The sequence below is a fragment of the Lethenteron reissneri genome, chromosome 64 (assembly GCF_015708825.2).
Source record: "Lethenteron reissneri isolate LAM-NWPU_2019-01 chromosome 64, ASM1570882v1, whole genome shotgun sequence".
NCBI lineage: Eukaryota > Metazoa > Chordata > Hyperoartia > Petromyzontiformes > Petromyzontidae > Lethenteron > Lethenteron reissneri.
This window is the reverse complement of record NC_083842.1, coordinates 12,374,717-12,446,805: the sequence shown is the minus strand read 5'-3', so window position 1 is coordinate 12,446,805 and position 72,089 is coordinate 12,374,717. Positions and strand designations below refer to the sequence as shown.

Below are 72,089 nucleotides of genomic sequence, written 5' to 3'. Positions count from 1 at the left end.
GTAAAAAAAGGTGTCAGTTTCGTTGCCAGATAAAAGGGTAAAAAAACAATTATCAAGAGCTGTAGAGTTCAGTAGAGCCTTACCCGGTAAAATAAAAATAGTTCACAGTTTTATCTTTCCCCCGCACCTCCATTGGCTACGTATGGTGCGAAAGAAGTTCTACATAAACACATACACACTGCCCATAGACTCAACGCTGCAAACCTCCGATTAGCATGGTTGGCTACATACGGTGCTAAAGAAGTTCTACATACACATGTATATACTGCCCATAGACTCAACGCAGCACCTCCGACGAGCAAGCTGTCGCTACGTACGGTGCACAAGAAGTTCTACGTATGCACGCACGTACACACGCGCACACACATTGACTGGTGGCGACGGCCCTCACCTTGATGGAGACGTCGCGCACCAGCTGGCTGCTGTCGTTGTGCACGCTGATGTAGCTGGAGAAGGTCTCTCCCAGGAAGATGTTGCTGCACAAAGACAAAGATCCCCACCCCCCAAACGCGTTGCCCTTTAACAGACCTGTTTAGACAACACCTACCAAGTTTTACTGCAATAAACTTCCACGCGATGGCGATAAGCTATCGTTTGTCACAGCCTGGTCTCTCTCTTTTGTTGTTTTAACGTTTGTACACCGAGCCCCTACTGGACATGTGAAAAAGAGCTTCGTAGCTCATCGGATTCTCCAGTCTAAATAAATATTCTGATTTTGAAAACGGGCTCTATCGATCAGTGTGCCTTGCCTGGTGAAATAAAAAATAACAGTTCAGTTTAGTGCGGATTGCCGCGGAGCCCCGCACCCACCTATGGACAGCCCTGCTGATGGGATGTTTAAAATACTTGATAAATACAATTTTGTAGAGGGACACATGTATTTACTATTTTGTTTTATTTTACCAGGCAAGGCCCCAATGAGCTATGTAGCTCTTGTTCAGAAGCGACCTGGCTTTCACGAATGAAAGCTCAACAAAGCGACTTATCATAACGTGGAAATTTATAACAGTTTAGAGCATTTGCGTAAACGTGTTTAGAAGTATTTGCCTGCTATACATTTCCGCACGGTGATAAGTCACTTCGTTGAGCTGTCATTTGTGATAGCCAAGTCGCTTCTAAACAAAGAGCTACGTAGGCCTTCCCTGGAAAATGTTTGTTTTAATCTAGTTCTCGAGAATGGGATTGTGGGAATTCTTACCCAAAGTTCTGTGGGAGAGTCAGCATGTCTCCCAGCACCGTGCAGTCCCCCCCACTTACAAACGCTGCACGGTCGGGGGGGCACTGTCCCAACAGCCCCCCTACACACACACACAAAGACAAAGACCCCCCATATAGCCTTTAACAGTCTGTCGGGGCAAGTGCTGCTTTGCGATTAGCGCTGATGAAGGCTGGCCAGCACCATGCCTGGCCGCCATGCACGCACACCAACAAAACTAATGTCAGATGCCATCCAAGCGTGACAGTCGCATGCCCCTCTCATCAGCGCAACACTCACCTGCTAGGTCCCTCTCCTCGCAAGAAACGGGAAGGGCGATGTGCAGAGACGGCCGGGTGAGGCGCATCACTGCAAAAGGGCACGATGAGGGGGGGGGGGGGACACAGGTTGGGGTCCGGATGGCAGATGCAGGGACGAAGGGAAAGAGACAGAGAGAGAGGGGAGAGACGGCGGGGAGATAAGGGGGGAAGGTGAGCGGCAAGAATCGATTGTCACGTAGACTCCTTCAAGATAAAACTCTAAACTGTTTTTTATTTTACCAGATAAAAGCCACTGAGCTACATATTACAATTTTTTTTCAGAAGTGACCTGGCCACAAATGATAGCTCAACGAATTGGCTTATCACGTGGAACTGTACATCAGCCAAATACTCTCGACGCATGCTTCTATATGTGGCGGGGAAAACCGGAGCACCCGAATAAAAATGCAGGCCACCACAGGGAGAACATGACAACTCCAAATATACAGGTGTCAGGGTCAGGATCAAACCCACAACCTCCTGTATTCCAGGCGAGGTAGTTAACATCTCGCCATCTTGGCGCCCAAAATAGCCATCGAACGAAGACGGTCACCCAGATCGCGCGCTTTCAGATGCGCTTTTTGCGGCCGTCTGGAATGCTCTTCCTTCCGATATTAGGAAACCGCTGGAGCTATGCACTTTTTAATCTAGATCGAAAGCTAATTTCTTAAGAACTGCTTTTTGTCTATAGCAGGGGTCGGCAACCAAAATAACAAGAAGAGCCATTTATTTCCAATTCGGTACAAATTTCAGTATTTCAAGAGCTGCAATGCATCTGAGTACATACTGTACATATCGTCAAGAAGCAGCCTGTAAAGAGCCGCATGCGGCTCCGGAGCCATAGGTTGCCGACCCCTGGTCTAGAGCTTGGTCTTCCCCCGTACCTCCAATTAGCAGTTGGCTATGTACGGTGCAAAAGAAGTTCAACATACACACGTAAATACCACAGCCTTAGCCATGTTGCAGATGCAAAGCAGGAGTTGGTATTTGGTCAGGGCTTGAATGGATGACTAGAATGAGGCAGTGTGGCATCATATGCACGCTCACTCATCTGGGATCACTCCAGACACTCTCTCCTGTGGGAATCTCAGCAGTGACACTATCCCCTACTGGAGTCTCAGGCAATTACTGTGGTGAGTTGTAGGTGCGAGAATAAATCACAAAACGCCGATATCAAAAAATGTAAAACTTTTATTTTAACTTAAACATTAACAACACAACAACAACTTAAAACATGCACCACATGGCAGTCAATTTTTCCAAAACTTCAACATTAACCGTGACAAGAAAATAAATGTGACGCAACGCAGATCACATGAGCCAGGCGTGGGTAGGTTGAAAATTAGCTTCGAGCTTCCGCCAATCATTGTCGTCATGGTCAGCCATGATCTATCCACTGGCCGGGACCGCTGGGAACCTGGGTTCGAATCCTGGTTCCAGCCACCGCCTGTGATTAATCTGGGTTTTCAAGTGCAGCGAATTGATGACAATAATTTACATTTAGACATCTGGATTGCAAACGTATTTCTTTAGAACTGCTTTTTGTGCTTAGTTTGGCACTTATTTTGGCTAAATTCCAGCACTGAGAATTTAAAAGATCGGTTGAACCTCGAGAAGCCGTTCAGAGCGTTTCGGTTTATGTGAAAACAGCGGTTCTCAACCGGGGGAGGAGGGGGGAGGTAACGTTGCAATGTCCCTGGGAGTTACGTGAGGCGATTTATAAAATGTGAGTCGGTGAATAATCGCGTATGAACCTGCCGATATCAATTAGCTCCGATAAAATGCGTATACGTATGGGGTAACCTAGAACGAGAAAAAAGACCTCTCTAAACTCACCGATGGTTAACAACGCGGGTCTCCAAGAGTAACCAGCGAGCGCGAACGAATGACGTCACGCATGCAGAGCGTCCCGTTGATTTCTTATTCGCTTGCAGTTACGAGCTTAGTTAGGATAAACCTGATAAAATAGACAACTAGTGAAAACATTGATGGGACCTCCTTTGCCAGTACCAAAATATGATAATAAGTTTTTCCCCTTTTTTGTCTGGCAACAAAACAGCTGTTAAGATGTTAAAACACCAAACTGAAACCTTTTACAAGGAATCATGTCTGCATTAACCACAATGCTTGTGGTCAGAATGTAAAAAAAAACATACTCTGATAATATATGCATTGTCCTTTAAACTGATTGGTCAACACCAGAGGCAGCTTTCTTTTGAGCCTCGCCAAAAGGCGTCCTCTGGTCTAACACCGTTTGAGACGAGGCTCAAAAGAAAGCTCTCTGGTGTGGACCAATCAGTTTCAAGGACAAAATATATTATCAGAGTATGTTTTTTAATTGTATTCTGACCACAAGTATTGTGGTTAATGCAGACATGATTCCTTGTACAAGGTTACAGTTTGGTGTTTTAACATCTTAACACAGCTGTTTTGTTTCCAGAAAAAAAGGGGAAAAACCTATTATCATACGAAAACATTTGTTCGTACATGGAATTCTCAGCACCACGTTGGGTCAGGCAAAAGGAGGGGGGGGGGGGTTACTCGGTTGAAACAAAACTCAACAATGGGGGGTAACAGTAGCAAAGGAAAAAGGTTGAGAACCCCACTGCGCTAAACTGCAGCACACGAGCAAAATAACAGCGACGACAAATATCAAACCGTGACATCTGCAGTCTTGTGTTCTCCTATGGAAAAAATCGCGTTGCAATAATATATAGGGGTTAAAGAAACAGTCTGCGATGGTGCGCGAGACGCGTAACGCAGGGCCCTAACAAAGGCCGAGACACGTGGTGGGTAGCATCTAGAAGCATCTAGAAGAATCCAGCAGCATCTCAATGCCTTGTGTGAAGCTACGCCGAGGCAGCCGTACGAACGCTTGTTCCTACTCGCGCGCGACGCAGTTCCGTTCGCTCGGTCGCGTCACATCCAGTTCGCATCCGCGTTGTAACAAAACTGTGTTCCCGAATACATTCATCGCGTTCTATTCAAGTCGCGTTGTAACAACAACAGCACGCGGCGTTCTAGAAGACCGGACTGTGCCCAGAGCCACAAATTAAGCGTGACATTCGCAACGACGCAAGATTATTTAAAACTTCGAAAGTTCCCGAGGTCACGATGAGCTTACACGTTAAAAGAAAAGTGATTGAAAGGGAGCCCAACAATCCCCCGATGCAAGAGCCTCCCGCAACGAGTTCTTGAGGCTCAACGACGAGGCGTCGCTGTGCGGATATTTACGGTCCGATGTTGCATATCCAACTGCCTGGGGGACCCCAAGTACAGGACGTTGCATGAAAAAAATGTGAATATGTGAACACCGATACAAGAAAATCAACAGTACCACCACCGTGCAAAAATAAGTTACTGGATAACAAAAAAATAAGTGCAAAGAGTAAATGCTCTACCGAGCTTTACATTATCATCATCATCACGATGCATGGGGCAGATAGCCCGGAGTAGGTGGCTATTGCACATTTTGTCCTTTGTTGTTTCAGCTTTCCTCTCTGTCTTGTAGTGGCAATATGCATCAAGTAGTGGCCACATCTATCCTCACCATTGGTACCTCATTTGCCAGTAAAAAAAATGATAATTGGTTTTTGAACCTTTTATCTGCCAACAAAACTGACACCTTTTTTACGAGGAGTGATGTTTGCATAGACCACAATACCTGCAGTCATAATGAAAAAAACCATAACTCTGATAATGTATGCACTGTCCTTGAAGTTGATTGGTCCATACCCGCTCTAAGGAAAGCTGTCTCGGGTGTGGACCAATCAACTTCAAGGACAGTGCATACATTATCAGTTATGTTTTTTTTCATTATGACTGCAGGTATTGTGGTCTATGCAAACATGACTCCTTGTAAAAAAGGTGTCAGTTTTGTTGGCAGATAAAAGGGTAAAAAAACAATTAGCACATCTATCCTGTTCCTTTCCTAACACCAACACGCTTTTCATTTTCATGTTGTCGTCCATCCTACATGTATCCAAATAATGGCAGTTTCTTTTTCTCATCACTGCACAGCCGCGTCAGGCTGTAGTCTCTGTTCGGTCTTCCTCTCTTTCCGGTTCCTTACAAGTGAGCGAATATGTACGCGAGATTAAGACCACAACAGTGCATGCGAAATGGCCTGGATCTGTAAAACGTCGATAGAAAAATGACAGCTATGCCGTGCAGTCAACCGGGTGTTGGCAGTCAATCGGCGAAGACGGATCTGTAACGGTCGGATATGCGACTGTTGCACTGTGCTTTAACTACGAAGGGTTTACCCGTGCGCTTAACCTCAAACAATGCAAATTCAACCCCTGATGAAGCTTGGTAGAGCTGAATGGAGTTTAAACGAACTCGCAAACAAACACCACCTTGTGCAAGACTCAACGTGGAAGATCCCCTGGGTTTGATCTTCCACGAAGCTGCTCATGATACACCTAAAGCCGCATCCTCTGCACAAACCATGGCAGCAGATGCGGATAGCTGATGCACAAATGGAAGAATTAAGAACTCTCCAGTGGTGGTGTGCGACTGTGGCAATCCAGAACAGACCGTACACAACGTATCACGACGCAATGCCCCGATCCACAAATAAGGAAGGAGGCATCACGGCAACGATGATATGCTACCACTCCGCTACTCCTGATGCAGCTGTCTGACTTGGACCACCTGAATGTGAAATCGTAGTCGATGCTCTGCATCTACATCAGCAGCCGTACAAAAGAAAATCGTAATTACGTTTGGGGGTTGGGTGGGTTTGCACTCGATTTCTCTCTGCAGCGTCGCCCGGCGCAAATTTTTTTTTTTTACTTCACGGCGACAGCTGCCCCCGTCACCGCGGAGGTGGAGCGGCAGGAGAAACGCCCGCGCCACGGCGGGCGAAGACGACCCCGTGCGTGTAGACGGCGAGGGCTGTGGGGCCCGTGGCGCCGAGCAGCGCCCTGGCGCGCCGCCCCGCCGCGGCAGCCGCGCCAGCGTCGCAGTAGATCCACAGCTCGGGCGGGTCGACCCGCAGCCGCCCGTGGCACCCACGCATCTCCCCTCGCGCCATCGCCCCGCACAGCCGCGACCACGCGCCCCGCAGCGCCGCCCGCCCGCGCCGCTCGGCGTCGGCCTCACGCCCGCCGTGCCCATCTTCCCACTCCCGCTCTTGCACCGGGCTGCTGCACGTCGGCACCCCCACGCAATTGAGGTTGCCCGCCGCCGGGATATCCGTGGTCTCCACAAGCTCCGCGCGCCTATCCCACTCTCCCGCTCGCTCGGGACTACTCGCGCGCTCACGTTTCTGACGGCCTATCAGAGGTCTCGCTCGCTCCGAACCGGATATTGCCACGAGCTCTCGGTTGTTCTCGGGCGTTGCCTTTGGTTCTCGATTGTCTGCCGGGTTCCTCGCCTGCGTCAGACACCCCTCCAACTTCCCTGCTGGTGGCAAATCAAGTCCCGACACGTCCGTTCGCTCCAGATAAACCTGGGACTTTCCTGCTTGCTCGTGTTGACCGGACAGTGCTCTTGGATTGTCTGCTGGCTTTTGCGACCATTCTGGATGCCTCCCCAAATTTCCCACCCGCTCCGGATTACCCGTCAGCGTCCCCTTCCCATCTTCGCCTCCTTGTCCCAGTCGCTCCAAACCCCCACCACCGCTGAAACTCTGCCAGCCCAGTACCCAGCGCACGCGCTGGCCGGGCTCAAAGCCCAGCCGCTCTAGCACCCGCTTCATCTCCGTGTCCTCTTCATCGTCGTCATCATCATCACCACCGCCGCCTAAGCCAGCGAGGCTCCCAGTGGTTGAAACGCCACAATTCGGCACGGGCACCGGCACGCACCACGTCCGCGTAAAGCCCACATCCCGGCGACTGAGACCCACCAGTGCCACCGCTTCCTTCTCCTCCTCCTGCTTCTTCTTCTTCTTCTCATCCTCCTCTTCCCGCCCTTCCTCCTCCGCACGTCGCCGCGACGGTGAGCCTTCCCCCCCGATGAACACGGCGGGTGGGCGGCGCTCGGGCCTCCACGGCGGCGGCCGCAACCTCGCCGTTGCCCGCGGTGCCCCTTGGCCGCGGTCCCAAAACCAGGGGCGGAACCGCGGCAGGGCCTCTTTGCTCGGGAAGCCGCGCAGGGTGTCCTCGGCGCGGCGCAAGGAGGAGCTGTCCGGCGGCCGCGGCAGCCCGGGGAGGCCACTCCACGCGTGCACCGTCACCTCCAGGCCGGGCTCAGAGGGCGGGGAGTCGGGCGTCGAGGACGGCGCGAGGCGGCTCTTCTCTGCGTTAAAAACCCGCGGCCGTTGGTTTTTTTTTTAAACAAAGCGGCCGACAGTGTGTGTGTGTGCATGTCGTGGCGGTCGGGCGTGGCGCTGGCCACCCACCCCCTCGTGTACCGTTCCGGCCTTCATAGGTGCTCGCTAACAGCACTTGCCCCTACAGTCTGTTAAGGCTATACGGGGGATCTTTGATCTTTGATGTCGTGGCCAAGAGGAGTGGGGGTGAGGGCAGCATCGTTTCGTGCCGGGTTTGTCCGAGGTCAGCGACACGGGAAGATGTTTCCACACCCCAGAACCCAGAACAACGATTTCCATTCTCTCTCCCTTTGGATGCGGCCGCTAATCAAACGGCAATCTCTTGCAATATATTACGAGCGACCCTGCACAAAATTTTACTATTTACTACTATTTTTATTTTACCAGGTAAGGCCACCCTGATGAGCTGTGCAGCTTTCTGTCAGAAGCGACCTGGCCACAAATGATAGCTCAACAAAATGGCTTATTATCACGCGGAAATTTCTAGCAGCCAAATTACTGTAAACGTGGAGGGAAAACCCAGAGGACCCGAAGAAAAATCCACGCAACCATAGGGAGAACATGTTAATTCCAAATATACAGCAGGCGTCAGGGTCGGGATCGAACCCACGACCTCCTGTATACCAGGCGAGGTAGTTAACATTTCCTAGCCACCGTGGCACCCCCATATTCTACTGAGAAATTAAAGCCCGGCAGGGTCGTCTGCCCTTGTGCCCTTTTTCCATCGTTACATCAGAGCCGAGCCACAGCTTTTCCCACCGGCTCTCTGTCATGCTGAGCCGGAACCAAATTGTGAAACAACGCTGACCTCACAACGCATGATGATGATGAAAGCCCATTGAGCTAAGAATCTCTTTTTTTCAAGGGTGACTCGACTGGCAGACAACAGCAAGGCAACGATGTTGTAAAATGACATTCACGCTCAAAACTTTGCCGATAACCAGCCCCTCCCCACCCAGCCCCACCCCTCCCACCGCCCGCCCAGCCCCACCCTCCCCACCCAGCCCCTCCCCTCCCCACCCAGCCCCTCCCTCCCCACCCAGCCCCTACCTGCACGACGGACGGACACAATAATCCCCTGTGGGCTGGTGTAACCAGGAGGTTCCTACTAGTAAAAAATGATAACATCTCAATATTTCAAGAGCCTTCAAATGCAATGTGGTGAATGAGACGGGTGGGGAGGCTCCTTGACAACTTTCTTACCCCCGTGCCCCCTAACTGGACATCTGTGATAAAGAGCTTAATAGCTCATCGGATTCCTCCTGCAGTATAAATACAATACTCCGATTCTGAAATAAACGTCACGAAGCAGTTCCGTGTGCGGCTCTGGGCCACGAGTTACCAACTATGTACAGTGTGTTGAACTTCTTTCGCACCCTACGTAGCCCAACCGTGCTAATTGGAGGTGCAGTGTAGAATCTATGGGCAGTGTTATTCTAATGGGCAGTATGCATGTACAGCATGTTGCACTTCTTTCGCACCGTACGTAGCCAACTGTGCTAACCGGACGTGCAGAATGTATGGGCAGTATGCACGTGCAGTATTTATGTACAGCATGTTGCACTTCTTTCACACCGTACGTAGCCAACTGTGCTAACCGGAGGTGCAGAATGTATGGGCAGTATGCACGTGCAGTATTTATGTACAGCATGTTGCACTTCTTTCGCACCGTACGTAAGCCAGCCGTGCGAATCGTTCATCCAGGCACTATCCAGACTCAACCTGCCCCGCTTAGCTCTCGAGAGCTTAGACAGGAGTTCGGGCGTGATTTTGGTCTAAATACCGTGAATGTAAATAATATACATCATACCGTGTACGTGTTTAATGCCACTGCAAGACTCGTTCCACGAAGTTCGTAGTATATCTCGCACACGTAACGGTGGGTGGGAGTGCGTCTGTAATATCCCGGAGAAAAGTGTAAACAAGATAACGCTCATAACTCTTTGGTTTTTTCGGTAAAGTCACATAGGTAAAAAAGAAATAAAACATTAGATTTTTTTTTATTTGATTTTTTACTTTACCGAAAGCTTCAAATCTAGAAAGATAACGCTCACCAACTTTACAAAGTGCATGATGCGTCATTAAGCGCACGTACTCATTAACACCAACACGACCGGTGTAATTTTCGATTTAAAGCTTTCGTGACTGCAAGGGATTCATCTTCTTGGTTCTTTCGGTAAAGTCACGTAGAAGGGAAGTAATAAAATAATAAAAAGTAAAACATTACTTCCCTTCTACGTGACTTTACCGAAAGAACCAAGAAGCTGGACCGGTTTAATGTTTTATATTTAAAAAAAACAGCCGACTCCAGTTCTACCCCGGACCTCCCCCCCCACCCCGCTCCCCTCCTCCCCCTCAACACACCGGGCAGAGCCGCTAGGCAAGCGGCGTCCTCCCGGGCGCCTCCACTCGGGCCTACCCTTCCGGGACGCCAAAGTGATCGATTTAAGTTAATTTTAGTTTTGTTTTAAATGAAACGCTCCACGTTCGCGTCTCGATCGAGTCGCAGCCGCCTCGTCGCCCATTCGCCCGAGTGTGTCTGAGCGAGAGAGTTGGAGAAGAGAGGCAAGACGCGCACCTTTGAGCGCCAGAAGATGATCCATCTTCTGTGCGGGATCCATTGCTTCTGCGTTGACCTTCGACCCCCACTTCCGGCTCGGTCACGTGACTACGTCATCGCCGTTGTTTGTTATCATCAGCGGTGCCAAACAGCCTCCCAATATTAGAATATTGATAATTTTGGAGCTTTCGTGACTGCAGGAATTATTCTTTGGTTCTCTCGGTAAAGTCACGTATAAAGATAAAATAATAAATTAAATAATAGCATACTACGACGTTGCAATCGAAAAGTCACGTATAAAGATAAAAATAAATTTAAATAATAGCATACTACGACGTTGCAATCGAAACGTCGTAGTATGCAATTATTTAATTTATTATTTTATCTTTATACGTGACTTTACCGAAAGAACCAAAGAATAATCAGAATATTGATTTAGACTGGAGGAGATAATCCGAAGCTCATTTTTCACAGATGTTCAGCAATAGGGGCACGGGGTCAGAAAGGTTGCAACAACAAACAATGCTTTAGTTTTATTTGCATATTTAAATGTTTTTGTTTAAGTGATTTGTTTCCTACAACAGTACTTTGCAGGGGTCCGTGGCTGAAGTTGCTGCGTTGACCTTCGACCCCGTTCCGGCTCGGTCACGTGACCACGGCATCACCGTTGTTCGTCATCATCAGCAGTAGTAGCAGCAAAGGAGCCCCCAATATCAGAATATTGATTTAGACTGGAGGAGGGAATCCGATTAGCTATAAAGCTCTTTCTTCACAGATGTCCAGCAGTAGGGGCACGGGGTCAGAAAGGTTACAGCAACAAACAATAAAAAAACACGATAGGAGTGCAAAGTATAGGAAGGTTAAACAAATACATTTACAAATATACACAAACAAAACTGAACAATGTTTGTCTAACCATGTAAGGCCCATTGAGCTCTGAGCTGCTTTTTAAATCCTTTATATTAAGTTCGCTTGCTTGCGTGCTTGCGTGCTTGCTTACGACCGTGCAAATCTTTCGGTCGTTTTTTAACCCACTTCCCGTGATCCAATCGAGCTGACATTTTGCACAGAGACTCGTTGTGCGAGACAATTAATGTTCGTGAAATTTTTTTTCAAAACTTTTACACTGTTTAGGGAAAACAAATAAAATATTTAATTACCAATTGCTTAATACTGGCAGACAATCATCTGACCCATAGGTGGCAGCCATCTCAAGCCAGAGGACGAGAGGACTCTAGCCGCCACGCATATAAAGGATTTATAGTGAAAAACTTTGTTTTTACGGGTTATACTTGTTCAGAAGCGACCTGGCCATCGCAAATGGTAGCTCAACGAAGTGGCCCATCATGTGGAAATGTATAGCAGCAAAATTATCTATGGGGCCGTCCATAAATGACGTCACGCGATTTTGGACGATTTTTGACCCCCCCCCCTCCCCCTCTCGTCACACGGCGTCACAAAAAGTCAGACCCCCCCCCCCTCAAATATGACGTCACAAAGCATTGCCCCCCCCCCCCAAATAAAACGTGCTTCAAATCGCTTTAAACTATTGTCATTGTAGTGCGTGTTTGATGTGCCGCTGCACTCTGATGTTGTAGGAGAAAACATTTATTACAAAGTCTATTTAATTAAGTAGAACGTGTTGTCTATATTTATTGAAAGTTGCGCATTTTGATGTGACGTCACATCTCTCAAACCCCCCCCGCCTCGTCACACATCGTCACAAATGTCTGACCCCCCCCCCCCAGGTGCGTGACGTCTTTATGGACGGCCCCTCGACGCATGTTTCTAAATGGCTGTTGTCGTTATTATGTTTTATTATTTAAATGCACAGTGTTTGGACCAAAATCGCGCCTGATCTCCTCTCTAAGCTCTCGGAAGCTTTCGGAAACTAAGCGCGGCGGTTTAAGCCTGGATAGTGCCTGGATGAGCGATTATCAATGTTGGCTTACGTACGGTGCGTAAGAAGTTTTAACATATTGTACATACATACGGCCCATAGACTAACACTGCCATGGACTCAACACTGCACCTCCAATTAGCACGGTTGGCTATTACGGTGCGAAAAAAGTTCAACATACATACATACATGCATGATACAAATATACGTCCATACTTGTATAATTATATAATAATGTAATCAATTATGGTGTTATTCTAATTATTACGCTTGTTTACCCAGGTCAGTATCACCAACTATTTAAGGAGGGGTCCTGCTAGGCTTTAGCAGTGGGGGGGGGGGGGGGGGTGTTGCTGCTTTGTGTAATTCCAATTGAATATTTGCAGGTAGTTGTACATTTGTTTTTTTGTGTTTAGTTTGTTGTCCTTCCCCTGCACCTCGGATTAGCACGGGTGGCTACAGAGCCGGCCCAGCCACTAAGCGACCCTTGCAATTGCAAAGGGCCCCGTGGCCAGCAGAGGGCCCCCTAGAGTCACTGCTAACTAGTGGGTGAAAAAAATCATACATCAAAGGGGCCTCCAACCAAATTTTGCTTAGGGCCCCCAAAGGTCGAGGGCCGGTTCTGGGTGGCTACATACGGTGGCGAAAGACGTTCAACACACATATGATGCCTTGCAAAAAGTAGCTATTTAGTGTTTGAACATCTTGACGCCTGTTCTATTTTTCCAGAAAGGGAAAACCATATTCCTATTTTTTCACATTTTTGATACTGGCGAAAAGGTCCCATATAGATATACATACGTCATACAAAGCTACGTCCATGCCGTGTCATTCCAATTGAGTAATTTGCAGGTAATCTGTCGGAATTGCGATGTGTTCTGGCCAAAAATCCAGAATGGATTGTTCTGCACTGCACTCAATTAAATGCCCAGCCATCCCTGCCGGTTGTGGTTTTCCGGGTGTGTTCATCTCACGCGTTTGGCTGGGAGGGAGGGAGGGATGGAGAGGGGAGACGGACAACAGCAAAAAACCTTTCTCATCACAATCTTTCCTCTTTACGAGAAGGAAGGCAATTTAGGGACGTCCAGGATGCTTACATTGCAAAACAACTTCCGTTGCAATGCACCCCCCCCTGCGCCCTGACCACTCAGGCAGGGGGGGGGGGGGGCTCGGTTGGGCGCCGAGCGGAGAACGCGACACCGCTGGCCTCCGATGCAGAGTTCTACCCCCCCCCCCCCCGCAACAAAGGCGGTCGGAGTGGGGGGGGGGGGCACTGGGTTTGCCGGTGACCCTTCCGCATCGTGTGTGGCACTTGTTCCAAAAGTCTGTTCAGGTTTTATCCGGGGGGGATTTCTTTCAAGTTTCAAGTTCATTTATTAGGTATAGCCCTGTGAGCCATTATTCGGCTCTTGAATCGGGTGCAACCGCAACAAACAACAAACAAAAACATGAACAAGAAAACATCTTAAAGTGACTGTGTGACTAAGTGCAAACAGAAAATCCAAGAAAAGACAGCAAAATATTGCAGAAAAAGCACCGTACACCAACGCTGTGTGCAAACATCCCAGTGGGATGCAAGTCAAACAACAACAACAACAACCACAAGACAACTTAGATTAAGGCCATCAGTCTTACTCCGTACTACAACAAACAAACATGGCCAAACCAATAAACTTTTCGAAATCACCAAAATAAAGCCATGAAAGCAATGAAACAGTGATCATAGGAACTGTGACGGAATTTTCACAATAAATGACATAAACAACATGTACTACCAAAACCCTGACGTCATAACATTGCGCAACACCCAAAGGCAAAGATTCCCCATATAGCCTTAACAGGCTGTTGGGGCAAGTGCTGATAGCGAGTAGCACCTATTAAGACCGGCACGGCACACGAGGTGGCCAGCACCACGCCGGCCGCCTTTGTCTCCCCCAGTGAGGATGTTTACTACACACCGCACCAGGTACTCATTTGAGGCTGAGTCGACCTAGGAGAGGCCCAGGACCGATTCCCACAATCGTCACTCGTGTTGGTGGCCGTGAGCTGGAATCGAACTCACATACAACAACCGCTATTCGCCACTAAGTGGCGGTGACGTTAGAACGGCGCTTGTGCCAGGCTATGTGCACCTTGAGGCCACGTGAAGTGTTGAACTCTCGCTAGGAGACGGTCACGCGACAGACCCAGGTGCCATTGGTCGACTGACTGAGATGACTGAGATGACTGGCCGATGCACCACCTTTGCCCCCTCCTGTGCCAACTTGTTGCGTTTTATCCACCCGACGCTCCGCTCGTTGTTGTGAGCGTCGCTCCTCTGCCCTCCGTTGTTACTGGAGCGCGACTGCCTCCAACTGCCCATCAGTAGCGTCCTTCACGAGCCTCCTCCACAGAGGGCGATCTTGACACCGCTGGTACCAGTCATCGGCAAGTCCACTCAGCTCCACGTCCTCCTGTACCACATCACTCCATCTCTTCTCTAGCCCGTGCCGCGCCCGTTTAGCCCCCTCGATCCGGCCGAACAAAAGGCATGCGGTGGCTGGGCATGCGGGCTACATGGCCCAGCCAACGCAGCCTTGCCTGCCGGAAAAGATCACCTATGGGACTTTGTCCAGATCTTTTGAGGATTTGTGAGCTCCTCACACCAGCCAGCCTGGTTAAACCCAGGATGGATCGGAAGGCAGGCCAGCCTGAATGTTTCTAACCGGCGATGATGTTCCATTAGCGGGGAGGGGGTCAACGTTTCGCAAGGGCATGACGTTGCCGAGAAGACCCGAAGCTTCCAATAGCCCACCCATACGTCTTGGCTGCCCATCGAAGACGCTGAATGGGCTTGTGGATGGTGGGGGGGTGGGGGTTAGCGCTTTAGGCGCTCGTGCCACTTCGCGTTGGTGACTCCAGGATGCATCTCTCGCGTCTCCTCTGCGAAACGGCGACCTTCCCAGGTGCTGGTGAACCCCCCTCTTGGCACGGGTGGACCGCCATGTGGTGGAGCTGTCCAGCACTAAGGGATTTCCAGGCCGGAGGGATCGATGTCGCGGCGCTTCAGCAGGCCCTTGCTGTGGTCACACACATACAAAGACAAAGATCCCCCGCATAGCCTTCACAGATTGTTGGGGCAAGTGCTGTTACGAAGGCCGGAACGGCACGCGAGGGGGGTGGGTGGCCCGCACCACGCTCGGCCGCATTTGTCTCCCCAGTGGCGATGTTTACACACACCGCACCAGGTACTCATTTGAGGCTGAGTCAGCCTAGGGGAGGCCCAGGACCGGTTCAGATAATTGTCACCGGTGTTGGCCGTGAGCGGAAATCACAGACACGCCACCACACACGTCTCCCTGGCAACAACCCGCCACTTCTCCAAACCCACTGCCCGGTACATATTTTTGATGTTGCAAAACTCGTGGGAAAGGGGACGGACACACGCACAAGCCCGAGCAGCGACGCGTGACTCAGGAGCACAGGGAGAGAGAGACACGGGAGGAGAAGCCCAGACTGTAGAGAGACCCCGGGGTGAAGGAGCAGGAGACCTTCAATAGTTCTTGTAAAGGAGGATATTCGGGAACCTCTGGTAGGCAGCTCCCAGGGTCGTAGCCAAGGAGACCTTCCACATCACTGTGAGGAAACCTTCAACATCATAGTGAGGAGACCTTCACCATCACTGTGAGGAAACCAACATCATAGTGAGGAGACCTTCAACATCACTGTGAGGAAACCAACATCATAGTGAGGGGAACTTCATGGTAGGAGGGAGGAGGATATTCTGGACGTCTTTCAGATACCTTCAACATCACAGTGAGAACACCTTCAACATCATAGTGAGGACCCCATCAGCATCATAGCGAGGAGACATTCGAGAACATAGTGAGGACACCTTCAACATGATATTGAGGGGACCTTCCATATTATAGTGAGAAGGCCTTTAACATAATAGCGAGGAGATATTCAACATCATTGTGAGGAGACCTTCAACATCACAGTGAAGAGACTTTCTAAATCTTCGAGGTCCGCAGAGACGAGTTTGAGGATCGCCCGGAGGAGAACATCGGCCTCGCTAGGAGGCCATTTTTACACGGCTGGTGGAAATCTACACTCCTGGTCCACACCTTCAGCTCGGAGACAGACTTATTGAGAGGACATCTACAGAGGAGGAGACCTTCGGGACCACTTACAGAGAACTCCGCAGGCTCCGGCTCCGATGGCACGCCTTGCAGTTCTGCTGCTGTTGCTGCTGGCAGGTGAGGAGGGAGGGCTTGCCACGAGTGAACCACGTGATTACCTTGCTGGGGATCTCGACAAAATAAGCATAAATCACCGTCACGCGAACTCCGGTCGACATCTTCGCTAGCGGCGGCTTTTGGCTAAACCGTCGGACCACGGCGACTGTCGCCGGCATCGCGCGGCGCTTTCAGATGCGCTTCTGTGGCCGTCTGGAACGCTCTTCCCTTCCGATATTAGGAAGCCACTGGGAGCTATGCACTTGTAAAACATCATTTAGATTGACAAACTAATTTATTTAAAACGTATTATCGTCTTTAGTTTGTTGTCCTTCCCCCAGCATCTCCGATTATCACGGTTCGCTACGTACGATGCGAAATAAGTTCAACATCCCTGTTGTTTAGTGCGGTAATACAGGGTGGCCCAAAAGTCAGGACACACGGGGTTATTATATTTAGTTGAACGAATCGCAGAGGGTTATTTCATTTATTTTAACAAATGTTCAAATTGACTTCCATGAACATTGATATATGTATGCATGTACGTACATATGTTGGACTTCTTTCGCACCGTACGTAGCCAACCATGCTAATTGGAGGTGCAGCGTTGAGTCTGTGGGCAGTGTTAGTCTGTGGGCAGTGTGTATGTGTGTTGAGCTTCTTTCGCACCGTACGTAAGCCAACCGTGCTAATTGGAGGTACAGCGTTGAGTCTATGGGTAGTCCATATTCTATGGTTCTTTCGTTAAAGTCACGTAGATAGAAAAAATATTACAATAAAATAATACAAATAAAGTGAATACAAATATATACTCTTAGGTTTTTTTCGGTAAAGTCACGTAGGAAAAAAATTAAATTAAAATTAATAACAGTAAAAAAATGTATATTTTATTTTATTTTTTATTTTATTTTTATTTTATTTTACTTTTATTAATTTAAATTTTATTTTTTACCTACGTGACTTTACCGAAAAAACCTAAGAGTATGAATCCTTGCAGTCACGAAAGCTTCAAATCTAGAATGAACACAAATATCATGACGTTTCGATTGCAACACAAGCGGTCGTCATCAGGAGTGGTTCCACCAGCCCACGGGATTATTGTGTCCGTCCGTCGTGCATTCAAAAATGGGAGGGGTGGGGCTGGGTGGAGAGGGGAGGGTGGGGAGCGGCTGGGCGGGGAGAGTGGGTGGGGAGAGTGGGGTGGGGCTGGGTGGGGAGTGGGAGGAGTGGGGCTGGGTGGGGAGAGGCTGGGTGGGGAGTGGGAGGAGTGGGGCTGGGTGGGGAGGGGCAGGTCACCCCGTGGTGCCCTTATAAAACTCAACGTTTAACCTACTCACGCCGGCTTGTGCCCGCCCTCACAGTCGGCCATATTTGCGGAATACACCACGCCGCCGTTGACCCTGGCCATTGACCGAGCAACCCAACGTTCCTACCAGCTCCCTCCGCAGGAATGTGTTGTTTGTTGCGGTTGCACCCGACTTAAGAAGCCGCATGGCTCACAAGGCGATACCTAATGAATGAAACTTGAAACCCTGTAATGTGGTACGAACCTGCCACCCTCCCCTACTTCCTCACCCTTAACTCGCTCCCTTTCACTCCCTCCCCTATTAACCCCTTCACTACCACAACTATTAACCCGTTACCTTCCACACCCGCCCCTATTAACCCCTTCACTCCCACTCTGTTAACCCGTTACCCTCCACTCCCACCCCTATTAACCCCTTCACTACCAATCCTATTAACCCGTTATCAATCACTCCCACCCCTTTTAACCCCTTCACTACCAATCCTATTAACCCGTTACCATCCACTCCCACTCCTATTAACCCTTTCACTCCCACTGTGTTAACCCGTTACCCTCCACTCTCACCCCTATTAACCCTTTCACTCCCACTGTGTTAACCCGTTACCTTCCACTCCCGCCCCTATTAACCCCTTAACTCCCTCTCTGTTAACCCGTTACCCTCCACTCTCACCCCTATTAACCCTTTCACTCTCACTGTGTTAACCCGTTACCCTCCACTCTCACCCCTATTAACCCTTTCACTCCCACTGTGTTAACACGTTACCCTCCACTCCCACCCCTATTAACCCCTTCACTCCCACTCTGTTAACCCGTTACCATCCACTCCCACCCCTATTAACCCCTTCACTCCCACTGTATGAACCCGTTACCTTCCACTCTCACCCCTATTAACCCCTTCACCCCCACTGTGTTAACCCGTTACCTTCCACTCCCACCCCTATTAACCCCTTCACTCCCACTCTGTTAACCCGTTACCTTCCACTCCCACCCCTATTAACCCCTTCACTCCCACTCTGTTAACACGTTACCCTCCACTCCCACCCCTATTAACCCCTTCACTCCCACTCTGTTAACCCGTTACCTTCCACTCCCACCCCTATTAACCCCTTCACCCCCACTGTGTTAACCCGTTACCTTCCACTCCCGCCCCTATTAACCCCTTCACTCCCACTCTGTTAACCCGTTACCTTCCACTCCCACCCCTATTAACCCCTTCACTACCAATCCTATTAACCCGTTACCATTCACTCCCACTCCTATTAACCCTTTCACTCTCACTGTGTTAACCCGTTACCCTCCACTCCCGCCCCTATTAACCCTTTCACTCCCACTGTGTTAACCCGTTACCATCCACTCCCAACCCTATTAACCCCTTCACTCTGTTAACCCGTTATCAATCACTCCCACCCCTATTAACCCCTTCACTCTCACTCTGTTAACCCGTTAGAAACCACTCCCACCCCTATTAACCCCTTCACTACCAATCCTATTAACCCGTTACCATCCACTCCCACTCCTATTAACCCCTTCACTCTGTTAACCCGTTACCATCCACTCTCACCCCTATTAACCCCTTCACCCCCACTGTGTTAACCCGTTAACCCCCACCCCCACCCTCCTGCGCCACCAGTCTGCCAAGGATGCGGCGCCCAGGATGTTTACGACGACGACGAGGACTACCGCACGGACGAGACTCCGATCCTGGCCCCGCTCAAAGGTGTGTTTCTGGGGGGGGTGGGGGGGGGTCAAGGGGGGGGGTCACGGGGGAGGGGGGGTCAAGGGGGGGGGTCACGGGGGAGGGGGGGGGGGACGGGGGGGGGGAGAGGTGGGGGAGAAGAACCAGAACGAACCACCTTCAAGCAACAGACAACTCAGGAGGTGTCCCGGGAGGCCTCGTAGAGCGGCCAGCCGATCCCTGCATCTGGTTCCAGACAAACAGCAACGGCGTCCACCTCACCCTGGTGTCCATCTCACCTGGTGTCCATCTCACCCTGGTGTCCATCTCACGGTGTCCATCTCATGGTGGTGTCCACCTCACGGTGTCCATCTCACGGTGTCCACCTCACGGTGTCCATCTCACGGTGGAGTCCACCTCACGGTGGAGTCCATCTCATGGTGGTGTCCACCTCACGGTGTCCACCTCACGGTGTCCATCTCACGGTGGAGTCCATCTCACGGTGGAGTCGACCTCACGGTGTCCACCTCACGGTGTCCACCTCACGGTGTCCATCTCACGGTGGAGTCCATCTCACGGTGTCCACCTCACGGTGTCCATCTCACGGTGTCCACCTCACGGTGTCCACCTCATGGTGTCCATCGGTGTCCATCTCACGGTGTCCATCTCAAGGTGGAGTCCACCTCACGGTGTCCATCTCACCCCGGTGTCCATCTCACACTGTCCATCTCACGGTGTCCATCCCACGGGGGGGAGAGGGGAACTCAGTGACGATTATCTGAACCGGTTTGGGGCCTCCCCTAGGTCGACTCAGCCGTTGAAATGAGTACCTGGCTGCGGTGTGTGTCGTAAACATCGCGCCTAGGGACACAAAGGCGGCCGAGCGTGGTGCTGGCCACCCCGCCCACCTCGTGCGTGCCACGGTGCCGCTACTCGCCGGTGGCGCTTGACCCCGACGGTGCCGTTGAGGCTACACCTGGGGGGAACATTTCGTCTTCATGCGCGCGCCTCTCAAAGCCGGTCACCTCTCCTGTTGCGACAGACGTCGACAATTGTCTGGCGAGCCACGCTCCGTGCGGGGAGGGCGGTCGCTGTGAGAACGCGCCAGGCACCATCCACTGCTACTGCGAACCGGGGTTCAGGATCTCGTCCGGCAAGCAGCCCTTCCAGCCCACGCGCGACCAGGCCTCCTGTCTGGGTGAGTGATGGCATCACGAACTATGTTGATCGGTGTATCAATGTACCAATGAGATGTTGTAGTTCTGATTCAGATGTTTGTGGCTCAGACGTTGACGAGTGCCAGGAGAGCCAGGCTCCGTGTGGGGAAGGCGGTCGCTGTCAGAACTTTCCAGGCACCTTCCACTGCTACTGTGAACCGGGGTTCAGGATCTCGTCCGGCAAGCAGCCCTTCCAGCCCACGCGCGACCAGGCCTCCTGTGTGGGTGAGTGATGGCATCACGAACATCAGCATCATCAACATTAGCTGGTACGTGTTGTGGCGGGTGCAGCAAGATCCGACCACGTCCGTCTGGTGCTCACCGCGCTGCATTGGCTTCTGGTTGCCGAACGAAAACATTAGAAGGTCGCTTTTATTACGCACAGAGCGCTTGACACAAATGAACCACAATACCTTGCTGATCTCGTCAAGGAGCATACACCATCACGCCAACTCTGGTCGTCCTCATAGTGGCGGCAATTGGCTGGCCATCGAACAAAGATGGCCACCGCATCGCGCGTTTTCAGATGCGCTCCTGTAGCCATCTGGAACGCTCTTCCTTCCGATATTAAGAAGCCACTGGAGCTATGCACTTTTGAATCATCATCTCGATTGAAAACTCATTTATATTAAAATGCTTTTTGGGTTTAGTTTGTTGTACTTTCCCGCATCTCCATTCACGCCATTGGCTACGTACGATTCGATAGAAGTTCAACATACATACGTACTTGGCTTGAACGATGTTGATCGGTGTATCAATGTACCAATGAGATATAGATTCTTAAGTTTTCATGACTGCAATGATCCATACTCTTTAGTTCTGTCGGTAAAGTCACGTCGGTATGAAATAAATAAAACAATACAATAAAAAAATGTATAACTACGTGACTTTACCGAAAGAACTAAAGAGTATGTACCAATGAGATGCTGTAGTTCTGATTCAGATGTTTGTGGCTCAGACGTTGACGAGTGCCAGGAGAGTCAGGCTCCGTGTGGGCAGGGCGGTCGCTGTGAGAACGTTCCAGGCTCCTTCTACTGCTACTGTGAGCCGGGGTTCAGGATCTCATCCGGCAAGCAGCCCTTCCAGCCCACGCGCGACCAGGCCTCCTGTGTGGGTGAGTGATGGCATCACGAACTATGTTGATCGGTGTATCAATGTACCAATGAGATGTTGTAGTTCTGATTCAGATGTTTGTGGCTCAGATGTTGACGAGTGCCAGGAGAGCCAGGCTCCGTGCGGGGAGGGCAGTCGCTGTCAGAACGTTCCAGGCACCTTCCACTGCTACTGTGAACCGGGGTTCAGGCTGTCGTCCGGCAAGCAGCCCTTCCAGCCCACACGTGACCAGGCCTCCTGTCTGGGTGAGTGAAGGACACACGGGGAAAACAGCAGCAACAGTAGCAACTTAATGTGACACCGACACTATAAAATCTACCACACGTGGGTCAACCTCACTTAGCTAGAGCTCTATTGCTCGGTGTATCAATGAGATGTTGTTCTGATTCAGAAGCGCTTCTGCGGACGTCTGGAACGCTCTTCCTTCCGTTATTAGGAAGCCACTGGAGCTATGGCACTTTTAAATCATCTAGAGTGAAAGCCCATTACTTCAGAACTGCTCGATGTGTTTCGTTTGTTGTTCTTCCCGCAAGTCTGATTAGCACGGTTGGCTGCGTACGGTGCAAAAGAAGTTCAACATGCATACGTACTTGGTTTGAGCTTTGAGATGTTGTAGTTCTGATTCGAATGTTTGTGGCTCAGACGTTGACGAGTGCCAGGAGAGTCAGGCTCCGTGTGGGGAGGGCGGTCGCTGTGAAAACGTTCCAGGCTCCTTCCACTGCTACTGTGAACCGGGGTTCAGACTCTCGTCCGGCAAGCAGCCCTTCCAGCCCACACGCGACCAGGCCTCCTGTCTGGGTAAGTGATTGCATCACGAGCATAAGCGTCATCATTGTCATTATCATCATCACTGATATAATCTGCGTTCTCCATCAGATGTTGGTCTGGACTGGGCTGAACAAAGATTTCCCTCACTACCCCTTCCTTCTGAACTTCAACGGAAGTCTGTAGAAGGGTACAATGCTGTGTAGCATTGCATTGACACGTGCGTTATTGTAGGTGGGTGCACCGACTGAAAGTGCTTCAGATGGGAGCAATGGATTGATGGATGGGACACAAGCGAACGTTTAAATGATGTGCCCCATTAAGACAAAATACGTGCAGGATTTGTTTTCTCTTTCAAAGCTGGAGTCTCTGTTTTTGACGCAGACATTGACGAGTGCCAGGAGAGCCAGGCTCCGTGCGGGGAGGGCGGTCGCTGTGAGAACGTTCCAGGCTCCTTCCACTGCTACTGTGAACCGGGGTTCAGGATCTCGTCCGGCAAGCAGCCCTTCCAGCCCACGCGCGACCAGGCCTCCTGTGTGGGTGAGTGATGGCATCACGAACATCAGCATCATCAACATTAGCTGGTACGTGTTGTGGCGGGTGCAGCAAGATCCGACCACGTCCGTCTGGTGCTCACCGCGCTGCATTGGCTTCTGGTTGCCGAACGAAAACATTAGAAGGTCGCTTTTATTACGCACAGAGCGCTTGACACAAATGAACCACAATACCTTGCTGATCTCGTCAAGGAGCATACACCATCACGCCAACTCTGGTCGTCCTCATAGTGGCGGCAATTGGCTGGCCATCGAACAAAGATGGCCACCGCATCGCGCGTTTTCAGATGCGCTCCTGTAGCCATCTGGAACGCTCTTCCTTCCGATATTAAGAAGCCACTGGAGCTATGCACTTTTGAATCATCATCTCGATTGAAAACTCATTTATATTAAAATGCTTTTTGGGTTTAGTTTGTTGTACTTTCCCGCATCTCCATTCACGCCATTGGCTACGTACGATTCGATAGAAGTTCAACATACATACGTACTTGGCTTGAACGATGTTGATCGGTGTATCAATGTACCAATGAGATATAGATTCTTAAGTTTTCATGACTGCAATGATCCATACTCTTTAGTTCTGTCGGTAAAGTCACGTCGGTATGAAATAAATAAAACAATACAATAAAAAAATGTATAACTACGTGACTTTACCGAAAGAACTAAAGAGTATGTACCAATGAGATGCTGTAGTTCTGATTCAGATGTTTGTGGCTCAGACGTTGACGAGTGCCAGGAGAGTCAGGCTCCGTGTGGGCAGGGCGGTCGCTGTGAGAACGTTCCAGGCTCCTTCTACTGCTACTGTGAGCCGGGGTTCAGGATCTCATCCGGCAAGCAGCCCTTCCAGCCCACGCGCGACCAGGCCTCCTGTGTGGGTGAGTGATGGCATCACGAACTATGTTGATCGGTGTATCAATGTACCAATGAGATGTTGTAGTTCTGATTCAGATGTTTGTGGCTCAGATGTTGACGAGTGCCAGGAGAGCCAGGCTCCGTGCGGGGAGGGCAGTCGCTGTCAGAACGTTCCAGGCACCTTCCACTGCTACTGTGAACCGGGGTTCAGGCTGTCGTCCGGCAAGCAGCCCTTCCAGCCCACACGTGACCAGGCCTCCTGTCTGGGTGAGTGAAGGACACACGGGGAAAACAGCAGCAACAGTAGCAACTTAATGTGACACCGACACTATAAAATCTACCACACGTGGGTCAACCTCACTTAGCTAGAGCTCTATTGCTCGGTGTATCAATGAGATGTTGTTCTGATTCAGAAGCGCTTCTGCGGACGTCTGGAACGCTCTTCCTTCCGTTATTAGGAAGCCACTGGAGCTATGGCACTTTTAAATCATCTAGAGTGAAAGCCCATTACTTCAGAACTGCTCGATGTGTTTCGTTTGTTGTTCTTCCCGCAAGTCTGATTAGCACGGTTGGCTGCGTACGGTGCAAAAGAAGTTCAACATGCATACGTACTTGGTTTGAGCTTTGAGATGTTGTAGTTCTGATTCGAATGTTTGTGGCTCAGACGTTGACGAGTGCCAGGAGAGTCAGGCTCCGTGTGGGGAGGGCGGTCGCTGTGAAAACGTTCCAGGCTCCTTCCACTGCTACTGTGAACCGGGGTTCAGACTCTCGTCCGGCAAGCAGCCCTTCCAGCCCACACGCGACCAGGCCTCCTGTCTGGGTAAGTGATTGCATCACGAGCATAAGCGTCATCATTGTCATTATCATCATCACTGATATAATCTGCGTTCTCCATCAGATGTTGGTCTGGACTGGGCTGAACAAAGATTTCCCTCACTACCCCTTCCTTCTGAACTTCAACGGAAGTCTGTAGAAGGGTACAATGCTGTGTAGCATTGCATTGACACGTGCGTTATTGTAGGTGGGTGCACCGACTGAAAGTGCTTCAGATGGGAGCAATGGATTGATGGATGGGACACAAGCGAACGTTTAAATGATGTGCCCCATTAAGACAAAATACGTGCAGGATTTGTTTTCTCTTTCAAAGCTGGAGTCTCTGTTTTTGACGCAGACATTGACGAGTGCCAGGAGAGCCAGGCTCCGTGCGGGGAGGGCGGTCGCTGTGAGAACGTTCCAGGCTCCTTCCACTGCTACTGTGAACCGGGGTTCAGGATCTCGTCCGGCAAGCAGCCCTTCCAGCCCACGCGCGACCAGGCCTCCTGTGTGGGTGAGTGATGGCATCACGAACATCAGCATCATCAACATTAGCTGGTACGTGTTGTGGCGGGTGCAGCAAGATCCGACCACGTCCGTCTGGTGCTCACCGCGCTGCATTGGCTTCTGGTTGCCGAACGAAAACATTAGAAGGTCGCTTTTATTACGCACAGAGCGCTTGACACAAATGAACCACAATACCTTGCTGATCTCGTCAAGGAGCATACACCATCACGCCAACTCTGGTCGTCCTCATAGTGGCGGCAATTGGCTGGCCATCGAACAAAGATGGCCACCGCATCGCGCGTTTTCAGATGCGCTCCTGTAGCCATCTGGAACGCTCTTCCTTCCGATATTAAGAAGCCACTGGAGCTATGCACTTTTGAATCATCATCTCGATTGAAAACTCATTTATATTAAAATGCTTTTTGGGTTTAGTTTGTTGTACTTTCCCGCATCTCCATTCACGCCATTGGCTACGTACGATTCGATAGAAGTTCAACATACATACGTACTTGGCTTGAACGATGTTGATCGGTGTATCAATGTACCAATGAGATATAGATTCTTAAGTTTTCATGACTGCAATGATCCATACTCTTTAGTTCTGTCGGTAAAGTCACGTCGGTATGAAATAAATAAAACAATACAATAAAAAAATGTATAACTACGTGACTTTACCGAAAGAACTAAAGAGTATGTACCAATGAGATGCTGTAGTTCTGATTCAGATGTTTGTGGCTCAGACGTTGACGAGTGCCAGGAGAGTCAGGCTCCGTGTGGGCAGGGCGGTCGCTGTGAGAACGTTCCAGGCTCCTTCTACTGCTACTGTGAGCCGGGGTTCAGGATCTCATCCGGCAAGCAGCCCTTCCAGCCCACGCGCGACCAGGCCTCCTGTGTGGGTGAGTGATGGCATCACGAACTATGTTGATCGGTGTATCAATGTACCAATGAGATGTTGTAGTTCTGATTCAGATGTTTGTGGCTCAGATGTTGACGAGTGCCAGGAGAGCCAGGCTCCGTGCGGGGAGGGCAGTCGCTGTCAGAACGTTCCAGGCACCTTCCACTGCTACTGTGAACCGGGGTTCAGGCTGTCGTCCGGCAAGCAGCCCTTCCAGCCCACACGTGACCAGGCCTCCTGTCTGGGTGAGTGAAGGACACACGGGGAAAACAGCAGCAACAGTAGCAACTTAATGTGACACCGACACTATAAAATCTACCACACGTGGGTCAACCTCACTTAGCTAGAGCTCTATTGCTCGGTGTATCAATGAGATGTTGTTCTGATTCAGAAGCGCTTCTGCGGACGTCTGGAACGCTCTTCCTTCCGTTATTAGGAAGCCACTGGAGCTATGGCACTTTTAAATCATCTAGAGTGAAAGCCCATTACTTCAGAACTGCTCGATGTGTTTCGTTTGTTGTTCTTCCCGCAAGTCTGATTAGCACGGTTGGCTGCGTACGGTGCAAAAGAAGTTCAACATGCATACGTACTTGGTTTGAGCTTTGAGATGTTGTAGTTCTGATTCGAATGTTTGTGGCTCAGACGTTGACGAGTGCCAGGAGAGTCAGGCTCCGTGTGGGGAGGGCGGTCGCTGTGAAAACGTTCCAGGCTCCTTCCACTGCTACTGTGAACCGGGGTTCAGACTCTCGTCCGGCAAGCAGCCCTTCCAGCCCACACGCGACCAGGCCTCCTGTCTGGGTAAGTGATTGCATCACGAGCATAAGCGTCATCATTGTCATTATCATCATCACTGATATAATCTGCGTTCTCCATCAGATGTTGGTCTGGACTGGGCTGAACAAAGATTTCCCTCACTACCCCTTCCTTCTGAACTTCAACGGAAGTCTGTAGAAGGGTACAATGCTGTGTAGCATTGCATTGACACGTGCGTTATTGTAGGTGGGTGCACCGACTGAAAGTGCTTCAGATGGGAGCAATGGATTGATGGATGGGACACAAGCGAACGTTTAAATGATGTGCCCCATTAAGACAAAATACGTGCAGGATTTGTTTTCTCTTTCAAAGCTGGAGTCTCTGTTTTTGACGCAGACATTGACGAGTGCCAGGAGAGCCAGGCTCCGTGCGGGGAGGGCGGTCGCTGTGAGAACGTTCCAGGCTCCTTCCACTGCTACTGTGAACCGGGGTTCAGACTCTCGTCCGGCAAGCAGCCCTTCCAGCCCACGCGTGACCAGGCCTCCTGTCTGGGTGAGTGATGGCATAAAGAACATCAGCATCATCAACATTAGCTGGTATGTGTTGTGCGGGTACAGCAAGATCCGACCACGTCCGTCTGGTGCCCACCGCGCTGCATTGGCTTCCGGTTGTCGAACGAAAACATTAGAAGGTCGCTCTTATTAAGCACAGAGCACTTGACACAAATGAACCACAACACCTTGCTGATCTCGTCAAAGAGCATAAACCATCGCGCCAACTCTGGTCGTCCTCACAGCGGCGGCAATTGGATGGCCAACGAACAAAGATGGTCACCGCATCGTCGCGCGTTTTCAGATGCCCTCCTGCGGCCGTCTGGAACGCTCTTCCTTCCGATATTAAGAAGCCACTGGAGCTATGCACTTTTGAATCATCATCTAGATTGAAAACTCATTTATTTTAAAATGCTTTTTGGGTTTAGTTTGTTGTACTTTCCCGCATCTCCATTCGCGCCGTTGGCTACGTACGATGCGATAAAAGTTCAACATACATACGTACTTGGCTTGAACGATGTTGATCGGTGTAACAATGCACCAATGAGATGTTGTAGTTCTGATTCAGATATTTGTGGCTCAGACGTTGACGAGTGCCAGGAGAGTCAGGCTCCGTGTGGGGAGGGCGGTCGCTGTGAGAACGTTCCAGGCTCCTTCCACTGCTACTGTGAGCCGGGTTTCAGGCTGTCGTCCGGCAAGCAGCCCTTCCAGCCCACGCGCGACCAGGCCTCCTGTCTGGGTGAGTGAAGGACACACGGAGAAAGCAGCAGCAGCAGTAGCAACTTAACTTGACACCGACACTGTGACATCTCCCACACGTGGGTCAACCTCACTCAGCTTGAGCTCTATTGCTCAGTGTATCAATGAGATGTTGTCGTTCTGATTCAGAAGCGCTTCTGCGAACGTCTGGAACGCTCTTCCTTCCGATATTAGGAAGCCACTGGAGCTATGACACTTTTAAATCATCTAGAGTGAAAGCTCATTTCATCAGAACTGCTCTATGTGTTTCGTTTGTTGTCCTTCCCGCAAGTCTGATTAGCACGGTTGGCTGCGTACGGTGCAAAAGAAGTTCAACATGCATACGTACTTGGTTTGAGCTTTGAGATGTTGTAGTTCTGATTCGGATGTTTGTGGCTCAGACGTTGACGAGTGCCAGGAGAGTCAGGCTCCGTGTGGGCAGGGCGGTCGCTGTGAGAACGTTCCAGGCTCCTTCCACTGCTACTGTGAGCCGGGGTTCAGGCTCTCATCCGGCAAGCAGCCCTTCCAGCCCACGCCCGACCAGGCCTCCTGTGTGGGTGAGTGATGGTATCACGAACATCAGCATCATCAACATTTGCTGGTACGTGTTGTGGCGAGTACAGTGAGATCCGACCACGTCTGTCTGGTGCTCACCACGCTGTATTGGCTTCTGGTTGCCGAACGAAAACATTAGAAGGTCGCGCTTATTACGCACAGAGCGCTTGACACAAATGAACCACAATACCTTGCTGATCTCGTCAAGGAGCATAAACCATCACGCCAACTCTGGTCGTCCTCATAGCGGCGGCAATTGGCTGGCCATCGAACATAGATGGTCACCGCATCGTCGCGCGTTTTCAGATGCCCTCCTGCGGCCGTCTGGAACGCTCTTCCTTCCGATATTAAGAAGCCACTGGAGCTATGCACTTTTGAATCATCATCTAGATTGAAAACTCATTTATTTTAAAATGCTTTTTGGGTTTAGTTTGTTGTACTTTCCCGCATCTCCATTCACGCCGTTGGCTACGTACGATTCTATAGAAGTTCAACATACATACGTACTTGGCTTGAACGATGTTGATCGGTGTATCAATGTACCAATGAGATGGTGTAGTTCTGATTCAGATGTTTGTGGCTCAGATGTTGACGAGTGCCAGGAGAGCCAGGCTCCGTGCGGGGAGGGCAGTCGCTGTCAGAACGTTCCAGGCTCCTTCCACTGCTACTGTGAACCGGGGTTCAGACTCTCGTCCGGCAAGCAGCCCTTCCAGCCCACGCGCGACCAGGCCTCCTGTGTGGGTGAGTGATCACCTAGGCTTCGTGTCATATTCAGGTTAAGCTACCAACCAGCCTTGTTTGGCCAAGACATTCAAAGTGCTTTACGAAAGGCTGTTCCCACCGCTGTCCAAAAGCATTTGTGAAAATTAGGATTTTTTTTATCCCCAGGGGAAAATGTTCTGGCTTAATGCTCAACTCAAGATACGGGCAAAAATTTGAACTATCAGAGGAATGGGACTGGGACTTCTGACTGGTGGGAGGGGCTACCTGGGTAGTGGGAGGGGCTACCTGGGTAGTGGGAGGAGCTACCTGGCTAGTGCGGGGGGGGGGGCTACCTCTGTAGTGGGTAGGGCCTATTAGCTGTAAGAGGGGCTAGTGTTATAAATAACTACTATTTTACACGCTTTCTTTTAACTCACTCTGTCTGTTCTTGTTGTTGTCGTTGTTGTCGTTGTTGTATCCTCAAATCTTGTAACTCAATTTTAACCTACTTCCCAATGTGGTATCGACTGCAAACTTGGTATACTTATGTCATACTGATGACAACACTACATTCTATCATATAAATATGTATTTTTAAATATTATTTTTTCTATGTTAAGTTTCGGTTTGGGTCTAATTGTCCACGGTCAACTGATGTTGGCTGTAATTGGCCAAGGTCCCTTACGTTATGGCAAGCTTCGGGGCCACTTCCTGGAGTCGTGGAGTTCTGCCATTACTAGTACATTTCATAAAAGCGTATAAAAAAAGTATTTTTAATATTACTTATTTATTTCTTGACTTAAAACTTTCGCGAATGCAGGAATTCATATTCTTGGTTCTACGTGACTTTACCGAAAGAACCAAGAATGTTATTTTTATTTTGCCAAGTAAGGCCCGCTGAGAATTTTTTTGCTATTTTTCAGAAGCGACCTGGGCACAAATGATAGCTCAACGAAGTGGCTTATCATCATGTGGAGATTTACAGCAGCCAAATACTCTAAAACACGTGACGTTGATTCTAAATGTCGGAAAAAAAACGGAGGACCCGGAGAAAAATCTTGTTATCGATATTAGGAAGCCACAGGAGCTATGCACTTTTAAATCTAGATTGAAAATTCACTTCTCTACAACGGCTTTTCGTGTTAACCTTGTTGTCCGACCCCCGCACCTACGATTAGCACGGTTGACAACGTACGGTGCTAAAAGAGTTCAACGTACATGTGTACATGGCTTGAGCTATGTTGCTAGGTGAATCAATGAGATGTTGTAGTTCTAATTGAGATGTGTGTGGCTCAGACGTTGACGAGTGCCAGGAGAGCCAAGCGACTTGTGGGGGGGGCGGTCGCTGTGAGAACGTTCCAGGCTCCTTCCACTGCTACTGTGAGCCGGGCTTCAGGCTCTCGTCCGGCAAGCAGCCCTTCCAGCCCACGCGCGACCAGGCCTCCTGTGTGGGTGAGTGATGGCATCACGAACATCAGCATCATCAACATTAGCTGGTACGTGTTGTGGCGGGTGCAGCAAGATCCGACCACGTCCGTCTGGTGCTCACCGCGCTGCATTGGCTTCTGGTTGCCGAACGAAAACATTAGAAGGTCGCTCTTATTACGCACAGAGCGCTTGACACAAATGAACCACAATACCTTGCTGATCTCGTCAAGGAGCATACACCATCACGCCAACTCTGGTCGTCCTCATAGTGGCGGCAATTGGCTGGCCATCGAACAAAGATGGCCACCGCATCGCGCGTTTTCAGATGCCCTCCTGTAGCCGTCTGGAACGCTCTTCCTTCCGATATTAAGAAGCCACTGGAGCTATGCACTTTTGAATCATCATCTCGATTGAAAACTCATTTATATGAAACTGCTTTTTGGGTTTAGTTTGTTGTACTTTCCCGCATCTCCATTCACGCCATTGGCTACGTACGATTCGATAGAAGTTCAACATACATACGTACTTGGCTGCAATGATCCATACTCTTTAGTTCTGTCGGTAAAGTCACGTCGGTATGAAATAAAATAAAACAATACAATAAAAAAATGTATAACTACGTGACTTTACTGAAAGAACTAAAGAGTATGTACCAATGAGATGCTGTAGTTCTGATTCAAATGTTTGTGGCTCAGACGTTGACGAGTGCCAGGAGAGTCAGGCTCCGTGTGGGCAGGGCGGTCGCTGTGAGAACGTTCCAGGCTCCTTCCACTGCTACTGTGAGCCGGGGTTCAGGATCTCATCCGGCAAGCAGCCCTTCCAGCCCACGCGCGACCAGGCCTCCTGTGTGGGTGAGTGATGGCATCACGAACTATGTTGATCGGTGTATCAATGTACCAATGAGATGTTGTAGTTCTGATTCAGATGTTTGTGGCTCAGATGTTGACGAGTGCCAGGAGAGCCAGGCTCCGTGCGGGGTGGGCAGTCACTGTCAGAACGTTCCAGGCACCTTCCACTGCTACTGTGAACCGGGGTTCAGGCTGTCGTCCGGCAAGCAGCCCTTCCAGCCCACACGTGACCAGGCCTCCTGTCTGGGTGAGTGAAGGACACACGGGGGAAACAGCAGCAACAGTAGCAACTTAATGTGACACCGACACTATAACATCTACCACACGTGGGTCAACCTCACTTAGCTAGAGCTCTATTGCTCGGTGTATCAATGAGATGTCGTTCTGATTCAGAAGCGCTTCTGCGGACGTCTGGAACGCTCTTCCTTCCGATATTAGGAAGCCACTGGAGCTTTGACACTTTTAAATCATCTCGAGTGAAAGCTCATTTCTTCAGAACTGCTCGATGTGTTTCGTTTGTTGTTCTTCCCGCAAGTCTGATTAGCACGGTTGGCTGCGTACGGTGCAAAATAAGTTCAACGTGCATACTTACTTGGTTTGAGCTATGAGATGTTGTTGTTCTGATTCGGATGTTTGTGGCTCAGATGTTGACGAGTGCCAGGAGAGCCAGGCTCCGTGCGGGGAGGGCGGTCGCTGTCAGAACGTTCCAGGCTCCTTCCACTGCTACTGTGAACCGGGGTTCAGGATCTCATCCGGCAAGCAGCCCTTCCTGGCCACACGTGACCAGGCCTCCTGTCTGGGTGAGTGAAGGACACACGGGGAAAGCAGCAGCAGCAGTAGCAACTTAATGTGACACCGACACTATGACATCTACCACACGTGGGTCAACCTCACTTAGCTTGAGCTCTATTGCTCAGTGTATCAATGAGATGTTGTCGTTCTGATTCAGAAGCGCTTCTGCGGACGTCTGGAACGCTCTTCCATCCGATATTAGGAAGCCACTGGAGCTATGCCCTTTTAAATCATCTAGAGTGAAAGCCCATTACTTCAGAACTGCTCTATGTGTTTCCTGTGTTGTTCTTTCCGCAAGTCTGATTAGCACGGTTGGCTGCGTACGGTGCAAAAGAAGTTCAACATGCATACGTACTTGGTTTGAGCTTTGAGATGTTGTAGTTCTGATTCGGATGTTTGTGGCTCAGACGTTGACGAGTGCCAGGAGAGTCAGGCTCCGTGTGGGCAGGGCGGTCGCTGTGAAAACGTTCCAGGCTCCTTCCACTGCTACTGTGAGCCGGGGTTCAGGCTCTCATCCGGCAAGCAGCCCTTCCAGCCCACACGTGACCAGGCCTCCTGTCTGGGTGAGTGAAGGACACACAGGGAAAACAGCAGCAGCAATATAACTTGACACCGACACTGTGACATCTCCCACACGTGGGTCAACCTCACTCAGCTTGAGCTCTATTGCTCAGTGTATCAATGAGATGTTGTCGTTCTGATTCAGAAGCCCTTCTGCGGACGTCTGGAACGCTCTTCCTTCCGTTATTAGGAAGCCACTGGAGCAATGCACTTTTAAATCATCTTGAGTGAAAGCCCATTTCTTCAGAACTGTTCGATGTGTTTCGTGTGTTGTTCTTCCCGCAAGTCTGATTAGCACGGTTGACTGCGTACGGTGCAAAAGAAGTTCAACGTGCATACTTACTTGGTTTGAGCTATGAGATGTTGTTGTTCTGATTCGGATGTTTGTGGCTCAGACGTTGACGAGTGCCAGGAGAGTCAGGCTCCGTGTGGGGAGGGCGGTCGCTGTGAGAACGTTCCAGGCTCCTTCCACTGCTACTGTGAGCCGGGGTTCAGGCTGTCGTCCGGCAAGCAGCCCTTCCAGCCCACGCGCGACCAGGCCTCCTGTCTGGGTGAGTGAAGGACACACGGAGAAAGCAGCAGCAGCAGTAGCAACTTAACTTGACACCGACACTGTGACATCTCCCACACGTGGGTCAACCTCACTCAGCTTGAGCTCTATTGCTCGGTGTATCAATGAGATGTTGTCGTTCTGATTCAGAAGCGCTTCTGCGGATGTCTGGAACACTCTTCCTTCCGATATTAGGAAGCCACTGGAGCTATGACACTTTTACATCATCTAGAGTGAAAGCTCATTTCTTCAGAACTGATCGATGTGTTTCGTTTATTTTCCTTCCCGAAAGTGTGATTAGCACGGTTGGCTGTGTACGGTGCAAAATAAGTTCAAAGTGCATACGTAATTGGTTTAGCTATGAGATGTTGTTGTTCTGATTCGGATGTTTGTGGCTCAGACGTTGACGAGTGCCAGGAGAGTCAGGCTCCGTGTGGGGAGGGCGGTCGCTGTGAGAACGTTCCAGGCTCCTTCCACTGCTACTGTGAGCCGGGGTTCAGGCTCTCGTCCGGCAAGCAGCCCTTCCAGCCCACGCGTGACCAGTCCTCCTGTGTGGGTGAGTGATCAGCTAGGCTTCGTGTCATATTGAGGTAAAGCTACCAACCAGCCTTGTTTGGCCAAGACATTCAAAGTGCTTTACGAAAGGCTGTTCCCACCGCTGTCCAAAAGCATTTGTGAAAATTAGGATTTTTTTCCCCAGGGGAAAATGTTCTGGCTTAATGGTCAACTCAAGATACGGGAAAAAATTAGAACTGTCAGAGGAATGGGACTGGGACTTCAGACTGGTGGGAGGGGCTACCTGGGTAGTGGGAGGGGCTACCTGGGTGGTGGGAGGGGGGGGGCTATCTCTGTAGTAGGTGGGGCCTATTAGCTGTAAGAGGGGCTAGTGTTATAAATAGCTACTATTTTACACGCTTTCTTTTATCTCACTCTGTCTGTTCTTGTTGTTGTTGTTGTATCCTCAAATCTTGTAACTCAATTTTAACCCACTTCCCAATATGGTATCGACTGCAAACTTGGTATACTTATGTCATACTAATGACAATACTATATTCTATCATAAAAAAGAAAATAAATAGTTTTTTTTTAATATTCTGTTTTATATGTTATGTTTCGGTTTGGGTCTAATTGTCTGCGGTCAACTAACGTTGGCTGTAATTGGCCACGGGCCCTTACGCTATGGCAAGCTTCGGGGCCACTTCCTGGAGTCGTGGAGTTCTGCCATTACTAGTACATTTAATAAAAGCGTGTTTAAAAATAAGTTTTTTCAAAATATTACTTATTTATTTCTTGACTTAAAACTTTTGCGACTGCAGGAATTCATATTCTTGGTTCTTGGTTCCACGTGACTTTACCGAAAGAACCAAGAATACTATTTTTATTTTGCCAGTTAAGGCCTGCTGAGATTTTTTTGCTATTTTTCAAAAGCGATCTGGGCACAAATGATAGCTCAACGAAGTGGTTATCATCGTGTTGAGATTTACAGCAGTCAAATACTCTAAAACACGTGACGTTGATTCTAAATGTGGAGAGAAAAACCGGAATACCCGGAAAAAAAATCTTGTTTTTGAAATCAGGAAGCCACAGGAGCTATGCATTTTTAAATCTAGATTTAAAATTCACTTCTCTCAACAGCTTTTCGTGTTTACCTTGTTGTCCGACCCCCACACCTACGATTAGCACGGTTGGCAACGTACGGTGCTAAAAGAGTTCAACGTACATGTGTACATGGCTTGAGCTATGTTGCTAGGTGAATCAATGAGATGTTGTAGTTCTAATTGAGATGTGTGTGGCTCAGACGTTGACGAGTGCCAGGAGAGCCAAGCGACTTGTGGGGGGGGCGGTCGCTGTGAGAACATTCCAGGCTCCTTCCACTGCTACTGTGAACCGGGGTTCAGACTCTCGTCCGGCAAGCAGCCCTTCCAGCCCACGCGCGACCAGGCCTCCTGTCTGGGTGAGTGATGGCATCACGAACTATGCTGATCGGTGTATCAATGTACCAATGAGATGTTGTAGTTCTGATTCAGAAGCGCTTCTGCAGACGTCTCGAACGCTCTTCCTTCCGATATTAGGAAGCCACTGGAGCTATGACACTTTTAAATCATCTAGAGTGAAAGCCCATTTCTTCAGAACTGCTCGATGTGTTTCGTTTGTTGTTCTTCCCGCAAGTCTGATTAGCACGGTTGGCTGCGTACGGTGCAAAATAAGTTCAACGTGCATACGTACTTGGTTTGAGCTTTGAGATGTTGTAGTTCTGATTCGGATGTTTGTGGCTCAGATGTTGATGAGTGCCAAGAGAGCCAGGCTCCGTGCGAGGAGGGCGGTCGCTGTGAGAACGTTCCAGGCTCCTTCCATTGCTACTGCGAACCGGGGTTCAGGCTCTCGTCCGGCAAGCAGCCCTTCCAGCCCACGCGCGACCAGGCCTCCTGTGTGGGTGAGTGATGGCATCACGAACATCAGCATCATCAACATTAACTGGTACGTGTTGTGGCGGGTGCATCAAGATCCGACCACGTCCGTCTGGTGCTCACCGCGCTGCATTGGCTTCCGGTTTCCGAACGAAAACATAGAAGGTCGCGCTTATTACGCACAGAGCGCTTGACACAAATGAACCACAATACCTTGCTGATCTCGTCAAGGAGCATAAACCATCACGCCAACTCTGGTCGTCCTCATAGCGGCGGCAACTAACTGGCCATCGAACAAAGATGGTCACCGCATCGCGCGTTTTCAGATGCGCTCCTGCGGCCGTCTGGAACGCTCTTCCTTCCGATATTAAAAAGCCACTGGAGCTATGCACTTTTGAATCATCATCTAGATTGAAAACTCATTTATTTTAAAATGCTTTTTGGGTTTAGTTTGTTGTACTTCCCCGCATCTCCATTCGCGCCGTTGGCTACGTACGATGCGATAGAAGTTCAACATACATACGTACTTGGCTTGAACGATGTTGATCGGTTTATCAATGTACCAATGAGATGTTGTAGTTCTGATTCAGATGTTTGTGGCTCAGATATTGACGAGTGCCAGGAGAGTCAGGCTCCGTGTGGGGAGGGCAGTCGCTGTCAGAACGTTCCAGGCTCCTTCCACTGCTACTGTGAACCGGGGTTCAGGATCTCATCCGGCAAGCAGCCCTTCCTGCCCACACGTGACCAGGCCTCCTGTCTGGGTGAGTGAAGGACACACGGGGAAAACAGCAGCAGCAGTAGCAACTTAACTTGACACCGACACTATGACATCTACCACACGTGGGTCAACCTCACTTAGCTAGAGCTCTATTGCTCAGTGTATCAATGAGATGTTGTCGTTCTGATTCAGAAGCGCTTCTGCGGACGTCTGGAACGCTCTTCCTTCCGATATTAGGAAGCCACTGGAGCTATGACACTTTTACATCATCTAGAGTGAAAGCTCATTTCATCAGAACTGCTCGATGTGTTTGGTGTGTTGTTCTTCCCGCAAGTCTGATTAGCACGGTTGGCTGCATACGGTGCAAAAGGAGTTCAACGTGCATACTTACTTGGTTTGAGCTATGAGATGTTGTTGTTCTGATTCGGATGTTTGTGGCTCAGATGTTGACGAGTGCCAGGAGAGTCAGGCTCCGTGTGGGGAGGGTGGTCGCTGTGAGAACGTTCCAGGCTCCTTCCACTGCTACTGTGAACCGGGGTTCAGGCTGTCGTCCGGCAAGCAGCCCTTCCAGCCCACGCGCGACCAGGCCTCCTGTCTGGGTGAGTGAAGGACACACGGGGAAAACAGCAGCAGCAACTTAACTTGACACCAACACTGTGACATGTCCCACACGTGGGTCAACCTCACTTAGCTTGAGCTCTATTGCTCAGTGTATCAATGAGATGTTGTCGTTCTGATTCAGAAGCGCTTCTGCGAATGTCTGGAACGCTCTTCCTTCCGATATTAGGAAGCCACTGGAGCTATGGCACTTTTAAATCATCTAGAGTGAAAGCCCATTACTTCAGAACTGCTCGATGTGTTTCGTTTGTTGTTCTTCCCGCAAGTCTGATTAGCACGGTTGGCTGCGTACGGTGCAAAGGAAGTTCAACATGCATACGTACTTGGTTTGAGCTTTGAGATGTTGTAGTTCTGATTCGAATGTTTGTGGCTCAGACGTTGACGAGTGCCAGGAGAGTCAGGCTCCGTGTGGGCAGGGCGGTCGCTGTGAGAACGTTCCAGGCTCCTTCCACTGCTACTGTGAGCCGGGGTTCAGGCTCTCATCCGGCAAGCAGCCCTTCCAGCCCACACGTGACCAGGCCTCCTGTGTAGGTGAGTGAGGGACACACGGAGAAAGCAGCAGCAGCAATATAACTTGACACCGACACTGTGACATCTCCCACACGTGGGTCAACCTCACTCAGCTTGAGCTCTATTGCTCAGTGTATCAATGATATGTTGTCGTTCTGATTCAGAAGCCCTTCTGCAGACGTCTGGAACGCTCTTCCTTCCGTTATTATGAAGCCACTGGAGCTATGCACTTTTAAATCATCTAGAGTGAAAGGCCATTTCTTCAGAACTGCTCGATGTGTTTCGTGTGTTGTTCTTCCCGCAAGTTTGATTAGCACGGTTGCCTGCGTACGGTGCAAAGAAGTTCAACGTGCATATGTACTTGGTTTGAGCTATGAGATGTTGTAGTTCTGATTCGGATGTTTGTGGCTCAGACGTTGACGAGTGCCAGGAGAGCCAGGCTCCGTGTGGGGAGGGCGGTCGCTGTCAGAACGTTCCAGGCTCCTTCCACTGCTACTGTGAACCGGGGTTCAGGCTCTCGTCCGGCAAGCAGCCCTTCCAGCCCACACGCGACCAGGCCTCCTGTCTGGGTAAGTGATTGCATCACGAGCATAAGCATCATCATTGTCATTATCATCATCACTGATATAATCTGCGTTCTCCATCAGATGTTGGTCTGGACTGGGCTGAACAAAGATTTCCCTCACTACCCCTTCCTTCTGAACTTCAACGGAAGTCTGTAGAAGGGTACAATGCTGTGTAGCATTGCATTGACACGTGTACTGATGTAGGTGGGTGCACCGATTGAAAGTGCTTCAGATGGGAGCAATGGATGGATGGATGGGACACGAGTGAACGTTGAAATGATGTGCCCCATTAAGAAAAAATACGTGCAGGATTTGTTTTCTCTTTCAAAGCTGGAGTATCTGTTTGTGACGCAGACGTTGACGAGTGCCAAGAGAGTCAGGCTCCGTGCGGGGAGGGCGGTCGCTGTGAGAACGTTCCAGGCTCCTTCCACTGCTACTGTGAACCGGGGTTCAGGCTCTCATCCGGCAAGCAGCCCTTCCTGCCCACACGTGACCAGGCCTCCTGTCTGGGTGAGTGAAGGACACACGGGGAAAACAGCAGCAGCAGCAATATATCTTGACACCGACACTGTGACATCTCCCACACGTGGGTCAACCTCACTCAGCTTGAGCTCTAATGCTCAGTGTATCAATGAGATGTTGTCGTTCTGATTCAGAAGCACTTCTGCGGACGTCTGGAACGCTCTTCCTTCCGTTATTAGGAAGCCACTGGAGCTATGACACTTTTAAATCATCTAGAGTGAAAGCTCATTTCTTCAGAACTGCTCGATGTGTTTCGTGTATTGTTATTCCTGTAAGTCTGATTAGCACGGTTGGCTGCGTACGGTGCAAAAGAAGTTCAACATGCATACGTACTTGGTTTGAGCTATGAGATGTTGTAGTTCTGATTCAGATGTTTGTGGCTCAGATGTTGACGAGTGCCAGGAGAACCAGGCTCCGTGCGGGGAGGGCGGTCGCTGTGAGAACGTTCCAGGCTCCTTCCACTGCTACTGTGAACCGGGGTTCAGGGTCTCGTCCGGCAAGCAGCCCTTCCAGCCCACACGTGACCAGGCCTCCTGTGTGGGTGAGTAATCGGCTTTGCTTCGTGTCATATTGAGGTAAAGCTACCAACCAGCCTTGTTTGGCCAAGACGTTCACGGCAATTTAGGAAAGGCTGTTCCCACATCTGTCCCAAAGCATTTGTGAAAATTAGGGGTGAAAATCCCGGATGAAAATGTTCTGGTTTAATGCTCAACTCAAGATACGGGCAAAGGTCAGAGCTGTCTGAGTAGTGGGGCTGGGCATTCTCAGTCGTGGGAGGGGCCATCTGAGGGGTGGGCGGTGCTATCTGGATTGTGGGAGGGGCTACCGGGTAGTGGGAGGGGCTACCGGGTAGTGGGAGGGGCTACCGGGTAGTGGGAGGGGCTACCGGGTAGTGGGAGGGGCTTCGTGGGTAGTGGGAGGGGCTACTGGGTAGTAGGAGGGGCTACCGGGTAGTGGGAGGGGCTACCGGGTAGTGGGAGGGGCTACCGAGTAGTGGGAGGGGCTACCGGGTAGTGGGAGGGGCTACCTGGTAGTGGGAGGGGCTACCGGGTAGTGGGAGGGGCTACCGGGTAGTGGGAGGGGCTACCTGGTAGTGGGAGGGGCTACCGGGTAGTGGGAGGGGCTACCGGGTAGTGGGAGGGGCTACCGGGTAGTGGGAGGGGCTACCGGGTAGTGGGAGGGGCTACCGGGTAGTGGGAGGGGCTACTGGGTAGTAGGAGGGGCTAGCTGGGCGGTGGGAGGAGCTTCGTGGGTAGTGGGAGGGGCTACTGGGTAGTGGGAGGGGCTAGCTGGGTAGTAGGAGGGGCTACCTGGGCGGTGGGAGGAGCTTCGTGGGTAGTGGGAGGGGCTACTGGGTAGTGGGAGGGGCTACTGGGTAGTGGGAGGGGCTTCGTGGGTAGTGGGAGGGGCTACTGGGTAGTGGGAGGGGCTACCGGGTAGTGGGAGGGGCTACCGGGTAGTAGGAGGGGCTACCTGGGCGGTGGGAGGAGCTTCGTGGGTAGTGGGAGGGGCTAGCTGCGTGGTGAGATGGGCTACCTGGGTAATGGGTGGGACCTCTTAGCTGTAAGTGGGGTCAGTGTTATAAATCACTACAATTATTTATATTTTAGCATGCAAGGGCCGCTGATAATTTTTTTGATATTTTTCAGAAGCGACCTGGCCACAATGATAGCTAAACGAAGTGGCTCATCATCGTGTGGAATTTTACAGCAGCCCAATACTCTATAACACGTGATGTTGATTCGAAATGCGGAGAGAACAACCGAAGGACCCGGACAAAAGTCCACGCGACCCCTGGGGAGAGAGAGACACCGCAAACTCCAAATATACAACAGGCATCGTCAGAGTCGGGATCGAACCCATGACCTGTACTCGACGAGGTAGTTAACATCTCCTAGCCACTGTGATGATGATGATGAGAGAGAGAGAACAACAAGCAAACTACAAATGTACAACAGGCATCATCAGGGTCGGGATCAAACCCACGACCTCCTGTGTACTAGACAAGGAAGTTATCATCTCTGAGCCACCGTGGCGCCCAGCCAGAGAGGAGAGTCCTCTCGTTGTGTACGTGTATTCTGGGCTAGTGCTTGATTGGGTGTGGCAATGTTTAAAATGTAGGCGTGGTTATGTCTAAAATGTGGGAGGAGCTGACGGAGTATGGGGAGTTGCTGCGAGCTCGCCACGTGTCCCGTTTGAGTCTCCAGACCTCAAATTAACAAATCTCTTTCATGAATATTTCCACAGATGATGATGATGGTGATGATGGTGATGACAAAGCCCAATTCGAAAAACTGCCCTCGCCTCAGAAATGTAAGACACAGCAATCCAGATACTGTCTGTCGAGCACGGTTCACTCGAAATGGTTGTTTTGCAGCGAATGTTTATTTTGACAGAGCGAGCCTTTCCAGGAGTTTGCATGGAAAGTATCACCCATTATTATCGGTGGTTCGTTGGTCTGTAGTCGTCATAGCACGTGGTGGAGCTCAACAACACTTGCCAGTGAGTGTTGTGGTGTCACTGTGTGCAGGGGAAGGACGAGAAACTAAACACAAAAAGCAGTTCTAAAATTCGTTTTCCATCTAGACGATGTGAAAGTGCACAGCTCCCAGTAGCTTCCTAATATCGGAAGGAAGAGCATTCCAGACGGCCGCAGAAGTGCGTCGCGTGATGCAGTGACCGTCTTTTGTTCAATCGAATAGCCAAAAGCCGCCGCCGCCGTTGCTGCAAAGATGACCAGGCTTCGAGCGATGATGGTTTACGCTCCTTGACGGGGTTCACTGAGCGAGCGATCAATCGAGCGAACAGCGAGTGATTGGCTGGCGCTGTGCGTGCTTGTAGCTGACCGGGCGAGCCTCCTCTACCTGCTCTTGTCGCTGCCAGCCGGACTCCTGGTTGGCGGGGTCAGCCTCCTCGTCGGCCTCCTCATCTCCAGGTGTCTGCAAAAGATCAACAGCAATGCAATGATTCTAGTCGGCCTGTGGCCTGCATCTGCACCACTGCATTTGTGTACATACGTACGGTGAACTTCTTTTACACCGTACATAGCCGACCGTGCTGAGCGGAGGTGCAGTGGAAGGACAATAAACTAAACACAAAAACATACTACAGGTATGCTGGCTGCTGCACATATTTCATTCGATTATTTTATTACCTCTTGATATACCTTTTATATCAACAGGAAAGTTCAACCTCCATTGGCCCTTCCTTTTCCTCTTCATGCCCCACCCCTCTTATGCCTTAGGCCCCCACCCCTTCCTGACGAGGCCCCACCCCTTCCTCTTTCAGATCTGCGCCTTTCCTTTTTAGACCCCGCCCCTTCTTCTGTTGGTCCCACCTCTTTATGCGCAGGCCCCCGCCCCTTTCCCCCGAAGCTCAAATTGATAGCTCAACGAAGTGGCTTATCATCACATGGAAATGTATAGCAGTTGCCAAATACTCCAAACGCATATCGATTATAAATGTGGTGGGACCCAGAGACAATTCCACACCACCATGGGGGAGAGACAAAGAAACACGCAGGCATTGTCAGGGTCGGTATCGAACCGACGACCTCCTGCATACCAGGCCAGGGAGATAACATTTTGCCACCGTGGTGTATCACAGAGGTACATAGAGATCCATAGAGTTACATACAGATCCGTAGAGATACATAGAGACCCATGGATATGCATAGAGACCCATAGAGATTAATAGAGACCTGCAGAGATACATAGAGAACACGCAGACTCCAAAAACACAGGCATCGTCAGGGTCCGGGGATCGAACCGACGACCTCCTGCATACCAGGCGAGGGAGATAACATCTCGCCACTGTCTCTTTGCCAGAATGGGGAGGCGCAGAAGAAGTCGTGCGATCGAGACGAGTGACGGCGGGGTCATGGAGGACTCGCCTTGCCTGGACGCGGCTCCGTGACGGCTTCCTTCGCTCTCAAATCCCCCGGCTCCCGCACACGGGCGGATGCTGTGGGGCGTCCGGAGCGGCGGGGATTATGTTGTCTCCCTCGCCTGGTACGCAGGAGGTCGCCAGTTCGATCCCGGACCCTTGACGATGCCTTTTGTTGTACGTTTGGAGTTTCGCGTGTGTCTTCTCTGCAGTCCGTGGGTTCTCTATGTATGTCTGTGGGTTTCTTCATGTACCTCCATGGGTCTCTATGTACAGGGTGCTTCAAAAAAATGTTAACACTTCTGAGAATTTGCAAAAATACCACAAGAAACGTGCCTCCGGGCTGTGGAGACCACCAATGAGAAGATTCCAGGCACGTGTTGACAATGATGGCGAACAAGCGGAGACTTTGACTTTTTGAAGCGATGAAGATACATTTGTTATGTTACAGTGTACTATTAGCCGTTCTTTTCCATTAAAAATGATAGTCCCATATTTGTGTTAACATTTTTTTGAAGCACCCTGTATATTTATGTATCTCTATGTATCTCTATGTATCTCTTGTCCCAACAGTCTGTGAAAGGCTATGAGGGGGGATCTTTGTCTTTGTGTGTGTGGCTTTGGGGAGTGGTGGTGTAGCGCACGGCGCTACGAACCCGGCGAACCGAATTCGATTCCCGGTCACGGCCACCAACACCAGCGACGATTATCTGAGCCAGTCCTAGGCCTCCCCTAGGTCGACTCAGCCTCAAATGAGTACCTGGTGCTGTGTGTAGTAAACATCGCCACCGGGTGGAGACAAAGGCAGCCGGGCGTGGTGCTGGCCACTGACCCCCTCGTGTGCTGTGCCGGCCTTCATAGGTGCTCGCTCGCAAACAGCACTTGGCCCAACAGCAAAGGTCGCAACCGGGTACCCGATACCCGTACCCTACCCGATACCCGGCTACCAGTACCCGGCCGGGTACAGGTACGGGTACCCGTTTTCGACCCTGGTCCGGCCGGGTACGGGTACGGGTAGGCCGTGAGTCACTGGTGAGTCACCGTTTGTCACTCATTTCGGGTAGGGTACGGGTAGGGAATGGGTACCCGTACCCGGCCGGGTACGGGTACGGGTAGGCCGTGAGTCACTGGTGAGTAACCATTTGTCACACATTTCTGGTAGGGTACGGGTACGGGTAGGGAATGGGTACCCGTACCCGGCCGGGTACGGGTACCCATTTGCGACCTTGGTGCGGCCGGGTACGGGTAAGGAATCAAAACCCGTTTGCGACCTCTGCCCAGCAGTCTGTTATAGGCTATAAGGGATAGGGGATCTTTGTCTGTGTGGCTTTTGCCGAGTGACGTTACACGACGCGTGTGAAAAAGAAAAAAAACGCGAGCGTTGAAACATCACGGGAGCAGCTGTTTCCTGTACCTCTGCGAGCAAAGCGGAGTCATTCTTGACCAATGCAACCAAAATGGAACGAGGAGCCAAACCTTGGCACCCATCCCCCCACACCCATAGAGTCAGAATATGTATCGATTTAAAGCTTTCGTGACTGCAGGGATTCATCTTCTTGGTTCTTTCGGTAAAGTCACGTAGAAGGGAAGTAAGACGCGTCTGAAACGCTGTCTCCCCGACAGACCTGGTCTTCACCCGAGGACGGCTGCTTGCGTTGTGGCCGAAACGTCATGAGAATTATTTTATTATGTTTTATTTTTATCATTTTATTACTTCCCTTCTACGTGACTTTACCGAAAGAACCAAGAAGATCAGAATATGTATTGACGCTGGAGGAATCCGATGAGCATTGAAGCTCTTTTTTTCACAGATGTCCAGTCGGGGCAGGGGTTCGGAACTTTATAGCAATAAACAATGCCTCACCCACCCACCCAACCAACCCATGCCCCATCATCATCATCATCACCATCCACGGGGCAGATTGCCCGGGTAGGTGTCCACACTGCACATTTCGTCATTTGTTGTTTTCCACTTTCCTCTGCGTCTTGTACCAATATGCTCGCTCTCAAGGTAGTGGCCACATCGTTCTGGCACCAATCTCTGATGTCGTCATTACGCTTCCCCGGCCCCCGCCCACCCTCCACCGCTGCCCCGCCCACCAATTGGAACCTTGAGTATCTATCAACCAGGATACTTCATTCATCTAAACACATTCCTGCAGAGGGAGCTGGTAGGAACGTTGGGTTGCTCGGTCAATGGTCTGCAGGGTCAACGGCGGCGTGGTGTATTCCGCAAATATGCCCGACTGTGAGGGCGGGCACAAGCCGGCGTGAGTAGGTTAAACGTTGAGTTTTATAAGGGCACCACGGGGTGACCAGCCCCTCCCCACCCAGCCCCTCCCCACCCAGCCCCTCCCCACCCCACCCAGCCCCTCCCACCCTCCCCACCCAGCCCCTCCCTGCACGACGGACACAATAATCTCCTGTGGACTGGTGGAACCAGTGGGTTCCTACCAGTATAAGGAGCCGCTCATTCGAAGAGATACAAATTAAGTGCAAGGCATTCGGTGGGTGGGCGCGTGCACACCCACTCCACGTTTGTCCGAATTAAGTCCCGTTAGGGGCCGTCCATAAATGACGTCACGCGATTTTGGACGATTTTTTACCCCCCCCCCCCTTGTAACACGGCGTCACAAAAAGTCAGACCCCCCCCCCTAAAATATGAAGTCAGACCCCCCCCCCCCAAAATACCTTATTATTTACTTTGGCCTTCAATTAAGTTGACCTTGGTTCCATTGTTCTATGTAAACATGAGGTGGTGGGTTCGGTCCCGACCCTTGACGCCTGCTGCTGTATATTTGGAGTTTGCGTGTCTCTCTCTCCCCGTGGTCGCGTGGATTTTATCCGTGTCCTTCCGTTTTTCCCTTCACATTTAGAATCCGCGAGCGCTTAGAGAATTTGCCTGCAATACACTTCCACGTAATGAAAAGCCAACTTCGCTAAGCTGTCATTTGTAATGGACAGGTCTCGTCTGAAAAAGAGCCACACAGCTAAAGTGGGCCTTGCTTGGTGCAATATTTTTCCTTTGTGTATTTTATGTTCTGTCCTGGAGAGCCTTGCGTGATATATACTCATAATGAATCAAATGTGATGGAGCATCGTTGAGAGTCTGGCATTAAATATATATATAACACATCAGAAGGTTGTCTCTGGTGTAGAGATCGCAATCGGGTACCCGATACCCGTGCCCTACCCGATACCCAGCGTCCCGTACCCGGCCAGGTACGGGTACCCGTTTGCGACCCTGGTGCGGCCGGGTATGGGTACGGGTAGGCCGTGAGTCACTGGTGAGTCACTGGTGAGTCACCGTTTGTCACTCATTTCCCAACGTCTTGTCTCTTCTCACAATTCAAGTTCCTAGAATCAACCCACCCGCGCCTGCAACATGGCTTCATCCCAGAGGTCGTAATCGGGTACCCGTACCCTACCCGATACCCGGCCGGGTACGGGTAGCCGGGTATCGGGTAGGGTACTGGTACGGGTACCCGTTTGCGACCCTGGTGCGGCCGGGTACGGGTACGGGTAAGGAATCAAAACCCGTTTGCGACCTCTGCTCTGGTGTTGGCCTATAAGTTCCAAAGACAATGCATATATTATCAAATCATGTTAGTTTGCATGTTTTGCCACAACTACTGTGTGGTTAATGTAGACTTGATTCCTTGCAAAAGGTATATCATTTGGTGTTTTAACATCTGAACACCTGTTTTATTGGCACAAATGGGTAAACCTATTCTTATTTAACACGTAGTAAGTAGTAGTGAGGCTTTTGTAACCAATATTATCCCTAATAAAGACATGTTTGTTTCGCCAGAAGTACTGTGTGTGGTTAATGAACACTTGGGGCATTGCAAAAGCCATCTAATATAGGTGTTTGAAAATCTTAACACCTCCTGTTTTATTGGCACAAAGGGGTAAAACCTATTCTAATTTAACACGTAGTAAGCAGTAGTAGGGCTTTCTCGAACATTATTATTCATAACAGAGCATGTTTGTTTCCATGCTTTTTGTTGTTGTCACAAGCACTTGTGTGTGGTTAATGCACATTCGATTCCTTGCAACACCTCCTGTTTTATTGCCACAAAGGGGGTCAAACCCATTCCCACGTTTCACACGTGACCTTGTGTGACATGCACCACGTGTGCTGTGACGTCAACGGAAGAGAGCTTTGTGCCCGTTAGCGACGAGGCTGAGCGTTGTGGTAAACCGCCTTTTCAAAGCATCTACATCTGCAGAACTTGAAGAACCAGTGGCATATACATCTGCAGAACTTGAAGAACCAGTGGCATCTACATCTGCAGAACTTGAAGAACCGGTGGCATCTACATCTGCAGAACTTGAAGAACCGGTGACATCTACATCTGAAGAACGTGAAGAACCAGTGGCATCTACATCTGCAGAACTTGAAGAACCAGTGGCATCTACATCTGCAGAACGTGAAGAACCAGTGGCATCTACATCTGCAGAACTTGAAGAACCGGTGACATCTACATCTGAAGAACGTGAAGAACCAGTGGCATCTACATCTGCAAAACTTGAAGAACCGGTGGCATCTACATATGCAGAAATTGAATAACCAGTGGCATCTGCATCTGCAGAACATGAAGAACCAGTGGCATCTACATCTGCAGAACATCTACATCTACATGTGATTATACAACTTGTAAAGACAGTCCCCGTGTTTGGTGAACACGCCGTAAAACGTGTTTGGAATGGACGGGAGTAAAGTTGGGATTCTAGATTTGTATCGTGGAATTTTTGCCTCACTTGATACAGTAAATCTGGCTGTGACGGTCCCACCTGATGACGGAGACTTGTGTTGCCTCCGAAACGTCGTGATTTATTATTTTATTTCTATTCTTATTTTTGCTAATTAAAAAAAAAGTACCTACGTGACTTTACCGAAAAAACCTAAGAGTAGTAAAGTTGGCACTTACGAACAAATCGACTTACGAACAGACACAACTAGAAGATACCTCGTTCGTAAGCCGAGGAGTCACCCATGTACGTTCGTAAGTTGAGGAGTTCCCCTGTACGTTGTAATGAATGAAGATAACCATACACGTTGCCAGCAGAGGGCAGTTGCAAGTCGTTCACGTTCGGCACTGCCACTGCTTTTAAATTGCAAACACTTCCTGTGTGTCTTCTTGGTTCTTTCGGTAAAGTCACGTAGAAGGGAAGTAATAAAATAATAAAAATAAAACATAATAAAATTATTCGCACGACGTCGTGAGAATAATTTTATTATGTTTTATTTGTATTATTTTATTACTTCCCTTCTACGTGACTTTACCGAAAGAACCAAGAAGATGAATCCCTGCAGTCACGAAAGCTTTAAATCAAAAAAAAATTACTTCCTGTGTGTTGAATCAAATCGGTAGGCAAACCAAAGGACTCGTTCACCAATTGGAATCGAATCGTTACACCGATTTTAAATGGAATCGAATCGTTAACCAATCTAATCGCATTTTTTACCAAAAATAAATGGAATCGTTCACCCAAGGTAGTCGAGTCGTTAGCTAATTGCAATGGAATTCGTTACACCCAATGTAATGAAACCGTTAACCATTTATAATCGAATCGTTACACGAAAAGATTCATAGAAGCTTTCTTCATGGAATCGAATCGTTAACCTATTGGAATCGAATCGTTGCCGGTAAGAATGAATAGAATCGTTACCCACCGGAATCGAATCTTTACCGAAGGGAATCTTTCTCGCAATTGAATCGATTCGTTACACCTTAGATAAAAGGATCGTAACCCATGGAATCGAATCGTGAACTATTGGAATCGAATTATGACACGTCTGTATCAATATAATCGCTCCCCTTTGAATCAAATCGTTAATCAATTGGAATTGAATCGGTACACGTAAGGATGAATGGAGTCGTTACCCAAAGAAATAGAATCGTTTTACCAATTGAATCCAATTGTTACACCAAAAGTTAATGGAATCGTTACCCAAAGGAATGGAATCGTTACCCCAAATGAGTAGAATCGTTACCCCAAAATAATAGAATCGTTACTCAATGAATCGAATCGTTACCCGATTGGAATCGAAGCCTTACACGTAAGAATCAACATAATCGTTACCCATTGACTCAAATCGTTAACCAAATAAAATAGAACCGTCACACGATACGATTAATAGATTCGTTACCCAAAGGTAACTAAATCGTCTTCCCAATCGATTCGAACCGTTACACTAAATTCTAATAGAATCGTTAACCGAGGGAATCGAATCGTTACCCTCTCTCCCTCCCTCCCCCCACGTGACCGCGCTCCTGGCCAATGGGAGGGCGGCTCGCGCCCCGTTCAAGTCGCGTGGCCGCGTACGCGGGAACGAGCTCAGACGGAGCTGGGACCCCGTGGCGAGCGGCTGTGGACCCGTGGAACGAGAGCCTCTGGAACTACCGCTGATCGAATTGTCATTTAATTTGCGCTCATCGTAATACGAAGGAGCGAGTTAACGAGACCAGATTCGGTGACTGTAAAATAGTCGTCGGGGGGGGAAAGAAAAAAAAATCGAGAATTTTACGAGTTTGGGGTGGTGGGGGGCGGGCAGCATTTGGGAGTTTCAAACAAGCGGTGTTGGTCAAACATCACACTCGGGAAGGTCACGAACAGCGGTGACGAAGAACGGCAATCATTGTAATTGTAGACAAGCCGGCTAAGTAGTTGAAGCAGCAGCAGCAACAACAACCGCAGTCGACTCGAGCAGCAGCAGTAGTAGTATAACAGCATCGCCATGGCGAAGGTTCAAGTCAACAATGTGGTGGTGCTTGATAATCCATCGCCCTTCTTCAACCCCTTCCAGTTCGAGATCACCTTCGAGTGCACCGAGGATCTACTCGAAGGTTCGTGCTGTGACCCTCTGCGTGTCGGTGTGTAGCTTCTTGTCGTCGAATGTTAAACGCGTCACCTCGTGTGTGTGTGTGATCACGAGGTTGTGCTGAAGCTGGTTGTGTTTTAGAGTTTGTTGTTTGGCGTTTGCGAGTCGGTGAACGTCGACGAATTGGCGCTTGAAAATGAATTGGTGGCTGTTTGTGGTGGCGGCGGCGGCGACTTGCCAAATCGTCGTTTCAACATCGGAAGATCGTAACGAGTTTATCATCAATGGGATCATCATCACGAGTTTATCAATGGGATCAGCATCACGAGTTATTCATTGGGATCATCATCAGCAGTTATAATAATTGGGATCATTATCAGCAGTTATCATTGGGATAATCACGAGTTCATCATCAGCAGTTATAATCATTGGGATCATCATCAGCAGTTATAATCATTGGAATCATCATCACGAGTTATAATCATTGGGATTATCATCAGGAGTTATAATCATTGGGATCATCATCACGAGTTATAATCATTGGGATCATCAGCAGCAGTTATAATCATTGGGATTATCATCAGCAGTTATAATCATTGGGATCATCATCACGAGTTCATCATCAGCAGTTATAATCATTGGGAGCATCATGAGTTTATCATTGGGATCATCATCACGAGTTATAATCATTGGGATCATCACGAGTTCATCATCAGCAGTTATAATCATTGGGATCATCGTCAGGATTTATAATCATTGGGATCATCATCACGAGTTCATCATCAGCAGTTATAATCATTGGGATCATCATCACGAGTTATAATCATTTGGATCATCATCAGGATGTATAATCACACGGTCAAAGGAATCATCATGGCCCGGCCTCACTGCTCGTTGAATGAAGATCTCTCACGCAAGCGGACTTTTGAAGCACACTAACTAACACAAGACAAACCCCATGGAAGTAAAACAACGACTGTGAAAAGACTTTAATCATAACAAGCACAATCTCCTACGGGTTTTGTTTGGCTTTGTGTGCAACATTTCACCGTTTCCATCCCTTTTGAAACGCACGAAATTACCGCGGGACCCATTAAAAAACACAAAACCTTGCAGATCGTCTGCCTTGTGCGGCTCGGTTACAATGAGTAGTGTTTGGTTTTTATATCAGTTATCTCGCTCACGCTTTTACACTTTTATTATTGTTAACGGTGGCAACCAAATGTTGCTAGTTTTTTTTTAAACCTTATTTTTATTGTAAATGTGAAAAGGCCCATGTGATGATGTCTGACTTTTGTGCAACCCACACTTGCTTTGTCGTGGTTCACATCTAAGTAGAGGACACGTTGACATCGTTAAGAGTTTGTGATACAAAGCGAGATGAGGAGGGGGATGTTACTACATTTTATTCCGAATATATATTTTGGCAAACTATTAATTGTACGTAGGCGACACCGCGCCTAATAACGCCACAATCTCCACTGTACATTGTGACGCCTGGTTATCATAATAGTTATACATAACGATACTTCATATCTCGTTAACGCTACTTTAACGTATTACGCCAATTAATCTTACTACTTTTTGTTAGCGTAGCGTATTTTTAAAATGTTTTATCGGTTTTAGCAGCGGGGCTGGTGGTGGTGTTTGAGGGCCTTGTGTTGCAGGCTTTAAGCGAAATATAACAGCGAGTGTCGAGAATTTATCGGCGTTTAAGTTTGCGGTTTGCGTATTTTGTTGTTTGTGTAGTTGTGTGAGTGTTAGGGTAAGTGTTTTTATTAGTAGTGTTGTTTAAAATAACAAGTAAAATCTATCTGAGGCCCTAATTTGGCGCTAAAAAGCGCGCGATAATTAATTTGGCGCAATTTAAGTTTCGAATCTTTCGTAATAACCCGGGGGGTTAAACAAACAAAGACGAACGCAGCGGTATTAAATAACAACGGAGAGTTTAAAAGATAAAAAACTAAAAACCGCGGTATTCAATTGACGGCGAACACTTTGTAGCCGTCAATATTGTACGTGCCACGCACTGTACACAACGCGTTTGGGGCGAGATTTTGTTTAGATTTAAAACAAATGAATAACGACAAAGTATTAAAATTAAAAACCCGTGATGTAAAATGAAGATACCCTACGCTACAATGTTGTTAAACGGCGGGGTAAAGCGGATTTCGGGAATGTGTAAATGTAGATTGGACTCGCGCGCACTGTACATTGGCGTACAGTGCAATTTGGCGCGATTTTCTGTATTTCACTTTGCGATAATCGATAATGATAAAATGTTATTCAATAGATGAGTAAAAGCGACAGACACCGCCGTGCAACAATGCTATAGTTTAAAAACGTTAAATGCCAAAACTTAGCGCAATTTCAATTCGATTATCCGAGCGACGTTTCAATTGCAATAAAGGATCGCGCGGCAATTTAAAACGACCCTGAAATGTCTTCTTGGTTCTTTCGGTAAAGTCGAGTAGAAGGGAAATAATAAAATAATAAAAATACAACAATTAAGTAACTTGTATTATTTCCCTTCTACGTGACTTTACCGAAAGAACCAAAATAATAAAAATAACATAATAAAATGTATTATTTCCCTTCTACGTGACTTTACTGAAAGAACCAAAATAATAAAAAATAAAATAATAAACTAAATTTCATTATTTCCCTTCTACGTGACTTTACCGAAAGAACCAAAAAGATGAATCCCTACAGTCACGAAAGCTTGAAATCGAAAAAAAAACCCCGAAATGTTTAAGCATTAAATGCACAACGTGATTAGTTAAGGACACACTTGTAGCCAGACGAACGACGACTTTCAGTAACGCCGCATATTGTGGTGGAGCACTTGTTGGTACAACACAATTTGGCGCGATTTTTGCTGTGTTATTTAGTCCCAAGTGTATTAAATACACCGTAATAAGCGTTTAACCGCGTAAATTACAAAGGCGCTTGTACAAACTTAAATAATACGAGGAAAAATAGGAGTCGTAAATTCACATCCTTTGCCAGCAGAGGCAACAATAGACAATATTGTATCTAGTTGTACCGTGCAATGCTCAACCTTCTATGGCACTAGTCAGTGCCAATCCAAACAGGGAAGTATAGAAGATTCTAGATTTTAAGTTTTCGTGACTGCAAGGATTCATACTCTTAGTTTTTTTCGGTAAAGTCACGTAGGTAGAAATGTTTAAATAAATTAACTCACGACGTTTCGGAAGCAACGCAAGCCTCCGTCATCAGGTGTAACTGCTCCAGTGAAATTGCTGTAGCAATACATCTCATTGCTGTAGTAATTTCACTGGAGCAGTTACACCTGATGACGGAGGCTTGCGTTGCTTCCGAAACGTCGTGAGTTGATTTATTTTAATAAAAACTACCTACGTGACTTTACCGAAAAAACCAAAGAGTATGAATCCTTGAAGTCACAAAAACTTCAAATCTAGAATCTTCTATACTTCACTGCTTGGATTGGCACTGACCAGTGCAGTGAATTATGGTAAAAATTACCACCACAACGTGGGGGAGAGACCCTCATTCCAGCAGTGGATTGACAAAAGCGGTGAACACGGAAATACTGTCCATTCACAGACAACACCGTATTGGACCTACAATATTATCTGAGTTCAGTGATTTAATTACGATAAACAGTGCTCTGTATATTAAGCCATGTCGCTAGACTAGGTGGCGAGTGGGGTGGTCGAGATGAACGATGGAACGCCGGCTAAAGGAGTGAGAGTGTTTGCGAACCAGACATTGTAATAACATACCTGTCAACCCCTTATCAGTGCCCTGCCTTATTACAGATCAATTCAGATCTTATTGGTCACCCCGTGCCCTTATAAATCTCAAAGTTCATCCTACAAAGTCCCATCACAAGGGAGAACCACAGACAAAAACAACGATTTTGCCCGTATTGAAACAGCTGTATGGACCTGAAAACTCAATTTGCCTGTACAAGAATACAGGTGAAACCGTACGGGAAACAACCTCGATTCCCGATGACCCAGAAATCATCACAGTTCATTGATTATCTGCGATTAGTCGTTAACTTTATTTCGAGATGTGTAGGAGCGCCGTTGTTTTTAAAGACATTGTTACTCACCGCAGGAAACTGTAGCAACACGACCGCCACACTCTACTCTGCCACACGCCGGTTCCATTCCGTTGACGTGCACGTAACGGAGTTGGCCAAACATCCTAATATAGGACCACAGAACTCGGGCATTTGTTGGCGCCGCTTCTGGCCGCATACCTAGTGCTTCACATGGGTTTTCCCCCACGCCTCTGAATCTACAGAAACTGTAGCTTTTTGGTTTGTTGTCCTTCCCCAACACCTCTGCCCGCTTAGCACGGTCGGCTACGTACGGTGCGAAAGCATTTCAACATGCATGCAGCACGTGGACAGAATTTGCGACGTTATATATATTTTTTACTATTTTTTGTAACGTAGACCTGGAGTGGAAGATCATCTACGTGGGCTCGGCCGAGAGCGAGGAGTACGACCAGACGCTGGACTCGGTGCTCGTGGGGCCTGTCCCCGCCGGTTGCCACATGTTCGTCTTCCAGGTACCGATCTCTCTCTCTCTGTTCCTCTACGTCTGTCTCTCCTCCTTACTCCATCCACTGTGTCGTCGCGATTGCGGTCGGTTTCTTGTTTTTTTGTGCGGCGACTTATTTTTTGCGTCGTCTCGAAACGTCGTGTTTTGTCCATGAGTGAATGTATGCGTTTCGACGTTGGACATCATAATTGAATAGCGCTATCGTCGTCACCGGCAGCATTACCGCAGCAGTGGCCAAGCGGTGTTTCCCGAGCCAAATGCGTCTCTTTAATTTATCACGTGGCTCTATCGAAGGGGCGTCACGTAGAAATGTACAATCACAGTCGAAGCCGAAGAATATTGAACGTCTCCCGTGCTGTACCGAAAACTATCACTATATATCAACTTTTATACAATAAACTCGATTATCCGTGCTAAGGACGGGGAAGATTGCCGCGGATTATACATAAATATCCATTTTCCACGGTTCTCTATGCCTAAAACTAACGATCGACCGATGGATTTGCGTGCTCTGATAACACTGCTCACTACGTGGATAGGAGAGCTATGCCAACCAACATCAATCAAACTCTGCCCACTTGTAAAGGCTTGCAACTGTAGTACTTAATGGGAAATTCCATGAGTTATTAATTTCTACACGGTAGACTCGATAATCCGCAAATCGGATAAACCACACGTGGATAATCGAGTCTACTGTATATATATATATATATACTTGGCTCTTGGTAGAACTCGCGGGGACTTTTTGGCTCATGATCTGTTAGAGGTTGGCCACCCCTGCTGCATTAACGTAATGATGATCATCATAGCCAGCAGTTGTCCTTAATCGTCAAACGCACTGTGCACAAAACTTGGTAAAACCTGCTTTAATTTATCTTATCTCTTAACGATCGTTGATTCCGGCTCAACTGTTGCACTTGTAAGTCTGGACATTTCGTCAGCCTTCGACACCATCAACCATTCGCTCCTTACTTCCCTCCTGAAATCCGACTTCGGTATATGCGGCTCAGCACTCAAGTGGATAGCTTCGTACCTTTCTGACCGGCAATCCTCAGTCAGGGTGGGCATGTCCACATCGCCTGAAACAAGAGCATTATGCGGGGTTCCCCAGGGCTCTGTTCTAGGTCCCCTGCTCTTCACAGCCTACACTTCCCCGATCGGCCGACTCATTGCAAGCTTCGGTGTTAAGCATCACTCATACGCGGATGACACGATTCTATTCACCGCCATCGATTCTAGCAATGCATCTGGATTCGAGAGGCTCTCGGAATGTACCACCGCCGTGCAACAATGGTTCACTGCACACAACCTAGCCCTAAATCCGAGAAAGTCAGTGGCCATCATGTTAGGTACCAAGCAACGTCTCAATTCAGCAGCACTCCCCACACACATACACATCTTCGGTCATAGCATCAAGTTCACCAACCACTTCAGCTACCTCGGTGTCATCCTAGATTCAACTTTATCCTTCGACCGTCAAACCAACCATATCATCAGCTCATGTAACTTTCACCTGAAGGCTCTTAGACACATACGTCCTCTCATCTCTACTGAAATTGCCATCACTTTGGCATGTTGCATAGTTGGGTCTCGCCTTGACTATTGTAACTCCGTCCTTGTCCGGACCTCCGCTGGCAACCTAAGGAAGCTTCAAAGACTACAAAATAACCTAGCACGCGTCGTCATTGCCCACACTCATCCCCGCCTCGACTCACTAGATCGTCTCCGCGCTCTCAACTGGCTCCCCATTGCCAGTAGGGTCACATACAAGACCGCCTGCCTCTGCCACAATGCCTTCATATCCGCCTGCCCGCCGTATCTTTCTTCATTACTGACAACTTGCAGCTCAGCACACGGCAGATGCCTGCGCAGCGCGACTCACGACCTCCTCTCAATACCAAGATCCAGGATGGTCATGTCTACGCGCCGCTTCTCGGTGGCAGCCCCAACAGTCTGGAACGATATCCCTCTGCACATTCGCAGCATCACCTCAATCGCCTCCTTCAAGAGACACTTAAAAACTCACCTCTACAATCATGCTTTTGAGCGACTCTGAGCTTGGCTCCGCGCCTCTGAGTTGCGGCCACTACGTCTGCAAATTTGCGCGCGTTACAAATTGTACTATTATTATTATGTGCTATTGTGCCTGTGACCGAATCAGCTGGAATACACCCCGATTTTAGTCCTGTAGGCAAACTACGCAGGGTTTAGCGCTCAACACCTGCGATGAGCACGGTTGCAAAAGAAGTTCCACATACATATAGGTACGTACATCGTGCTTGGAAGGGCGACCACTATGCATGAAGCAGCCGGGTGTTATAGGCTGCTGGTGCTGCTGCTGATTACATTGTAGGCGGCAGATGGAAGTGTGGCAAATTGCATTGGTTAAATTGTGTCCTGTTCCATCTTCCCCTTGCTGCTGCCCTCAATCTTCTTCCCCTCCGTCGTTCTATTTCACGTGCCTTCTCCCTCTCTGTGTCTTTATGCCTCCCTGTATCTCCCTCCGTGGAACTTGTCTCTCTCCATATTCCTCCTCGGCCTGCTCCAAATTATTTCTCAAACATCCTCCCTGTCACCCTCTGTCTTCCTATATCGCTCCATCTCCTCCCCTCCATCTTCCTGTCTCTCCATCTTCCTTCATCTACTTATATCTTGTCATCTTCCTAAGCCCATCTCCTTACATTCATCTTCCTGTCTCCCTCCATCTTCCTATATCTCTCACCATCTTCATCTGTCCATCTTCTTCCCCTCCATCTTCCTCTCTGTCCATCTCCTTCACCCCCCAATCCTATCTCTCTCAATCTTATTCACCCCTACATCTTGCTCTGTCAATATCCCTCCCACCCATCTCTCCCCTCTTTCTTTCTCTCCATCTGCGCCCCCCCCCCCCCCCGCTCGCTGTAGGCGATGGCAGCGAACCCGGAGCTGATCCCTGACACGGACGCGGTGGGCGTCACGGTGGTGCTCATCACGTGCACGTACCGCAACCAGGAGTTCATCCGCATTGGCTACTACGTCAACAACGAGTACATCGACCCCGAGCTCAAGGAGAACCCTCCCGCCAAACCGGATTACTCCAAGGTGCGCCACGGTTGGCGAGACGTTGACTACCGCGCCAGGTTATGCAGGAGGGCGTGGGTTCAATCCAGGGGTCGCAAACAGGTTTTGATTCCTTACCCGTACCCGGCCGCACCAGGGTTTCAAACGGGTACCCGTACCCGGCTGTACCCTACCCGTACCTGGCCGGGTAGGGTACGGATATCGGGTACCTGATTGCGACCTCTGGGATGAAGCCATGTTGCAGGTGCGGGTGGGTTGATTCTAGGAACTTGAATTGTGAGAAGAGACAAGACGTTGGGAAATGAGTGACAAACGGTTACTCACCAGTGACTCACGGCCTGCCCGTACCCGGCCGCACCAGGGTCGCAACTGGGTACCCGTACCCGGCCGAGTACGGGTAGCAGGGTATCAGGTAGAGTACGGGTATCGAGTACCCGGTTGCGACCTCTGGTTCAATCCCCCCGACCCTGACGATGCCTGCTGCATATTTGACTGACCATCGAACAAAGACGGTCAAAGCATCGCGTGCTTTTGGATGCGCTTCTACGGCCGTCTGGAGCACTCTTCTTCCGTCCGATATTAGGAAGCCACTGGAGGAGCTATGCACTTTTATATCGAGATTGAAACCTCATTTCTTTAAAACTGCTTTTTGTGTTTAGTTTGTTGTCCTTACCCCGCAACTTCCGATTAGCACGGTTGGCTATGTACGTTGTGAAAGGAGTTCAACATGCATATTTGGAGTTTGCATGTTTCTCTCTCCCTGTGATTGTGTGGATTTTTCTCTGGGTCCTCCGTTTTTGTTCCCTCCACGTTGAGAATCGACGTGCATTCAGGGTATTTGGCTGTTATACATTTCTACGTGATAAGCCACTTCTCTGAGCTATCGTTTGTGGCCAGGTCACTTCTGAAAACGAGATATATGGCTTATTGGGCCTTACCTGATAAAATAAAAATAGTCTTAATAGTTGAGTTTTTTTAATCGGGCCCTATTCTTGGGCCCTGTGAAAATAAACCTGGTTATATCCATCGCCTCGTTACTTCTTAATCTGACAATTCGTGGACTGTGATAATTGTCCCTGGCTGAAATTCTTGACTTTTAACACTTAATCTAGCTTCAATTCCTGGGCTCCTCAGGCCTAATCTGGCTCAGCCCTTGATATTCGTAACACTTAATCTGGCTTAATCCGTGGGTCGTGATGATAAACCTGGCCCAATCGCTGTCCTTTTAGCACTAAATGAGGCCTTTATGACCACTTAAAAGCTTAATTTTAGCTCAAGTTTGAGATCGTTGATGATATAGCTGGTTAAAACTAAACCAGGCTTTTTTTCCTGGGGCGCCACGGGAGGCGAGATGTTAACTACCTCGCCTGATATGCAGGAGGTTGTGGGTTCGATCCCGAAACCTGTATACAGTAGAACCTCTGGTCACGAACGCTTCTGACCACGACCAAATCGGGTTCCGACCAAATAATTCACAACATTTTTTAATCTGGTCACGAACACAAACTCGGGTGGCGATCAAACACGGCCGCGGCCAATTTCCCCTTCCGCGCCATTTTTTTGTAAGCGCCAAATTTCCTGTTGTTTGTTTACAAACAACACAAAGCGTAACAGTTATGTATATAACTTTTGTTATGTAAAATTCCTAGAAAGATATTAGTTTTGTGAGTGTAGTCATACCCCTCCCCCCTCATTCAAGCCGTAATTTAGAGAGCGAAAGCGCGGAGTACGTAAATCGCTAACATAAGAACCCGTTAATCTCTTCTCGCATCATTCATACGATGATGCGGTGAAGTAAACGTTCATAAACTATTTTTGTGCTTAAAAATCTAAAAAAAACTATTTATATACAGTTCGTAGGAGTCTGGAACGGATTAATCGTATTTACATACAATCCAATGGGGAAATTAGGTTCGAATCGGATTGCGACCAAAGTTATGGAATGAATTATAGTCGTGACCAGAGGTTCTACTATATTTTGAGTTTGCGAGTTTCTCTCCTCGTGGTCTCGTGGCTTTTCTCCAGGTCCTCCGGTTTTTCCCCTCCACATTTAGAATCAACTTCACACGTATTAGAGTATTTTAGCTGCTTTCAATTTCCACGTGATGATAAACTGCTTCGTTGGGCCATCATTTGCGATAGCCAGGCCGCTTCTGAAAAAGAGCCACATGGCTCAGTGGGGCCTTACCTGGTTTATTCAATTTAAAAAAATTATTATTAGGTTTTTTTCGGTAAAGTCACGTAGGTAAAAAATTTATAAAATAAAAATAAAAATCACGACGTTTCGGAGGCAACACAAGCTTCCGTCTTCAGGTGGAACCGTCACAGCACGATAGCTGTATCAAGTGAGAGAAATTCCAAGAAACAGTATTTGTATATATACTGGTTGAGGGTGGAAGGAGCCAAGGTAGGCCCTGAATATTATTTTTTGTGAGGTTCGGTGCAGCAGTATATATACAAATACTGTTTCTTGGAATTTCTCTCACTTGATACAGCTAATCGTGCTGTGACGGTTCCACCTGAAGACGGAAGCTTGTGTTGCCTCCGAAACGTCGTGATTTTATTTTACTTTTATCAATTTTAATTTTTTACCTACGTGACTTTACCGAAAAAACCTAAGAATATGAATCCTTGCAGTCACGAAAGCTTCAAATCTAGAATAAAAAAACTAGTTGTGATGGTGAACTTGCCGCACTATTCTCAGCCTTTTGGTGATAATGAACCTGCCTCGGTCCTTTGGCCTTTGCAATGCAGCTCCTGGTATCCAACCGAGCTCCTATTCCTGGGCCCTGGTAATGAACACAGAATCAGAATCTTTACGTAGACTAGATGAAGAATCCGATGCGCTGTGAAGCTCACACATGTCCAGTCGGGGTGGAATCACAATAACGACGTCCCACTCTCCGTGGTATATTCCCCTCACAGCTCCAAAGGAACGTGCTGGGCACAAGCCCCCGCGTCACGCGGTTCCAGATCAACTGGGACGACTCGCAGAAAGTGGCGGAGCGTGAGAACGTCGACCCGGCACTGGCATCGAACTCTGCGGCGTCCATGACGGCGGCGGCGACGGCGGCCTCGCCGGGACTGTCCACGAAGGGGTTGCCAGCCTTCCCACCGCCACCGCCGCTCGGCATGTCGTCCTCCGCCCTCGCCCTCAACGTCCACCCCGACAACAGCAACTCCATGGACTGCCTCTGACTTGGCGCCTCCTCTTCCGTCGTTGTCGTTTGTCGCGTTTCCGAAATTGCCGCGGGATTAACAAAAACTAAACAGGAAAACCGTTAAGTTGTTCCAACGACCACGTCGTCCGTCTCTCGCAACCGCACTCCGTAAAGGTTTTTTTTTTGTTGTTCCGTGGCATGGTGTGATGCCCTCCCCCCCACCCCACCATCACCACCGCCTTGTTTGTGTGCTGTTTTTTTATATCGACAGGAAGCGACTTTGCTTTTCGGTTGACCGACATGAAACCCTTGCAGGCCGTCCACCACCACGTCCTATCCGCTACCCCCTACTTTTTTGGTTCACTCCTTTTTACTCCTCACAGCTCCAGTGTGCGTGGTATGAGGCAGACGGAGCGGAGAATTTGCTTCGGGATGTGGGTGGGAGAGAGGCGGGGGTGGCGTGACGTTGGCGAGATGTTAACTACCTCGCCTGGTATGCAGGAGGTCGTGGGTTCGATCCCGACCCTGACGCCTGCTGCTGTCTTTGGAGTTTTCGATCTGTCTCTCTCCCCTGTGGGTCGCGTGGATTTTTCTCCGGGGCCTCTGGTTTTTCCTCTCCACATTTAGAATCAAGGTCACGCGTTTAGAGTATTTGGCCGTTCGTAAATTTACACACTATGATGATAAGCCACTTCGTTGAGTTATCATTTGTAATAGCCAGGTCCCTACTGGAAAAATAGCTACATAGCTAAGTGGGGCCTGAAAACCTGGTAAAATAAAAGTAGTTTAGTTAGATGAGGGGTTTTTATCGAGGTAGTCCGAAGGCTTCGGTGCGCCGTGAGGGTCACTTGCCGTTGACCTCCAGTGTGGAAAGCTATGGAAAAGCCGCTCCCGTGTTTTTGTCGTGACAGGTTCAGAACTTTGGAGGTGGCTGAATAATCCCCCCGTGGGCTCATTCTGCCCATGTTGGTATTGAGTCACCTTTCCCTCTACCGCCTCCCCCCACTCCAAATTGTTTCCTGGCTTTCTAAAGAAATTAGCTTTTTCTCGTGCGCTGCAAAGCAATCGTTTCAGCCCAGTTACAAGATGAGGTTAAAGCACATAACGGAATCTGCTTGTTCTAAATTGGCGTTGTCTAGGTTTGTCACAACGTTAGCCTCCATATCCCCCATACGCCACCACCACCCCCCCCCCAAAGCCATTTCATGAATTGTCACAATTTGGCGTTTCAGTTTGATTCAAGAATTAATATTTTCGTCTACCTTTGGCGCTGTCTTGTTTGTGTTGTCTCTTTCCCCCCTCCCCTGCTACCCGTCTCTTGGCTGTGCATTATCCTACACTCAAGTCAGGGCGCGTGTTTGGCAAGAGTATTTTGTGCAACGTTAGTTATCAGGCTCCTGTTACCACGCACGATTTAGAAAGAAGCGTGTTGCTCTTAGAGTTGTGAGAATAGATTTCGGTCGGTGTGTCGACCCGTGTCATGATTACGCGCCCAAGTGTTGACGCCCGTCTCCCGAGATAACAACTGTAAGCCTTAATACGTACTTACGTTTAACTTATTTCGCGCCGTACGTTGGCAACCGGCGCTAATTGGAGGCGAGGGGGAAGGATAAACTAAACACAAAGCAGTTCTTTAAGAAATTCGTTTTCAATTTAGATTATTTTAAAGTCACTCGTGACATTACGGCAGTCGCACAATCGGGATATATATTGGGGGGGGGGGGGAGTGGGGGAACGCACATTGAACAAATGTGAATAATAATCAAACGGGAGTGAGACCACACGCTATTATTACCTGCGAGGCGTGCTACACGCCATTCACAAATCGGTGTCATGACGTCGTTGACGTGTTGAGAACCGCTGTGGTGGTGGTGCCTATGTCCTGTGCCGTTCTTTTGCCTGGGTACTTTTGTAGGTTCGTTAGGAAAGATCAGATTTGCGGAGCGGAAGGGGGTGCGGGGAGGGGTTTCTTTTGTTCGCACACCTGCTCACACAGTTGATGAGTTGTAATATTTATTTTTATGAATGCGCTTAAGGGGGGAGGTGCGACGGGATGGATGATGAGGTGGATGACTTAATGGCCAAGAGGGGTCTTTGAGCCCAGTTGGCTCAACAATTTCTTATCTCTCCCAGCCAGGGTGGCAAATGCTAATAATGATTTTAAGAAAGCGTTTGGGGTTTCTTTTCTTCCTCGATCACAAATGTGTACGATGTTGTCGAAGGGTGCCGTAGAATGTCCGATTTTATAGATTGTTGTTTTGAGAGAACTAATTTGATAGGAAACGTCTACGGGGGAAAGGGAAAAAAAAAATCTAAAATGCATATTAAGTGCGTGCCGTGTCTATGAAAATGGACAATTGATCTAAAGCTAACCTTTCTGACCATGGTAGTGGTGGTGTTGGCGGATAGCGGTCAAGTTGAATGCTGCTAGTATTCGCCACCTCGGCCGGTAAAGACCACAACTTCCCGCTTTGCCCCCTTGGTTCACGGGCTAATAGCGAATCGGATAAATGTTTGTTGGCCGTTGTTAGAAGTGGAGGTGGCACCGTGTTGTGTGTGTGTGTGGTTTTATCGTTATTGGCGGTGCGGGGAAGGCCGGAGGAAGTTGTTTGTTCCATGGAGTTAGGTTGTGCGTGGGATTGAAGCGGAGGAGCTGTCACGCTTGCGTGCGAGAGCGACCATGTTGAAATAATAGAGTCAAAAGTAACAAATGCATTTTATATAAGTACTATGTATAGTTAATAAAGTTAAAGTTATGTATTCACACACTCTTTGTGAAAATGTGTTAATCGTGTTTTTACATGGCAGTTTTTTTTACGTAAATTACCATCCCGTAATCTTTGCTTTCGGCACATGTGTATGCGCGCGCGTGTGTGTGTGTACGTTGATATTCTCTGGCACCGTACTTTGCCAACCATGCTAATCGGAGGTTGCGGTGGTGGTGGGGGGGGCGGAAGACAAGCTTAACAACAAGCTAAACAACAAGCAAGGCACGTTGAACGGTGGCTCGCCAGACAATTAACGCTGGACCCGTCATTGGCCAATTCGCGTATGCAAGCTTCCTTTCTACGATCACATATTGCCTGACCTTGCTTTGGCCTTAAAGATCACCCCCCCCCCCCCCCCATTACTGCCTGCTGGAGGGGTTGGGCGGCAAGCGCCGTCTGCAAGCGCCTACAACGACCAGCTCCGGCACGCGAAGGGACACGTCACGTACAGCGGGGCCCACTCCCTTGCATCCCCTGCACCTGCAAACCAACGGTTCAAGGCGAATAAACCTTTCTGGAGACTCGCCCGGGGGGTAGTGGCGTCGGTCTCGTGGCCCCCATTTCACCACTTTTTGCTACTCTCGCCAGCCATGGCCGAGAGTCGAACCCAGTGGGCTTTGGGGAGACGGGTCGACATCCTGTGTGACGCCAGCTCGACGTCGAATTACCAGCCCTAATCGATGCGCACGCGCGAACGAAGTTGTCCCAAAGCTGGGCAGCTATCAAGATGTCACTGCAAGCTTGTAGGTCACCCTGTGATGGTGGTGGTGGTGGTAGCGGTGGCTTCCGCTTGGCCCTCCGATGAGACGAGACCTTCACGGGGGATTAATTAAGAATTGAGGCTAAGCGTGGTTTAAGGCTGAACATCCTCCCCTGGTTACCGTATGGGACAGGGTATCATCCACGGGCGAGATGCAGCCATTTGACAGCGCCATAATGATTTAGAAATGTCGCCCGCGTTTCTTTGCGCAGGACCTCTTGCCACGAAGGATATCCATCGCCCTTGCGGGCGTCGGAAAGCGTCGCTTTGTCACCAGATTTGGCGCGCCAAGTGTTTTTTTTCCCCCGATGTTAAGAATGCCGTCGCGTTTCAATAACGTGTTCGTATTGCGTGCGGTAATGCCTTGAAATTGTTTTTTTTTTGGAATTGGATTAGGTTGTCTTTTTTAGGTTTTGCATGGTAGGGTGGGAGGGGGGGGTTGTTTGGATTTTTTTAGTTTTTTTTGTTTGCTTCCAATGTTTCTGCACACGTGTGTGCGTTAATGTCTCGTGTTATCCCCTGGGTCTCTGTTGCACAAGAGATGATTCTAAATGGGCTGTCGTGCAAAAAAAACGAAACATCTGTCATACTGTACATACGCCCCTCACAAATTGTTTCTACTTAGCACTGTCAAAGGTTCTGCAATAAAAAATAATAATAAGGCACTGGAAATTTTACAGGGTTTTTCCTTGTTTTTAAGAAAGAACAGATTTGCAATTACGTATTTTCGTTCCGAAAAGTCTGCAAATTGTCGCAGCCTGTGCGTGGGTGTCCCCGTTCACCGCCAAATCTCGGGAACGGCACAAGCAGCTCGGCGTTAATTTTATATTTAGAGGCGTAGTCGCAGCTACGTTTCTAAAGACGTTACTCGCCGCAGGCAACCGTAGCGACACGACTGCAGTACTCTCCGATAGCTGGCGCCGAAAAGTCACACGCCCCCAGCGCTCTTTCACACACGTGTCGAGTGGCCTTGTGCAGTAATGGTGAGCAAACCGGACTTGCAAAATCCAGAAAGTTGCCGATTTCATCCAAGCGTGGGAGTTTTAACAACGGGCACGTTTATTAGAATATTTTACTGGTAGGAACCACCTGGTTCCACCAGCCCATGGGATTATTGTGTCCGTCCGTCGTGCATACAAAAATGGGAGGGGTGGGGCTGGGTGGAGAGGGGAGGGTGTGGAGGGTGGGGCTGGGTGGGGAGGGGCTGGTCACCCCGTGGTGCCCTTATAAAACTCAACGTTTAACCTACTCACGCCGGCTTGTGCCTCACAGTCGGCCATATTTGCGTTCCTACCAGCTCCCTCCGCACGAATGTGTTATTTATACCGGAGGAATGATAAATACCTTCACCCCCTCTTTCCGCAGTATAAACCATAATCATTTTTTATTATTACACACTTTCATTAAACTTGCCGTGTTTGTTGATATTCTTTTGAAATGTTTTGACGAAGCTGAACGAGCTGAAATTGTTTACACACCGACTCGCTTCCTCGCGTGACGATTCAAGATTTCGTTTTATCAACAAAAAAAGCCGGTCCAGATCCCACCCATCGTGGTAACTTCGTGTTTTAACTAAATGTTGACTAATTAGTAGTACATTCCACCCAACCTCCCCCCCCCCATGTTTTTGCTATCACGAATGGTCGCGCCCACCCCTTCCATTTGACCAAGAGCAACAAGTAAGCACAAAAATACAACAAAGTAATGAAAAAAAAATCGATTTTTTAATGCGCACACTTTTATTTGTACTCAAGTAGAAAGTAAATGGCTTTGACCCTGGAATTTTTCATCGAATTTTACGTGCTCAATAAAAGTGTGTGGCTTTTCGATGTGTTAAATTTTCTTTGTGCGAGCCACGCACGTAAACATTTGATTAATTCCGGGGTCAAAAGCATTTATTTTATACTTTTGAGTGCAAATGAAAAAGTATGCATTGGAAGGCTTGTGTTTTTTTACCTCTTTTTTACCAGGTAAGCCCCACTGAGATATGTAGCTATTTTTCACAAATGGTCGCTCAACGAAGTGGCAATTCGTCGTGTGGACATGTATAGCAACCAAATACTCTCAAGCCGTGATGTTGATTATAAATGTGGTGGTGGTGAAAACCCGAAGGATCCGGAGAAAAATCCACGCGACCACGGGGAGAGAGACACGCAAACTCCAAATATGCACCAGGCGTCAAGATCGGGATCGAACCCACAACCTCCTGTATACCTGGCGAAGTAGCTAACATCTCTCCACCGTGGCGCCCCTAAATAGTATAAATACACCGCATCTAATCGATTGCCAAGTAATGTGCATGGTGGCCAGTGTGGTAAAGGAGGCTAGAATTTTCTTCTTAGAATACCCTCCGATGAAGGTCATTTTGAAAGAAGGGGTGTGATAACAAAAAACATGCAGGGCTGTGCCTTCGTGCGAGAGTTTCTGTGTCACTATGTGTGTCTCTGCGAATCTGTGTGGGTCTAATTCTTTGTTTCTTTCGGTTAAGTCACGTCTTAAGATAAAATAATAAATTAAAATAATAGCATATTACGACGTTTCGATTGCAACACAAGCAATCATCAGGCATAAAAGAAATAGCAACAAAAATCTAACTAGAAAACTATAGACAGACATACAAGCAGACAGACATCACAACGGCACACAGAGAGAGGACACATATCGGCACAAAGAGAGGGGTCGTTTCTGTGACGGTCCCTTAAATATAGAGAGGGGGGCGGGGACGGAGAGAGGGAGGGGGCAGAGAAAAATAGCATATCAGTGAGTGTACCGATATGTGTCCTCTCTCTGTGTGCCGTTGTGATGTCTGTCTGCTTGTATGTCTGTCTATAGTTTTCTAGTTAGATTTTTGTTGCTATTTCTTTTATGCCTGATGATGATTGCTTGTGTTGCAATCGAAACGTCGTAATATGCTATTATTTTAATTTATTATTTTATCTTTAGACGTGACTTAACCGAAAGAAACAAAGAATAATTCCTGCAGTCACGAAAGCTCCAAAATTAAGACTGTGTGGGTCTGTGTGGGTCTCTGCGAGTCTGTGAATCTGCGATTCTGTGGGTCTCTGCGAATCGTGCGTGTGGGTCTCTGCGGGTCTGTGGATCTCTGTGAGTTTATCTGTGGGTATCTCTGCAAGTCTTGTTGGGTGTCTGAATGGCGGCACCAAAATAATCCGTGAACTAGGCAGCCAACGTCGTCGAACGGCTCAAGTGGAAACGAGACGTCAATTTGTGACGTCTGTTCCAAAAAAAAATCGGCTGCTCATCTTTGCGACACGCGATTAGCAAATTCAAACGATGATAAAAAAGATGAGCCCTTCATGGTGCTGGTGACAAACCTGTTAACTCATACGGTTAACCCGTATTCTTGTCCAGTGAAATTGAATTTTAAGGTCCATACAGCGTACAGCCGTTTCGATACGGGCCAAAAAATAATTTGTTCTTGTTTCTCCCTTATGATGGGACTTTGTAGGATGAACGTTGAGATTTCTCAGGGTGACCAATAAGGTCTGAATTGGTCTGTAATAAAGTATGGCACTGCTAAGTGGGTTGATAGGTATGCGGTGACGACTGGATGTGAAATGAGGAGGACGAGTGACGGGGAACGTTTTGTGACAATGACGGGAGGAGGGGGGGGGGGAGACTTTCCGCATTCACCACCTCGCTAATTGGGGGGGGGGGGGGGGGGAGGAGGGGGGTGGGGCAATTAGCGAGACGCTGAATTAATTGGACGTCCGCGGGATGTGCGTGCAGTTGACCTTTCGCACAAACCCTCAAAGCGCCCCCAGCCCCCCTCCACCTTTTCGTCGGTCGCCCGGGGTCGTTGAGATTGTGAGTGCTAGCGTTGGTGCTGTGGTGTGCGGTGTGGTGTGTGGGGAGCGGTAGTGTAGCGGTTAGCGCGCTGCGCTATGAACCTGGCGACCCGGGTTCGATTCCCGCTCACGGCTAACACCAGTGACGATTATCTGAACCGGTCCTGGGCCTCCCCTAGGTCGACTCAGCCGTAAATGAGTACCTGGTGCGGTGTGTAAACATCGCCACTAGGGAGACAAAGGCGGTCGGGCGTGGTGCTGGCCACCCACCCCCTCGTGTACCGTTCCGGCCTTCATAGGTGCTCGCTAACAGCACTTGCCCCTACAGTCTGTTCAGGCTATACGGGGGATCTTTGGTGTGGTGTGTGGTGCAACGAGAGTGGGGGGCGGTGGTGAAGCGGTTAGCGCGGCTGCACAACGAACCCGGCGACCAGAGTTTTCGTTTCCCGTGACGATTATCTGAACCGGCTCAGCCTCGAATGAGTACTTGCTGCGGTGTGCGAACATCGCCAATGGGGAGACAAAGGCGGCCGGGCGTGGTGTTGGCCACCCGCCCCCTCGTGTGCCGTGCCGCCCTTCATAGGTGCTCGCTAACGGCACTTGCCCCAGCAGTCTGGTAAAGGCTATACGGGGGGTGTTTGTCTTTGGAACTGGTGAGCCACAGAGAATTCTAGATTTGAAGCTTTCGAGACTGCAAGGATTCATACTCTTAGTTCTTTCGGTAAAGTCACGTAGGTAAAAAATTAAATTACAATTAATAAAAAATAAAATAAAAATCACGACGTTTCGGAGGCAACACAAGTCTCCGTCATCAGGTGGGACCGTCACAGCCAGATTTGCTGCATCAAGAGAAGCCACAGAGAAGCCAACGGCGTGTGTGCGCGCACGAACCTCCTCCACAGAGGCTGGCCTTAACACTGCTGCTACCGGTGATCCGCAAGTCCATTCAGGTGGAAGCTGCCCTCCAGCAACGACAAGAGCGCAGATGAGCGACGCCTCAAAACAACGTGCAGAGCGCCGGGCGGATAAAACGCAGAAAGTTGGCACAGCGGGCGGGCGCAGTTGGTGCATCTGCCAGTCAGTCAACCCATGACAACTACCTGGGTCTGCCCTATGGCGTGCCAGCAGTGACCCTTCGACACTTCACGTAGCCTTGAAGTGTACCGAGCCCTGGCACAGGCGCCGTGGTGACGCCGCCGCCATGTAATGGCGACTGTTGCTTTCACGGGGTGGCCCAAAAGATACAAGACACGTGGGTTATTTTACTGATTTCAACATACGTTCCAACTGACTTCCATTCACATGAATGCATGTGTAGTGAGCCCAAGGACGAGAGGGAGTTGAGGCGACACTTTTATTCAATAATACTAATGTACAGGGTCCCTAACGCAAATGGGTAACGGCCCCTTACACCCGCTACCTGGGGAGGTATGTCCTTCGGGCTATCGTGTCCTATTGGGACCACGTACACTCAGCCCTCCGGCGAGGGTCCCGAGGGGAGGCTATCTCGACCCGACCCAGCCAAGGTAACGGGTCTGACCAATGGCCCTCTCAGCCCGGCACTTAGAAGGACAACGGGACGGGTACCCAGGGTCCTGCTCTAAGCCCGGTCTTCAGTCTTCGGTTTGAGGATCACTGCCGAACCCGGTCAGGGGTCCGGCTTTTATACACCGGCCAGGGTCCCCACGCCCCTGGCCACGCCTCCCTTCCAGAGCGTTCCAGAGAGACCTGGAATCTTCCCCCAGCCCCCCTCTTGGGGTCTGGGCAACCTTGGTGGCCCACACATCACATCCTACAGGTGGATGTCTGCTTGAGCAGCTAAGTACCCCGTTTATCGCGTTACACATGTGAAAAGGACTTCGGGCACGGTAGGTATAGCTCAACTTTATGGTTTATTCACAGATAACGTGCAAACACATAGAGACCTTACTTACAGAGGCTTCACTCCAGAATGCGCCCCGAGCTTTATCTCGGGCCCCTTTTATATCCCGCATCCCCCTTTCCAGCAGGTTATCCTTTCTCTTTCTCTATTTCCAACGGTTATCAACCGTTCGTTATTAATGAATTCTAGATTTGAAGCTTTCGTGACCGCAAGGATTCATATTCTTAGGTTTTTTCGGTAAAGTCACGTAGGTAAAAAGTTCAAATTAATAAAATAAAATAAAAATCACGACGTTGCCTCCGAAACGTCGTGATTTTATTTTTATTTGACTTTTATTAATTTTAATTTTTTACCTACGTGACTTTACCGAAAAAACCTAAGAATACGTTATTAATTATTTTAATCTTCCCGCCTCTTCCCTTTGCACCAATCTGATGTTAATGCTTCCGATGCCTTCCAATTAGATTGGTGCGTGGCATCGCTGACCAAGCTGGTTATCAATTCTAGATTTGAAGCTTTCGTGACTGCAAGGATTCATATTCTTAGGTTTTTTCGGTAAAGTAGCGTAGGTAAAAAATTAAAATTAATAAAAGTAAATTAAAAATAAAATAATATAATATTACATGTTTTATTTTACTTTAATTAATTTACATTTTTTTACCTACGTGACTTTACCGAAAAAACTTAAGAAAGCTGGTTATCAGTGGCCCGGGCTACTTCTAAACTTGGCCTGCCTGTGAAGTCGTTAAGTAGTCTGGCAGGCTACCTCCCACACGCAGACACAGGGTTGGCCGCCAGGCCTAACCCTTACACATGCATTGCGCCTAGGCTATTATATACAGGATGCTTCAAAAAAATGTGAACACTTCTGAGAATTTGCAACAATACCAATACAAAGGTGCCCTTAGGGCTCTAGAGACCACCTGGAGAAGATTCCAGGCACGTGTTGACAATGATGGCGAAGTGGAGACTCTTTGACTTTTTAAAGCTATTAACATACATTTGTTACCATGTTACAGTGTATTTACCGTTCTTTTTCCATTAAAAACGATAGTCCCATATAAGTGTTGACATTCTTTTGAAGCACCCTGCAGATGTAGTGACATTGGTGGAGGCCACTGCATGAGGCACTAGCCGGCCTGCGAGAGGTACGATGCGCACCGCTCACACCAGCCGCATGCAGTGGCAGCCTCTGGCCCTTAGGGGGTGAGAGCGCCAGGGACGGCGCCGCGATTCACCTGGAGCAGAGGTCGCAAACGGGTTTTGATTCCTTACCCGTACCCGTACCCGGCCGCACCAGGGTCGCAAATGGGTACCCGTACCCGGGTACCCGTTCCCTACCCGTACCCGTACCCTACCCGAAATGAGTGACAAACGGTTACTCACCAGTGACTCACGGCCTACCCGTACCCGTACGCACCAGGGTCGCAAACGGCTACCCCTACCCGCACCCAGCCGGGTACGGGTAGCCGGGTATCGGGTAGGGTACGGGTATCGGGTACCTGGTTGCGACCTCTGACCTGGAGCCATGGCACTCCAGGTGAACCCAGAGGCCTGGTGACAGGATGTACCGGCCAAGGGGCTCCAAGGAGGGGGCTGGGGGAACCACGGGACCAGGTCCCTTCTCGAAGGCTCGAGAAGGGAGGCGTGGCCAGGGGTGGAGGAAGCCCCCGGGACTGGCAATATAAGCCGGACCCCTGAACGGGTCTGGCAGCTGTTACAAGACTAAAGACGGAAACCGTCACCCGCAGAAGACCTGCCCGACTTCAGGACCCAGACACGAGCCAGGGTCCGGTCCGGGATAGCCACCCCGTGTGAGCTAGCGTTAGCTAGCCCGGAGGAGATACCTCCCAAGGGTAGCTGGTGAAGGGGCAAGTTATACCCCCGTCGTGTTTTAGGGCTAATTGTAAATAAACGTGTTGCCTCTAAGAAGTCTCTGCCTCCCTCGTGTGAACCACTACACATATATCGCGGCTCTTGCCTTAATCACATTGTGACGCTCACAAGGTCTCGAATATTTAACGCTGTAGGGGGCGTTTCGTCTTTTTTTTATAAAAGTGCAGCCACGACAGCTTCGTAGTATAGTCTGGTGGGGGACCCCCAACTCATAGCTTTGACCACCGGGGTGGGGGGCACGGCACCCCCTGCCCCCGCTAGTTACGCTACTGGTAGTTAAACTAGTTGGTAGCCAGCCCCCCATAGCGAGAGGTAAATTGGATGTGATGTAGTTGGGGTGCAAAACAAATATTCTGACTCGACCGATCAGGCTGAATTTATAAACCTTGATTGTGAACGGATTGGATCACGCGTTGTGGTGGCCACGTGTGCCGCAATGCACGGAGGTATTATTGGTGGAGATGCTATTATGATGATGGTGTTGGTAGAGGGTG

At 49.1% G+C, this 72,089-nt stretch overlaps 2 protein-coding genes across 3 annotated transcripts in view; one reads left to right on the top strand and one right to left on the bottom strand.

Moving 5' to 3' along the window:
* TRAPPC13 (trafficking protein particle complex subunit 13) overlaps positions 1–10,434 on the bottom strand; it is a 23,211-nt gene extending 12,777 nt beyond the window's left edge. For both annotated transcript variants that reach the window (XM_061577449.1, XM_061577448.1), the window contains exons 1-4: positions 10,371–10,434; positions 1,496–1,564; positions 1,199–1,298; positions 392–476 (exon numbers count right to left, since the gene is read on the bottom strand). In XM_061577449.1, coding sequence (XP_061433433.1) covers positions 392–476; positions 1,199–1,298; positions 1,496–1,564; positions 10,371–10,413 — 297 coding nt within the window. In that variant the 5' untranslated portion in view covers positions 10,414–10,434. The remainder of the gene's footprint in view (positions 1–391; positions 477–1,198; positions 1,299–1,495; positions 1,565–10,370) is intronic.
* A 38,802-nt stretch (positions 10,435–49,236) lies between these two features.
* Positions 49,237–63,246, top strand: LOC133359093 (histone chaperone ASF1-like). Its single transcript, XM_061577478.1, has 4 exons — positions 49,237–49,725; positions 54,151–54,266; positions 57,164–57,340; positions 60,245–63,246. Exons 1-4 carry the CDS (start codon positions 49,617–49,619, stop codon positions 60,515–60,517), a joined length of 675 nt encoding a protein of 224 aa, XP_061433462.1. The 5' UTR covers positions 49,237–49,616; the 3' UTR covers positions 60,518–63,246.
* The last annotated feature ends 8,843 nt before the right edge of the window (positions 63,247–72,089 follow it).

Excerpts from the sequence above, each read along its gene's own strand:
- LOC133359093 (XM_061577478.1), top strand. The coding sequence starts at position 49,617 with ATGGCGAAGGTTCAAGTCAACAATGTGGTGGTGCTTGATAATCCATCG. Across the intron at positions 54,267-57,163 it reads GCCACATGTTCGTCTTCCAG|GCGATGGCAGCGAACCCGGA; the intron begins GTACCGATCTCT and ends CGCTCGCTGTAG. Across the intron at positions 57,341-60,244 it reads CCAAACCGGATTACTCCAAG|CTCCAAAGGAACGTGCTGGG; the intron begins GTGCGCCACGGT and ends TTCCCCTCACAG.